This window comes from Heteronotia binoei, chromosome 7 (genome assembly GCF_032191835.1).
Source record: "Heteronotia binoei isolate CCM8104 ecotype False Entrance Well chromosome 7, APGP_CSIRO_Hbin_v1, whole genome shotgun sequence".
In the NCBI taxonomy this organism is placed as follows: Eukaryota; Metazoa; Chordata; class Lepidosauria; order Squamata; family Gekkonidae; genus Heteronotia; species Heteronotia binoei.
The window spans coordinates 27590630-27662718 of NC_083229.1; the positions used below are offsets into that span (position 1 = coordinate 27590630).

At 44.2% G+C, this 72089-nt stretch overlaps 1 protein-coding gene across 1 annotated transcript; it reads left to right on the forward strand.

Moving 5' to 3' along the window:
- The first annotated feature begins 25634 nt into the window (after positions 1–25634).
- Positions 25635–49037, forward strand: SLC30A8 (solute carrier family 30 member 8). The gene is given in 8 exon segments (XM_060242936.1): positions 25635–25704; positions 34307–34498; positions 39633–39779; positions 41381–41534; positions 43483–43669; positions 45189–45294; positions 46473–46607; positions 48829–49037. Coding segments are annotated over 8 exon segments (1134 nt in total). The 5' UTR covers positions 25635–25637; the 3' UTR covers positions 48975–49037.
- The last annotated feature ends 23052 nt before the right edge of the window (positions 49038–72089 follow it).

Here is a 72089-nt window from a genome sequence, read left to right on the forward strand (position 1 = left end):
TCTGCAAGCGCACGTCACCAAAAGTAAATTCAGATTGGCAAAGGACAATGTGGCAAAGGACCTGTTTCTGCTAAATATGGCAATCCAATGTCAAATTCTCCCTTCTTCTGCTCTATAACATTTAGTATTCATGGACATACATGGGGTTGAATCCAGTTCCCTTTTCCTCTCCAAACAGCTGACTCCCCCGGCCTCTTTTCTGCATGACTTTCACCCAAGCAGGTCCCATTATCCCCAGAATAGCCTATCTCAGGGGTGGCCAAACTTGCTTAGTGTAAGAGTCACATAGAATAAATGTTTGAGAGAAGGAAGGAAGGAAGGAAGGAAGGAAGGAAGGAAGGAAGGAAGGAAGGAAGGAAGGAAGGAAGGAAGGAAGGAAGGAAGGAAGGAAGGAAGGAAGGAAGGAAGGAAGGAAGGAAGGAGAATGAAAACAGCTTTAACTTTAAGTGCATTCTACAAGCCACTGGCTGACTTGGCTTGGAAAAGTGATTTAAGGAGAGAAATGCCTTCTCCAAGCTGGCTGGTGGGGGCTTTGAGAGCCAAACAATATGCGTGAAAGAGCCACATGTTGCTCCTGAGCCACAGTTTGCCCTCCCCTGGCCTATCTGGTGGCTAGAGGAGACCTGTCACTACTTTTTCACCACTTGAAAAGCTGGCTGGATCCAACCCATGATGTCATTGTATCATTATATTTCCCTACTGAGCAACAGCCAACGATGTTTTGCAAGGGGCAGGGAAATGGTTGCATGATAATGTCTTCTTGCATTTCCCCGTTGGGAGGAACAAGGGAGACCGACACGGCGTTGCCACTTTCAGCAGCAGCCCTGAGTTCTTCAGCTTTAGATTTTAGCTCAGGAGAAGCCAACAACTGCAGAATATTAACTTGAAACAGTTGGGGAAGATATTTCTCCTAGCCTTGATTCCATGTGTTTGACGTGTGTACTAATAAGCAGACACTGAAAGGAAACACTTTGTATTTTTTTAAAGCCTTCCCCATTTCTATTGTTAATGTACTTTTCTTTATCTACCTATCCATCCATCAGTCCTCGTAGATATTTTCTGCTCACAGTCAGAGAACAGCTCATTATGCTAACAGCCCGTGGGCAGCAAGGATTCTGTTTACTGTCCTATGAACCATGTCATGCTGCGTCTTTCAGAAGCTGTGTTCTGCATTCCACTTTCTTAATTTTAAGCTCGTTGCCTGAAAGTGTATCAAGCTGCATGCAAATCTATACATTTGTATTAATTCCCCCCCCCCCCTTCTTTCTCCCTGGAATTAATAACAGCTACTCACGGCCCCGTTTCAGTCCTGCCAATAATCTTCACAGAGGAGAAGTTAGATTAAATTTACACTAAACAATCACATAATGGTTGAAAGACTTTCCTCGGCCTTTTGCCTCCTAGAATAAGGTACCGCTTGAATCCGTAGTGAAGAAGAAGAAGAAGACTGCAGATTTATACACCGCCCTTCTCTCTGAATCAGGGACTCAGAGTGGGTTACAATCTCCTATATCTTCTCCCCCCACAACAGATGCCCTGTGAGATGGGTGGGGCTGAGAGAGCTCTCCCAGAAGCTGCCCTTTCAAAAACAACTCCTGTGATAGCTATGGCTAACCATGGCCGTTCCAGCAGCTGTAAGTGGAGGAATGGGGAATCAAATCTGGTTCTCCGAGACAGGAGTCCACACACTTAACCACTACACCAAACTGGTGAGGGTTAAAAGTACATCAGATTTCACCTTAATGTCCCATAATCTTTAATAAGTGCAGCCATTGTTTGGAAAGCAGGTGTGTCTTTTGCATTACTGGATCTCTTGCCCCCATATGAACAAATGCAGGATAAGCTTGTTTTGCACGTCTACACTTCCAGTGCAATTCTAAGCAGAGTTACACTCTTGGATGGGCTTAGAAGGGTATATTCTATTTAGGGTTGTGTTGCTAGTGAGGAAGGGATGTGGCTCAGTGCCAGAGCATGACAGGTTCCTTGACAACTTTCTCCCTGGAATGGGATCCAGGTCCATAGAGGACCTGGATCCAGGAATGGCAGGAGTGGGATCCAGGTCCATAGAGGGCAGCGGCAGGCAGCTGAGGACGACAGCGTGTCCCTTAGCTTTGCCCGGGCGGTAGACCAAGGCATATGTGTACAAATTGAGGAACTAGTTCCACTGCAGGACACGCTGCGACAGAATCTGCAGTGTCTGGCGGTTCGGGGCGAGGAGGTCCAGAAGCGGCTTGTGGTCCGTGGCTATCGTGGCTACTGTACAGGTAACCGTTGAATTTATGCACACCCGCCATGATTGCCAAGGACTCCTTGTCTATCTGGGCATAGTTACGCTCAGCGGGGGTCAGGGTCCGCAAATAATAGGCCACGGGAACTTCTCTCCCATCCAGGAGTTGTTGCCCCAGAATGGCGCCCACCCCATACGGGGAAGCATCGCAAGCCAGAATCACTGGTAGGGATTCGTCAAAATGGTGGAGCACAGCATTGGAAACTAGGAGGTCCTTGACCACCCGAAAAGCAGTGGCCTGCTTCTTTTCCCAGACCCATAGAGCGTGTTTATTGAGAAGCCTATGCAGGGGTTCTGCGATGGCCGCTTTGTGGGGCAAAAATGAATGGTAAAAATTTAATAAGCCCAAGAAACTTTGTAACTCCACTTTGCACGTCGGGGCCGGGGCGTGGACTATTGCCCTGGTCTTGTCGGCCGTCGGGTGGATCCCTGCGGCATCCACAGCAAACCCCAAGAACTCCACCCTCGGCACCCTGAGGGAACACTTCTCCCGCTTCACTTTAACTCCTGCCATCTGAAAGCGGCGGAGTACCTCTCGCAGACGACTTCTGAACTTCTCAGCGTCCGGGGCGGTGATCAAAACGTCATCGAAAAACGGTTGCACTCCGGGGATCCCTTTGAGAAGAGAGTCCATTATGCTCTGAAAGATTCCCGGAGCCACACTAACCCCACATTGCAACCGCCACACCCGAAAAGCTCCCCTGTGAGTCACAATGGTCTGAGCCTCTGCAGTCTCAGCGTCCACCGGGAGTTGCTGGTACACTTGGGCCAGGTCCAGTTTCCCAAAAACCTTAGAGCCAGCTAGAGCTGCCAGGACGTGGCTGACCACCGGAACAGGGTATGGAATGTCCTGGAGCGCTTTATTTATTGTGCACTTACAGTCAGCGCATATGCGCATGTCACCATTCGGCTTTACAGGAGTGACTATGGGTGTTTCCCATGCAGCGTAAGATACCGGTTCTAGTACCCCCTGGGCCATGAGGCGGTCCAGCTCCACTTCTATTTTGGGCTTAAAAGCAAACAGAATTTGCCTGGCCTTCAGCCATATTGGTCTCATGTGGGGATCGAGAGGTAAAGTGATGGGAGGCCCTTTGTAGCACCCCAGGGACCCATCAAACACTTCTGGGAATTCCCGGCACACGTGCTCAAAATTGTTTATTTGCAGCTGCTGCACCCCCACTATTTGAACGCCCTGTGGTCGAAACCAGGCCAGCCCCAGCAATGTGGTGAGCTGGCGCTTGACCACGAGTATGTCCAGCATGCCCTTAAAGTTCTTAAACTCTACCCTTACAGTGGCCCAACCCAAAATCTGTACGGGGTTTTTTTGGAAGTCCCGCAGTATGAAACCAGCTAGTCGCAACCGGGGCCGGCCACGGGGGCAAAGCTTTCTTAGAGACTCCTCCGAAATTATGGAGATGGAGGAGCCCGAGTCCAGCTCCATTAGGCATGGAGGTCCCTCAATGAGGACCGACACGTTGACCTTATCGGGGGTGGTGAGGGGCAAGTTCATTACCTGCAGGCTAGTCGATGTGGTCGAGTAGGCATCGGTCGAGTCATGGTGAGTGGACTGGCATCTGCGGTTGGCCTTGGCCCGGCAAGCCCGCGCTATGTGGCCCACTCTTCCGCAGTTCCTGCAGTCCACAGAGCGATATTAATTTTACTATTTTTAGAATTTTAATAGATTTTAATTAATTGTAGTTAAAATGTTGTATTGTACAATGTATATATTGAATTCTTGTTGTTAGCCGCCCTGAGCCTGCTTCGGTGGGGAGGGCAGGATACAAATAAAAGGTGATTGATTGATTGATTGCTACCTACGAGCGGACGTGATTACAGATGACAGTCATAAGAGAGACGTGCTCCTGAGCGTCTGCGGGGAGGCCACATTCGAGATAGCCAAATTGTGGGAAACTGCAGCTTCGACAAGCTGGAGGAAGCCCTGAAAAATCGATTCATCTGAGGCCTCCGAGACGAAAGACTGCAGCAAAAGCTCTTCACAAAGGAGGAGCTCACCCTACAACTTGCCTTCAATGAAGTCACCGCTTTCAAGAGAGCAACCAAAGCTTACCAAAACCCGCAAGCTGAAGCCGTCCACCAGGAGGAGATGGCACCAGACAACCCAGAGGAGGAGGAGGCACACCAACCCCGCCACCAACCGGGAATTGGGCCAAAAGCGCCCACTTGGCCACGTGCAACAGAGACCAGCCAACTACCAGCTCTGTGTAGGTCTCCCACCTCTCGGGTTGGCAGGGTCAAACTCAGCAAGGTGGCCCATCATCCCACTCGGGTTAGCCATGGCGGCAGCAGGCACTTCAGTTTCTTTAGGCTGCATGCTTTCCTTGTCTCTGGCCAGGGCAGCAACTTCCCGCTTGGGGAGTTACCTGGCTAGGATCCCATCCTCGTCGCCACTGTAATGTACTGAGTGACGAGACGTGTTGAAGGCAACATGCTTTATTAGCGAGTACATCACAAGAGGGAGAAACGCGGGCCGGGTCCCGATTATATACATAACCTGGAACAACCCTCAGCCTGGCCAGGTCCAATCCTGGCCAATTAAACTTCCCGCCACAGATCTTGATTGGCGGAGCTTATTTGCGAGCTTACATCTGGGGACCAGTGGACGCCCACTGGTCACCTCTGTAGCGTTCGCTGTGTTGTAACTTCAGGACTGAAATGCAAGACACAACAGCTTTTTTAAAATGGAAAGATGGAATAGTTAAAATGGTTTGAAAGCAGTTTAAGTTTATAGTATATGAACACAAATGGCACAGCAGTTATACAACCGTGTGTCATTTTTATAGCATTATTTATATATCCATGCCTATTTATAAAATGTCTAGAGACTTTTTCATCCCCTCTGTCTAGCTCCTTATTCCAGTGCTGCATAAACTGGGCCATTTCTCTTGGGGAAACAAGTTCTCATTTATTAAAAAGAATTTGTAAATCTTCTCCCCAAGTGACTAAAAAATGGTCCCTTGGATTAGCAATATAAATAGAATAAAGAAGGTGAGAAATGATCAAAGAGATTGAATAGAAGTATTTCTGTGGTTATTGTTATTATTATTAATAATAGTAGTAGTAATAATAGTACTTAGTAGTAGTAAGTAAGTAAGTAATAGTAACTGCAATAATCAGGGCTTTTTTTGTAGCAGGAACTCCTTTGCATATTAGGCTGCACCCCCCTGATGTAGCCAATCCTCCAAGAGCTTACAATAGGCCCTGTAAGAAGAGCCCTTTAAGCTCTAGGAGGATTGGCTACATCGGGGGGGGGGGGTGTAGCCTAATATGCAAAGGAGTTCCTGCTACAAAAAAAGCCCTGGCAATAATAAAGTATCCTCAATGTGTATGACACTTTACAAAGTACAAGAGAGCAGAAAGAAGCCAGAGGGAAGAGACATGGAGTGGGAGATATAAGGTAGATGTCATCTGCCACACCAGAAAACTTTCTCCTTTACCTGTACAATCACTGGATAGGTGCAAATGGTGGAGAAACAGCTGCCTGTTTCAGTGTTATCAGCAGGCTGGCAGGTTAAGTTTTTTTTTACCAAGAAAATTGAAGCAGGTGCTGTCAGTGCGGGTGGTTCCACTGGCCTGGAACTACAGTGCACGTAGCGAGAGATGATGGAGTGGGGGAGACTAAACAAACACAGTGGTGGCTGAAAGGAATCCACTAATGTTCTGCAGAGATACTTAGTACACAGTGGTCGTTTTCGCACTCACCTTCCGCCGGCGCGACCCCCCTCTTCACCGCGCAGGATCTGCGCGGATTTCGCACTAAACGCTGCGGAGCAGCCCGAAAAGCCGGAAGCTCCCGGCGCAAAAGCCTCTCAAACTGAAACCACCAAAAAGCAGTTTGGCGTTTGCGCGGCTTTTGCGACGGGAGCTTCTGGCTTTTCTGGCTGCTCCGCAGCGTTTAGTGCAAAATCCGCGCAGATCCTGCGCGGTGAAGAGGGGGGTCGCGCCGGCGGAAGGTGAGTGCGAAAACGACCAGTGTGAAATGTGACTTCTCCTTTATCAATGTTTCCTCTGAAGATTAAGCTGAGCAAGAGGAACAATAAGGAGAAAATTGTGGAAATGTGGTATTTTCCCTATGAGACAGAGGTTGCTTAATTAAAGGTGAGCCAGTTTGGTGTAATAGTTAAGAACAGCAAACTCTAATCTGGAGAACTGAATTTGATTCCCCATCCCTCGTCAACACAAAGCCTGCTGGGTGACCTTGGGTCAGTCACAGCTGTCTCAGAGCTCTCCACTGGGGAACTCCGTTCCTGTGTTTCCTGCTCAAAAAAAAAGCCCTGCATGCACACACAAGCCCTTCTCAAGATGGCACTGGCACAATCAGCCCTTCTCAAGATGGCACTGGCCGGCGACAGGAGAATTCAGGGGAAACAAAGATAAAGTTTATTTTTTAAAAAGTAACTTCACTTGGGGGTGCCTGGTTTGGCACCCCCCTGGTCCAGCGCCCTAGGCAAATGCCTAATTTGCCTAGTGGGCCAGCCACTAGGGTGTCTACTATGGGGAGAGGAAGGAAAGCTGATTATAAGCTGCTCTGAGACTCCTTTGGGTAGTAAAAGGTGGGCTATAAATCGAACTCTTTTTCTCCTCCTCCTCCTCCCAAACATCTCTTCCCAGCATCCTTGTTGCTTTCTGAGGTGGTAAGGCAGAAGATCACCTGAAAAGCTGTGGTCCTTCACCTGGGCAAGGCTGCCAAAAGGGGCACAGGCTGTAGGGTTGCCAGTTTCAGATTTGGAAATGCCTAGGGATTTGTGGGGGGGGGAGGTGTGGAGGTTTGAGGAGAGGAGGGGAGGGATTTCAGTGGGCTATAATGCCATAGAATTCACCTTCTTACACACTTTCTCTGGGTGGATTGATCTTTGCAACCTGGAGACAAGTTATAATCCCAGGAGATCTTCCGCTGCCACCTCAAAGTTGGCAACATTGGCACAGCCTAGGGATACAAAATTCTGGACAGGCAATTTCTCTGGGGTCCCAGTGAACCAGGCAAAGTGTTGTTTGGGAATAGTAGCATATTACTCATTCTAGGTTGCGATCCCACACACTAAATAACGCACTTTCAATGCACTTTCCAAATGGATATTTCTATGTAAACTGGCAAAACCCAGTTGGAAAATGCACTGAAAGCAGATTGAAAGTGCCTTAGTTACTGTGTGTGATTGCAGCCTTAGTCAAGTATTTTTCTGTGTGGTGAATAGGAATTGTTGCGGATCCATAGTTGTGTTCAGTAGCCCGAAATATGGGAAGATATCAGCCTTACAGAGAGGTTTCAAACAGAGTTTTCAACTCAAATAGTTTTAGCTGCTTCTTAACTCATCAGTCAATGTCATGCATGCAGTTTGCGATCTTTAATGTAGGTTTCTGTTTCAAATATAAAAAGGAACAGTGATTTGACCTACAACTCTACCCAGATTGTTAGGATGGGGAAAGGCCATCTTTTAATATTTGTATTCTTTGTTGCAACAACTTGAAGCCCAGCATAGTCTTTTTTTGTGGCTAGATAGCATCTCCTCCTCACTTTTTCACCAGTGCAAAAGCTGGTTGGATCCAACCGAGTCTCTCAAGAGAAATACTCTACTAGATAAAGAACAATCCATGAAGGTGGTATATTTTATTGAAACACACAGGGCTTTTTACATTGGCTGAATAAAGCCACTGTTGTATTAGAATCATAGACTCACAGAGTTAGAAGGGGCCATACAGGTCATCTAGTCCAACCCCCTGCTCAATGCAGGATCAGCCTAGAGCAGGGGTGTTGAACTCATAAGGGACAGATCTGATATAAATGAGACCTTGTTGGGCCGGGCCATGCATTTAAGACTAGGTAGCAGAGATATAACCTCTATAAAGGACACAGACAATTAAATATGTTTAAAGAACAAAAAAAAACCCCTTTAAACATGCTTAAAACATTAGCACTTGTTGGTATTAAAGGTGCTTTCTTTGTATCTCTCTCATGGGATCCAGGGAGCTGGGCAAAGGAAGCACTGGCTATTTCCTTCCTTCCGTCCCCAGGGGACCAGGAGCAGGAAGGAATGAGGCTTGGCTCACTAGCTCTGCTGTGCGATTGAGAAAGCCTGGAAAAACAAGCTCTGCTTCCCCTCCCCTTCCTCCCCAAGGGAGGAGACTCAGCCAATGGAGGTTTTGTTCTGTAGCTCCTGTGCAATTGAGCAAGCCTTGCAAAGCAAGTTGAGATGCAGAAGGAAGCAAGAGAGAGAGAGAAGGAAGTAAATGACAGCCAGTTGCTCAGGGGCCTGATAAGAGCCCTCTAGGGGCCTGATTAGGCCCTCGGGCCACATGTTTGACACTTCTGGCCTAGAAGATTCCTGACAAGTATTTGTCCAGCTGCTGCTTAAAGACTGCCAGTGAAGGGGAGCTCACCACCTCCCTAGGTAGCTGATTCCTCTGTTGAACAACTCTTGCTGTAAAAAAGTATTTCCTAATATCCAGCCAGTACCTCTCCCCACCCTTAATTTAGACTCATTATTGTAAGTCCTCTCCTCTGCTGCTAACGAGCAGCTCCCTGCCATCCTCTAAGCCTAAGTGACAGCATTCAGATACTTAAAGAGAGCAAACATGGCTCCCCTCGGCCTCCTCTTCTCCAGAGGAACTTTCCCAAGTCCCTCAACCTGTTCTCATGGGGCTTGGTCTCCAGGCCCCCGATCAGCATCCACTCCATTATGTCCATGTCCTTCTTGAAGTGAACAGAACAGAGCAGATCTATATTCCAGAACAGCCAAGAATCTACTGATTCCCAATCCATTGAACTCCTTCTCTAAGATCTCCACTGCTGTCTGATAAATAAACCTGCCAAGAAAAATTTAAGACTGGAAGACATGTTAATTCTCTAGAAAATGCAATAATTAGGTATGTTTCCAAGAAGGTACTGAAATGTACAGCTGGGAGGTGTATGCATATCGACTGCTTGTTTATTTTTACCTCAGGCCTGATGAAGCAAAGGCAGAGTTTCATCTCCCCCTGGAGTGTGCTGGTTTATAGAACAGCCTGAGTGGAGGAAAGTGTGTGTGTGTGTGTGTGTGTGCGGGGGAAGAATAGCAAGAACATTTTGAATTTTCAGGGGTAAGAAATTCTTTCCATTTTAAACACACATGATAGACAGATAGACAGATGCCTCATTTTGGGCAGGAGCTCACAGGAACAGAGCTCCGGAACCTCTAAATTTGATTGTGCTCTTTCTTTCTCCCTGCCTCCCCCCAATACTTGCTTCTGGGCTCAGTTGTTCACATCCCCTAAACTCTAAGATTTGACAAGCTTTCTAATATTTTTTTCCCACAAAAAAGAGAAAATAACCAAAACATATAAAAGAAGTGGCCACATAGGAGAAAGTAATTTAACAAGTATGATGGGGGTAAGGTTTCGTTATGGCAATTATAATTCAAAAAGCATTATAAGGTAGATGCTGAGCTGATATAATTTAGTACACCTTCCGGTGATGTCAGGAGTGTGTGGAATATGCAAATTAGTTATGCAAATAAGTTGTGCTAATGAGCTCTGGCACCTCTTTTTCTATGAAATGACCTCTGGATGGATGGATGGATGGATGGATGGATGGACAGAGAGACAGACAGGCAGATAGATGATAAAATATGTTGAACAAGCTGATTCTGTGAACTTAGGCAGATCATGAGAGGAAGGGTGGGAAGGGCTGCAGCAGTACTTAATTCTCATGGCCCTTTCTTACACACCCAGGGAAATGTTGGTCACCACCTTGGGATGAAGCAATTTTACGCCAGGTCAATTTGGCCAGGGATCCTGGAGGTTTTTTGTTATCTTTTGGGCACAGCAGTGTTTTCTCTAAGCTGAATTAGTGTGAGCTAGCTCACTGTTTTGTAACTTCCGGCTCACATATTTTTGTCTTAGCTCAGGAAAAATGGCCCCCGAGCATACCAATTTATGCAGTAGCTCACAACTTTAATGCTAGTAGCTCATGAAGTAGAGATGGGTTCCATTTTTTGCTCTTGGTGAAGATTAGGGTCTAAGATTTTGGGCAGTTAATCACCAGTCTTTTCCAAGAACCAGGGCTTCGTCATTCTTTATTTTTTAAAAAAACAGGAATGCACAGGAATGCAGTTCCAGCTGGCTTGGCATCATGGGGTGTGGCCTAATATGCAAATGCGTTCCTGATGGGCTTTTTCTACAAAAAAAAGCTCTGCTGACAATAGTAATTGGAGAAAGACTGCAAGGCCCTTTTTAGTCCAGCCCTGGTTTGGGACAAAATCATGACATCATCCGCATAAAGCAAAATAGGTACACCAATCTCAGCTAAGTTTGGTGGGTGATGATAATAATCAAAAACTGATGCTATGTCGTTTAAGTATAAATTAAACAAGAAAGGTGCCAACAAGCATCCCTGCTGAACCCCCTTTTCCAAATGAAATGGATTTGTTAAATTCCAATCGTACCCACTGTGACAGTAAGGTATGGGTTAAACAAAAAACTGAAGACTCACAGAGCCTGCATCAGATGACCTGAGGGTGGGGGCCAGAGTGCTCGGAACTCTCAGTGAGAGATTGACAGCTAACGGCTGAGGAGAGTCAGTTAGGACCTGACAGAGCCAGAGAGAGTTGGTGCCTGACAGAGCCGGAGAGAGTTGGTCTTTGAAGGAGCTGAGACAGTAGCTAAGGAGAGTCTTCGTGAGAAGAAAAGCTGACTGCTAGCTCTATAAAAACAGCAAGGGGCTGTGTGTGACTAAGAAGGAGAGTCACGGTGAAGACCTGAGTGGTCACAGACACTTATATACATCTCTTAAGATCTAGAGAGGTGGTTGAGGGAATATATGTGGGTCTAAAAGTCCGAAGGGCTGGGAGTAGAGGCTCCAGTCGACTTGAGAGACTTGGCACAGTATACCCAAGAGGCCAGCCTATACTAGTGGTGGAGAGTGTATTATATATAAACTGTGAACCTGAGAGACCTAAGAAGAAAGTTATATTAGAAAGCCTGAAACAACTGAGCAACTTGTTAACTGAGTGAGATACTTTATAGCCCATGTATATATCACCCATATCCCCAGTTTGTGTTTAAAATAAATATCTGTGGTTTACGTTAAAGTTCTCTGGTGCCTATAATTTGGGAAAACTGTCAAAGCTGCTGTGGTCCCCTATGAATTGTATTATACATCCATCTGAAAGAAAGCAAAAAAAACCCGAAGAGACTAGAACAGAGAAATCCATCATACCCATCCCTTGAGTTCTATAGTCCTGAGGGAAAAGTTTTAAAAGGAAGAACTGAGGAGAAAGAGGGGCTTGGGTAGCCATAAACAGCACATAAAAGTGATCCAGTGGGACCGTGAGGCGGGTGCTGTTATACCCACATTAGCTTTAATTCCAGAGGATCCCCAGGTCCCACCTGGAGGCTGGCATCTCTAGGAATGTTAGACATAAAATATGAGCTTCATTGATTTTATGCAGAGTTGCTAGAGGTTCATATCTGCATTGAACCCATTTTCCTTTTTTTTATATACCAAAGAATGAGCAGAACATGAGTAAGACATTAAAAAAATTGGAACTTTGAAAGTAGGAATAAATTTTCTAGAAGGTTTTGATTGTCTCTTTGATAATCTTTGTTGAAAGGAAAGAAGCAGTATATATTCAGATGTTTCCATTTTGCTACATTCTGTATTCAGCCTGTATTGTATTGAACAATACATACTTTTAAAATGCATGATTTTATGGGTCTGTAGCTCTTCTCCCCTCTATACACTTCACTGGGGGGGAAATATACATTTATCTGACAACTTCCTCCCCCCAGCTTCTTAGACTTCATGAAACCCTGCTGGTGTTCTTCACAATGTAGTCATAAAATAATCCTGCTCTTGAATTGCACCTGGTAGAGAAGTAGATGAAGAACATTTGTCATCTGGGAACCTCAACAAATATTCTCAGGGCGCCATAGAAACCTCCACTATTCAGTTCCTGCGCTGTTGTTTCAGAACTGCTGTAACTGGTGCTCTTCAGTCAAAGTCATGAATGTAGCCATCAGTACATAGGGCTTCCAGTTCTGGGTTGCAAAATACCTTGAGTTTGGGGGGTGGAGCCAGGGGGAGGGGAGGTTTTGAAGAGGGAAGGAACCTCAGCAGCGTATAATGTCATAGAACCCACCCTCCAAAGCGGCCATTTTCTCCATGGAAGCTGATCTTGCTCACCTGGAGACCCATTGTAATAGCAGGAGATTTCCAGGTGCTGCCTGGAGGTTGGAAACCCTATCAGTATGCATAGGTTTCCCCAAGGTCTTTCTGTTCCCTGTAGATTACAACTAGTCTTGGATTCTATTAGGGTGGCTCCAATGCCATTTTCACACTTTCCTCCACATTCTCCCCATCCGACAGGGTTTGGTTTTCACTTCTCTATGCTCTCCACAGAGCAGCAATTGTTTTCTATTTGATTAAATTATTTAAATTGTTTAGGAACTTTTCGAATCTTTTTGGAATTCTTAGGAAGGGTTGTTTTGTTTTTGTTTTTGTTTTGCAATGATCTTGTTTACCAAACATTTATTTGGAACCTTGGCTGCGATCACACACACTAAATAATGCACTTCAAACCACTTTCAATGTACTTTCCAACTGGATTTTCCCAGTTCACACAGTTAAATCCAGTTGTAAAATGCACTGAAAATGGATTGAAAGTGCATTATAGTGTGTGTGTGATTGCAGCCCCCTCCCTTTTTAAAAAAGTATCCTGGGATCCACTGCTTTCTTCAGTATGACTATAAGCATTTTCAAAGGACCACAGGAAAGCATCTGAAACAAGAGCAAATTTTACTAGTTAAAAGAAGTGGCTGATGACTTCTTGCAACCATATTTCTTGTAATTTTACTTGGAACCTTTTTAAATGGATGGGTTTAGAAAATAACAAGATATTAATTTTTTAAAAAAAAATGGTTTGGAGGCCAATAATTTCACAGGATAATATGATAATTTTGTCACATTATTGTTCATTGTATTTTTTTTCACAGCTCTTTTTTCCAGTTTTTTTTCCAAACATTGTGCTGTGCTGGTAACCTTATTGGGATTGTTATTAATGTGGAGTGGGGGGAGGACTGTTTGGTCTGCCATTTGGAGAAAGTTCCTAAAGCAGGGGTGGCCAAACTTGTATAACATAAGAGACACCAGGTTTTTTGATCAGGAACACACAGGAAAGCAGTTCCGGCTGGCTTGGCATCGGGGGTGTGGCTTAATATGTAAATGAGTACATGCTGGGCTTTTTCTACAAAAAAACCCCTGTGTGAACCAATGAAGATGTCAGGGGGTGTGACCTAATATGCAAATGAGTTCCTGCTGGGCTTTTTCTACAAAAAAAGCCTTGAGAGCCACATAGAATAAATGACAGTTGTTTGAGAGCCACAAGTCAGGAAGGAAGGCAGGAAAATAGATGGGAATAGGGAGGGAGAGGTGGATAGAAAGCCATGTTAACTTTAAATGTGTCTTCCAAGCCACCGGCTGGCTTGGAGAACTGATTTATAGAGGGAAATGCCTTCTCCAAGATGGGGTGGTGGAGACTTCCAGAGCCACACAATACGTGTGAAAGGGCCACATGTGGCTCATGAGCCACAGTTTGCCCACCCCTGCCCTAAAGATTATGACCTAAGCAACCAGACTCTTGCTTCCATTGCTAATGTCTAAAGATTCCATAGTCATTCAGAAGATGCCACTAGAGACAGTAGCCATTCATTTTAATAGATCCAATTAGGCAGCCAAATAAGCTGTATAACTTTTGCTTATGTTCTTTTGTGTGTGCATGAATTTTTGTCATAATGACTTTTTAATGTAAATAAAACCACTACAGCAAACTGGCTCTCTGGTCAACTGGTTATAATGTGATGATAGATGCAGGACACAGAAAAAGCATGTGATGTAGTCCTATTGCCGTTTAAAAAGGTAGTCCTCTGTGCAAGCACCAGTCGTTTCTGACTCTGGGGTGACATTGCATGATGATGTTTTCACAGCAGACTTTTTACGAGATGGTTTGCCATTGACTTCCCCAGATCTGCACTTTCCCCCCAGCAAGCTGGGTACTCATTTTACTGACCTCAGAATGGTGGAAGGCTGAGTCAACCTTGAGCAGGCTACCTGAACCCAGCTTCCACCGGGATCGAACTCAGGTCATGAGCAGAGAGCTCAGACTGCAGTACTGCAGCCTACCACTCTGCACCACAGGGCTCTTATGCCCATTTATTTGGGAGTAATTTACATTGAAATTGGTGAGCCTTCCCTCTGAAGAAACATGCATTTGGGATGCTCAGCACTGAACAGTCATATTATAACCTCATCTATCTTTCATACCTTCACTAGACTTTCATCCCTAATAAAAGAGAGGGGAAATTTATGACAGGTACAAGTACATTAATTATTGCTCTTATTTTTTGCGTAGCATTTGAGCATGAGAACTTGGTAGAGAGTAAGCAAGCATGCGTCGTTCCCGTGCAGTACATTTTTTAAAAGAAATCTTTGCTACCTACACTGGAGAAATGAATGACTGATCTGTACGATACAGTCAGAGTGTCCTATGATAAAAATGAGGTATTGATTCAGAGAGATTTTAATTTAGATTAGTTCACATAAATTGAGTAATAAATTGAAAAGGCCTCCACGGGGCTCACGTACGGGATGAGTTATCATAGCCCCAAAGTGAAAACTCGAGCAAACCATAATTCTTTCGGCAGCCTTAACCTAAGTCCACCCCATTTTAAATGATTGAATCTGTACAAATAATTTGGACATGCACATGAGTGATGGGATCTCTCTCAGTGATGAACTGGTGCATTAGATTCAGTTTTTTAAAAAGAAGAAGAAGAAGAAGAAGAAGAAGAAGAAGAAGAAGAAGAAGAAGAAGAAGAAGAAGAAGAAGAAAGGGAAGAGTACGAGGGAGAGGGGAGCCCTCCAAGCCACTGAGGATACAGTATGAGGGATAAGTTGGTAATAAGGCTTTTGTATGAGTTGTGTGCCCCATGTACAGAATACTGAATGGCTCAGTTGGATAATTCAGGACGTGTGGAAAGTCAGCTAGGTAATCATTGATCTTAAAATGCAGGTTTTAAAATGGGATTCTAATCACTATCACTTTCTTTGTGTGTGCAAGAATGGCAGGTTGGATCCAGCCGGCAGTTTGACTCAGACCAATTTCCCACTCACCTTACACCGCTCTCACGTTCCTCTTCTCAGCAGGGCTTCCTTTCGATTTCACTCTATTTGCTCCAGGGCTGCAACTAGCGTCGGCTGCAAACAGAAACTTCTAAAAACCAGTTTCTGTTTGCTGAGTGAAAAAGCCAACACTAGCTGCAGCCCCGGGGCAGATAGTGTGAAATTGGAAGGAAGCCCTGCAGAGAAGAGAAACGTGAGAGCGATGTAAGGCGAGTGGGAAATCGGTTTCAGTTTCCCTCTCCTTCCCATTCCATGTGCTTTTTTTGTCTATACATGTCCTGTATGTTCCATAGAACACATGTGAAGGCAAGGAGGCACTCCGACTGAGCAGCAGATCGGCTGCCCCAGACCAAACCCTCAGAGAGAGTCTAGCACCCCCATGATACACCTTGGAGTGCAGGAATTTCCTTGCTTATATGTATGAACCTGCTGTCAGAGGCCCTGGAAGCAGGGCTTTTTTTTATCAGGAACTCCTTTGCATATTAGGCCACACACCCCTGATGTAGCCAATCCTCCAAGAGCTTACAGGGCTCTTAGTACAAGGCCTACTGGAAGCTCCAGGAGAATATGGCTACATCAGGGGTGTGTGGCCTAAAATGCAAAGGAGCTCCTGCTAGAATTACACCCCTGGGCTAATGAGAGATGGGCTTTTATATCAACACCCAATTCATTTCCCCATACGAAATGGTATCTAATAGTGCAGTTCCAAGTAGAGTTACCCTGTTCCAGGCTTAGTGGTTTCAACAGACTTAGAAGGGAGAATGCCTGTTTAGGATTCCTTTGTTCATGTTCTGTTTCACAGATATATTGTCTTGTCTTGCTTATATTCAGTTCAGTTTATGAAAAGCCCACTTCCATTCTTCAATTTATTCTCAGCATGTCCTAAAATGGGGGCTACATGTTTCAGCAACAAACAACAGAAGAATTCTCTGTTTACCGTGTTAACAAATCTCCATTGAATCCCTGTCTTCGGACTTATATATTGGAGCTCTCACGCCTATGAGGCCCAGCAAGATGTAGCAGTTAGGATGTTGGCCCTGGGTCTGGGAAGCTAGCTGGGCGATCTTGGACTCGTCACTCTCAGCCGAAATTACCACTTGTCCCGAGATTTTGTCTTTGGGACATAAAAGAGTAGCACAAATTGTTCACAGGCACTTCAGCAATATGTCTGAAGAGTGGCCAAACTGGTCCCTCAAATAGGTATATTTTTAAGTGGGTAAATTCCCAGCTTAGATGTCTATCCTGCTGGACCTCGTAATACATTTTCCTGTATTAGGATTTTTTTTTACAATCCAAGTAGTGGGTTCAAGATGCCAGAGTGATTTCAACATAGCTCCTTTTTTGTGCACTGGTTCGCAACACAAGCTGCAAGTCGCGACTATATACACAAACCCCAACCCAAAACACACACCCAGCATACAAACACACCAATAGGAAACACCAATAGAATAAAAAAAAAACATTACTAGGAAAACAGGTGCTTGGAGCCTTTGTTTGCATGGGCTTCATTCAACCCGATGTTACTTGACTGGCTGGATCCACAAGGGCAGCCAATCCAAATGTAGTTGCAAGGAGCCTCTAGAACAGGGGTGGTCATAATGCAGCTTGGGAGCCACATGTGGCTCTTTCACACATATTGTGTGGCTGTCAATACCCCCACCACCCCATTGGCCAGCTTGGAGAAGGCATTTCTCTCTTTAAGTCACTTCTCCAAGCCAAGCCAGCCAGCGGCTTGGAAAATGCATTTAAAGTTAAAGTTGCTTTCTTTCCACTTCTCCCTCCCCCGTTTTTCTTCCTTCCTTTCTGTCTTGTAGCTCTCAAACATCTGACGTTCATGTCTTGTGGCTCTCAAGCATCTGACATTTATTCTATATGGCTCTTACGTTAAGCAAGTTTGGCCACCTCTGTTCTAGAACAATAGATGTTTGCTCAAAGCTCTCAACACATAACACTGACCAAACCTGAATAAGAGGAATGGACTCCTATTGTCCTTTTTAAAAATAGTTTCAGCACTTTGGCTAAGGACCAGGCGCTGTTCTCACGTGGACTAGATCAGAGTTCCCCAGTCCTTACTGTCAAAAGTATTGCTTTACTTGCAATGATAAAATCAGCATTTCTATTTGTGGTTCTATCAGAACGATGGCAGTTATTACTTACTGTCTGACCCCATCCTATGCTGTAGAAGATAATGATGAGCCTACTTCCTGGTAGGTTCTGTGAGCATTTCATATCCTAAGCTCAAGGGGGTTTTTTGTAACAGGAACTCCTTTGCATATTAGACTACACCCCCCTGATGTAGCTAATCCTGGATCTTACAGTATGCCCTGTAATAAGAGCCCTGTAAGTTCTTGGAGTACTGGCTACATCAGGGGTGTGTGGCCTCATATGCAAAGAAGTTCCTGCTACAAAAAAGCCCTGCCTAAGCTTCTTTCTTGGTTTTTCAAAAAGTTTTATTGGTTTTAAACAAGAAAAGGAATGGGGAATGGGATAAAGTAAAAAGGAAAACACAATACATTCTGGTATTATTTTGTATAGGAATACTTTCAAAAACTTTAATTCTACAACATTTTCTTTACATAGATTGTCTCCTATTATTTTGTCTCCATTGCATAGGATCCATTTTCAAATCTTATAGTATAAACCTTTTGTTAAAATTATCTAATAATTTTGACAACTCCAGTGTAGATAGATTTTATAATATAAAGTACAGGAAAAAAGGGGGGGGGGGGAGTTCACATCAGAGAATCTTAAGAGTCTTGATTATCTAACCAGGCATAAAATTTCCTCTAATATTTTCTTGCTTCTTCCTTAGGTTTCCCAGAGAACAGCTGGGACAAGAAATCCAACTCTGCTGTTTCCAGAACTTTTCCCACCAAGTCCATTTTCGTGGGAATTTCCTGGGTTTTCCATCTCTGTGCCAAAAGAACCCCAGCTGCTGTATTAAAATGAGCCAACAAATGTCTCATCTCTTTGGAATAGTCCTCCGGAAATATATTCAATAAAAATAGTTCTGGTTTGAAATGAATCTGTGTCTTCATGATCTTCTGTAACATTTCATGTACCATTTTCCAATAAACTTTCACAATCTCACATGTCCACTACATATGATAAAAGGAACCGATCTGTTTAGTACATTTTGGACATATTAGTATACATCTTACAGAGTTTCTGTGGGGTCAGATACCATATATAAAACATCTTATATAGATTTTCTTTGAAAGTTACTGACCTGGTTAATTTAACATTAAGTTTCCATAGTTTCTCCCAGTCTTCTAATGCTATATTGTAGCCAAAGTTTTTTGCCCATTGAACCATACGGTCCTTTACAACTTCATCTTGTGTCTTCATTTGAAGTAGATATGCATATATTCTGGAAATCAACTTTTCTTGTGGACCCAACAAAATTTTGTCAAATACATGTTGCTCTGTAATAAACCCTATCACCTTATCTTTGGCATATCTAGATTCAATTTGCATTCTCAACCACGAATCCATTTTAATATCCACAATTTCCAATTTTTCAGTTGGTTGTCCTTTTCCAACAAGTCTTCATATCTGTACTTCTGATTTGGTTTTAGAAGGTTTGGATGTGTAAATGCTTCTACTGGAGAGACCCATCTTGGAATTTTTTGGTAAATTCTCATCTTTAACCATGACCATGTATGATACAGAGATTTTCGAACCAATGGTTCTTAAAATAGGAATGGCCTTCGAGTCTTTGATACCACAAATATGCATGCCATCCCATAGTTAAATCATGTCCTTCTAATGGCATTTGTCTCTTGTCATTCAAAAGTATCCAGTCTCTTACCCATAAAAGTACAGATGCTTTGTAATATAGCTTAAGCTTCTTTCTTTAGGACTCTTCGCAGTAGGACTGGCACCAGAGTTGGCAACACTGGGTTAGTTTCAGGACTCCCAAAGCCAACCAACAATCTCCAGTCTGCCATGGCACAACACCTCACTTTCTTTCTCTGGGTGGTGTAGCGATATGCTAAAAATGAACTAATTATATGTTGCTAGAGGGCAAGGTCCAGGGTGGGGAGGGGAGAGACTGTAGCAGGACTAGGAAATTGAAGGAAATTGGGCTCCCTCTTTGGAAAATTGCCCTTAAGTCTTTAGAACAATGTGGAAAGATATACAAGATTATGACCTGGTAAACTCAGGTTTGAATGTCCACTCTGCCATGGAAGCTTATTTTGGGAAACCTTGGACCAGTCACACTCTCTCAGCCCACCCCCAGCTTGCAGGGCTGTTGTACAGATAAGTAGGGTTACCAGCCTCCAGGCGGGCCTGGAGATCTCCCGCTTTTACAACTGACCTCCAGCTGGCAGAGATCAGCTCCCCTGGAGAAAATGGCTGCTTTGAAGAGTGGACTCTATGGCATTGTAACATGCTGAGGCCCCTCCCCTCCCCAAACCACACCCTCTCCTGGCTCCACCCCCAAAGTTTCCAGGTATTTTCCAACATAGACCTGGCAACCCTAAAGATCAAACAGGGAAGGAAAATGCAGTGTACACCACCTCAAGCTTCTTGCAGGAAGAAAGGGGCAAACTGCAAGATTAGGACCCCAATCCTAAACATGCTCGCCTGGAACCTAAAGACACTTTCCTGGGAGTAAGCCCCACTTAGATTAGCAATTTCTGCTTGAGAAATTCCTGGACATTTGAGGATAGCATTTGGAGAAGGCAGAGTTTGGGGAGGGAGCTCAGCACAGATATGACACTGCAGAACTCAGGGTTGCAGTCCTTGGACCATTGAAGAACACCATCTGGCCCCTCTTCAGAGTATCCTTTCTTAGTGGTGCCTCCCAGGTGACAGATGTGAACATGCACGCCCCTCAGGCCAGCCCTAGGCTGTCTGGCACCCTAGGCAAGGCTAATTTATAGTGCTCTGCCTCCACTGATAATGTCACTGAGTCACATGGGAGGCACCCAATTTGGTACCCCCAGAAGGCTGGTGCCCTAGGCAGTCACCTAATTTGCCTAGTGGCAGGGCCAACCCTGTACACCTGAACACATGTTAGTATCAAGAGTCTTGCCATGAAATCCCTTATGCTTTGTGCTTTGTTTCTCTCGCACTTTCGCTTGCTTGCTATGATATCTGTGCAATAGTGTTATCTGAAGAAGATTCCGCCAGCCAGGCAGTTGCCCCGGAAACCAAGGACAACTGGCCAGGCCAGAAACACTTGCAAGAGGCTGGGCCAAAAAAGCCGCGCTAGTTTCCCGCTTTGCTTTGCCGCTACCCTTTGAAAAGTTAATGGTTTTACTGAATCTATATATGTGAGGCAAAGACTGACTCCTTCAGTCTTTGCAAGAGCTGCCATGCCTGCATCATCTTAAGTTCCAATAAAACTACCGTTACACTTATGGCCTGTTTATTGCATCTGGGAGATTGAGGACTTAACAGTTAGTGCCTTTGACTGAATCAGACCTTTGATCCCCCAAAGGCAGTATTGTGTACTCAGACTGGCAGCAGCTGTTCAAGTTCTCAGGCAGGGGTCCTTCCCATCACCCCCTACCTGAACCTTTTAGCTGAAGATGCTGGGGATTGAACCTGGGACCTTCTGCATGCCAAGCAGCTGCTCTACCAGTGACCTGCAGCCCCTTCCTTACACGCTTCATAAACCTTCCATTTCTAAATTGTCCCCCTTTCCTGGGTCCACAGTGTTACCCAGAAGCAAGGCGTCATCTGGATTTCGAACCCCACTGAGACACAGAGGATTGAATCTTGTGTATTTCATAAGGTATTTCCTATGGACTGTGGTCCTCGTTCCTTCCTCACCTGCCCTCTTCCCAATGACAGGATCACCAAGGCTCACACATACATACCCTCAGAGAGCAATTTGAGCACCGCTGGCAAATGAAATTACAGGGGGAAAGCCCGAGAAATCTTCCTTCACTTAGCACACAGGTGGGCCTAGCCTACCCAAACCGAAGTAATTGATGCAGTTGCCAAGTTACAAGGCTCATATCCATGATTCACAAGCCAGACAAGAACTGTAGCAAAGAGCTCTAAAACCGAACAGTTTTTCAAAGGATATGATCATTACATCCACATTTTACTACCAAACATAAATAAGATTGCCAGCCCCATAAAATGCTTACTGGGCATGCATCAGGAGCTCGTGTCTGAGTGTTGTCAAGTATGAGGAGGCAGGCAATCGGGGACGTGGGAGAATAACTTGCTAATCTCTCTTAGCAAGAAGTCACCTAGGCTAATAGGGAACATGCCTGATCTAGGAGCTTTATATTACCTTGTGGCATAGGACTGGATTTCTAGGATCACTTGATGGCAGGCCCAGAGAGAATCTGGCCAATGGCTGAAGTTGCTGGCAGTTATGTCGTTTTGCTAGCGGCCCTGGTGGTGCACAAGGAGCAAAATAAGGGTCTGAGCCAGGGGTGGCCAAACTGCAGCTCGGGAGCCACATGTGGCTCTTTCATACATACTATGTGGCTCTTGAAGCTCCTTCCACCCCATCAGCTGGCTTGGAGAAGGCATTTGTCTCTTTAAATCACTTCTCCAAGACAAGCCAACTGGCAAGTTCGACAATGCGTTTAAAGTTGCTTTCTTTCTACCTCTCATTCACTCCTCACCCCATCTGTTTGCCTTCCTTCCTTCTCTCAGAGATCTGACATTCATTTCTTGCAGCTCTCAAAACTTGTGATGTTCATATCTTGTGGCTCTCAAACATCTGACGTCTATCCTATGTGGCTCTTACATTAAGTATGTTTGGCCACCGCTGGTCTGAGCCATAGTTAATGGCACCTAAACAGCCTGTCTGCTTGAGGCTTTGAATCAGTTAGCAGGGGTGCTGAACTCATTTGTTATGAGGGCTGGATCTGACATAAATGAGACCTTGTCAGGCTGGGCCATGTGGGTCATAAAATGTAATGCCAGGTAGCAGAAATACAAACTTTACAGAGGACGCAAACAGAATTAATGATTTAAAAAACTTAAAATAAAGCATGCTTAAAACATCAGCACTCATTGATCTTAATGGTGTTTTCTTTGTAACTCTCCAGTGCGATCCAGGGAACTGGGCAAAGGAAGTTCTGGCTCTTTCCTTTCTTCCACAGGGGACCAGGAGGGGGAGGAGCCTCTGCCAGTAGAAGGAAGAGAGGCTTGGCTCAGTAGCTCTGCTGTGCAATTGAGTTTGAGACAGCCTGGCAAATCAAGCTATTCTTCCTCCCCAAGACAAGAGTCTCAGCCAATGGAGAAAATAGTGGCTTTGCTCTGTAGCTCCTGTGCAATTCAGCAAGCCTGGCAAAGCAAGCTGTGATGCAAAGGAAGCAAGAGAGAAGGAGAAGGAAGCAGATGGCAGTGAGTTGCTCCTGATAGGCGCCCTAGGCTGTATGTTTGACACCTCTGATTTATAGCATATTTCTCTCCTGGAGTTCCCATACCATCCTTTGCTCTCTATGTTTAGAGCTTGTCCCACACACATAGTTGCTCTGGAGTATTTACCTCTGCCCTAATGAATACTGATCTCAAGTACAAAATTTCAGAGAAAAACTATAGCAAAAAACTGTGGATTTAGAATCAACGGGAAATTTGACACAATCCCCCCAATCCCAAGTCCAGATGTGAACAAGGACCTGAAATTCCTCAGCCATTTGGGGAACGACTGTGGCTCAGTGAAAGAGGCTCTTTTTTGCATGGTGAAGGTCCCAGGGTTCAATCCCTGGCATCTCCCATAAAAAGAACCAGGCAATAGGTGATATAAAAGACAGAAGCTGAGGTCAGACGCACATAAAATGACGAGATGGGCATGGATGAAAGCCAGATGCATGTTGGATTTTATGCGGTTGTCCAAACATCAGCATCTGGCAATGGTCATTGGCTCGTTCGTGTCCCGAACTGCCATGACTGAGACGCGAACTTTTTTGATAGTATATTAAATCCAGAATAAGAATGCTTCCGACGACTCCCGCGTGTACTTTCTATGTTTGAACACTCTATTGCAGCCGACTCGTTGCAAGTGCACATCCACTTCCCTGCGAGAGCCCACTCCAAATGATATCATTGCACCAGCAATTGTTGACTCAGCCTTCCAACCGTCCGAGGTTGGTAAACCGTCCGCCAGGTGGAAAGACAGCAAAGAGAGTTGCCATTATAGCAGGTAAATAACAAAGCCCCACACATTGCTTGGTTTGAAGCGAGGTATTTTACTTTGACATCAAAGTAGAACTTGTCAGCATAACCTCAGAATGACTAAGTTAAAATCATCAGCCTTCTGACCATTTTTATTCATCCCCAAAACAAGCAGACAAGCCCCCTCTTATCTAATTCAAATGCTCCACTTCCTGCTTTCCTTCCAGTAATTTCTTGTAGTTTTCCACTGCTCTGTCCCTCTGTTTATCAGCAAGAAGCTCCTTCTCTGCGGGGCCTCTGTTATCTTGGATTCACACCCTTAGCCTGTCTGGTTTTAACAGTTTAGCAGAAGCTCCTCTGAGGGGCCTCTTAACAGTCACTCTAAATGTTGCAGCAGACATTCTCTTTTGAAGGCACAACCATATTTTCCATTATTATTATTATTGAGGTATTCATTAATTATTCAGGGGTCCCTCTTCACCGTGCTCCCTCCTCCATTTAAACACCATGGTGGGGTGTTTAAATGGGGGGGAGGAAGATCCCCCACCTTTGCTGTCTCCCTGCCAGGCGGAGAGACAGCAAAGAGAGTTGCCGTGCTCCCCCCCCCATTTAAACACCACATCGGGGTGTTTAAATGGGGGGGAGCAGATCGCCCACCTTTCCTGGCACCTTTTTTTTTAAAAAAAGCCAAGCACAATATCCCACGTACTGTGCTTGCGCGAGTGTGGAATGCCATCTCAAAAAATGAGGTCCGGTTGAGAACTCTGATCAACCAGCGACGGGACCAACGCTGCTTAGAACTGAAGGATGGAGGGATGTCTGATCAGGAAATTCATTATAAAAAAGCTGCGGGGTATAATAGCGATGGGTTAGGGCAGCTTCTGGGAGAACTCTCTCAGCCCCACCTACCTCACAGAATGTCTGTTGTGAGGGGGGGGAAGATAAAGGAGATTGTGACGGCTCTGAGATTCAGAGTATAGGGCAGGATATAAATCCAATATCTTCTTCTTTTGATGATGAAACAGGCTCTAGGCTTATAATGGAATAAAATACTGCTATTCTTTAAGATGCTACAAATCTATTTATTGATACTTCCAAATTCTAGTTTATATTGTATATATGTATATAGGAAATATAATCATTAGGATCTGAGAAACTAAGCAAGGTCAGCCTTGCTTAGTATTTGGTTGGGAGACCACCACCAAGGAATTTCAGGTTGCTAAGCTGAGGGAGGCAATGACAAACCATTTCTGAATATCTCTCGCCTTGAAAACCCTGTGAGGGTCACCATAAGTCAGCTGTGATGTGACAACTCTTTACAGACTCACACACAGGATATATGAACCCCAGGAGCAAAGGATTCTAGCTACTTCAGTCAATAGCTATAGAATTTCATTACATTCTCCCAGCCTGGTTTGCATCACAAAGTTTGAACTCAGATGGTACAAGCTAGTGCTTTAGTAATAAGACATACGCACATTTAAAGTCAATGGAAAACCTTCTCACAAAAAAGAACAGTGGGACAGATATAGACAGGACCCAAATGAACTTGTTTTCAAGCATCAGTTTCAGTTAGAGTCTGGTTGCCAGGAAGATAACGGTGTTGGTCCCTAATACAATATGCAATTCTGAAAATGATCAAAAATCAAATAAATATTTGTGCGACGGATGGAGAAAGCTTGTTTGTTTTGCACCAGTTAAGAAATAGGAGAGCTGTTCTTAATTTTTAAGAAGCTGAGTCCCAGCATTATCTTTACAGCCTCTCTCTCTTCATCATCATCATCTGTCTGTCTGTCTGTCCTTCTGTCATCTCCATTTTTTCTTTACAAACAAATTTGTGAGGTGGGATAGACAGTGTGACTGGCTTCAGGGCATCAATGAGCTTCATGGCAAGAAAAAAAAGCCCTGGAGACCGTATAGCATTGAGAGTCCCTGAGGGAATGAGGGATGGTCTCATCTGTGGCACTTGGTTTCATGAGAAGATTTGTGACAGTGATTTCTCTTGGACTGCCAGATTGATTTTAACTCCTCATCAAGATCCAAGAAGTGGCACCATCATTGTCTGAGATAAAGACCATCCTGAAATCCATGAAAGGTCTCGAAAGAACTTGCCTTGTGAGTGACAGAGACACCAAGAAGTACTCCTGAGCAATGAGCAGATAACTACCTGACACCAATTTTTCTTTGACAGAATAATGAAATGGGAGCATTCTGAAGGCTACACTGAAATAATTCTAGGATTTCTGCAAGCTTGTCTTCTTTGAATCGATCCCATGAATACGGGATCAATAAGTTCTAGAATATAGCTGAAAAGATATAATCTTGATTTGCATTCCCTATTGCAAATAGTTCTCCTTGAATGTGTTAAAAGGGTCTGCCAGGCCTTACACCCCACAGGACTTATTTCTGAGTAAATATGCACTTTATCAGGTTGTTCCACTGCAATGCTCGGCACTCTTATTTGGAAGTGTATTTGGAAGTAAGCCTCATTTCATTTATTGGGGTTTACTTCCAAGAAAGCTTAGTTCCTATCTTCCCCCTCAAACTCCTCTCCTATCTGGCACCCTGCCCTCTTCAACTGCCATTTTTTTTAAATAATTAAAAATAGTGATAGTGCATTATTGATATTGTAAAGTGAGTTCAGCCAGCTCTGAATCAACCAAGAACACTTTATTTCAAGAAGAAACAGTCACAAACAGCACAGGCACTTCACTCATTATATATATACTCTAGCCATGCTAAACCACGCCCGCCAGCAGACAACAGTTACTCCTATTGGCTCACTCCAGAATCCTTCATTTGCATCAAGTTGTTACATGCCTAGCATCCTGATTGGCTTACTCCAGAATCCTTCATATGCATCTCTTTGTTAAAGTTGTTACATGCCTAGCATTCTGATTAGCCAGTTCTTCTAGGCTTCAGGATCCTGGTTTGCAAGAAGTGCCTGTCTCAAGCTGAGGCAACAAGACCCCAGTACAACACAATACATAACAAATGAAATGATCCATTAAGGATTATTACATAGTCTTGGTTCATCTTGTGTTAAGATAACTGCAACTTTTAGTGAAGATTCTATAATTGTGAATTTTACCTTTATTTTCTTTTTAATTGTTTTGAGCACCGGCGGAGGTCATGAAAAAGAGGAGGTGGGGGGGAGGAGGGAATTTTGTAGTGTATTGGTTAATACCTTTAAGTAAATGTTTGATGAATACTTTTCAATATATTGCAAAACAATAAAATTGGTTTACACAGGAAGGAACAATCACAACACCCTTCAAGATGGCAGCAGGCTTACAGCATGCTTGCAACTCACTCCTGAAGCTGTGTTTTACTTTGGGCTTTATCTGCTGTATCTGCTTTCTAAAAAAAAAGCAAGGCACCACGGTCTCCAAGCTAGACAAAATGCTGCCAGCATTTTGGGGAAAGGGGTGGCCAAACTTGCTTAATGTAAGAGCCACATAGAATAAATGTCAGATATTTGAGAGAAGGAAGGAAGGAAGGAAGGAAGGAAGGAAGGAAGGAAGGAAGGAAGGAAGGAAGGAAGGAAGGAAGGAAGGAAGGAAGGAAGGAAGGAAGGAAGGAAGGAAGGAAGGAAGGAAGGAAGGAAGGATGGATGTCGGGAAGGAAGGAAGGAAAATAGATGGGAAAAGGAAGGAGATGTGGAAATAAAGCAACTTTAACTTTAAATGCATTCTCCAGGCTGCTGGCTGGCTTGGCTTGGCGAAGTGATTTAAAGAGGAAAATGCCTTCTTCAAGCTGACCAGTGGGGCAATGGGGGTTTTGAGAGCCACACACTATGTGTGAAAGAGCCACATGTGGCTCCTGAGCCACAGTTTGGCCACCCCTGTTTTAGATCATAGCAGGAGGCAGGAAAGTCACATTATGGACAGAAAGCTTTCTGTCTGCAGAGATTTTAGGTGGGATACAAGTCATGTTTCTTCCCTCTTCCATTTTTATCCTCACATCAACCATGTTAGGGAGGCTGAGAAAAGTTTCATGGCAGGGGGTAGATTGAAACTCCCCTATTCTGGTCTAATACTCTAACCATTATACCATTAGGTGTTCACTGGCAGTAGGTGCTATCTGCAGAGAACAGGTGTGGTAGCTCACATCTGTTTAGTATGGGGGGAAATGAACCACAACACAGAAAACAAAACTCTCTCTGGTTCCAACAGACCACCCCTTGAAGTGGTAACAAAGAAAAGTACCAGATATCAGTCAAAAAAGTATTCTGTAAATTTATACCTGTGCGAACACTTCTGTATATTTGTCATAAAAATTTATATTTGTCTGGCTGGTTTATCACAGTCACATCTAAGGGATATTGACACAAGCCCTGAAATGTCTCACTTCAGATTGATGTATTTTATGTACTTCCATCTGAGTTACACGGTTGTAATATCAATGGCTCATCGACCCAATCAAGAGCTGACAGAGGTGCCTTCAAGTTATGTGCTTAGCAAATTTATGACAGCCCAGGAAAGCTGATTAATTGTAATGGGATTTTGGAGAGCGTTATTGACACGTGATTGATTTGAGACTGCACTGCACAGTGATTTGTAAAACTTGCTAAGAGAGCAAGCTAGTAAATAAATGACGTGGAACTAAACTAACAGCTAGATCCTTAAGGCCTTGGGACATGCCTACCATAGATTTAGGGTGAGAAGACAGATTGGTATAGCCTAAGCCCAGTCTTGTCGGATCTCAGAAGATAAGCAGGGTTGGTACTTGGATGGAGGACCACCAAGAAAGACTCTGCGGAGGAAGGCAATGGCAAACTACCTCTGCTTCTTGTTTGCCTTGAAAACCTCTTGCTGGGGTCATCATAGATCAAAGTTGTCAAACATGCGGCCTGGGGGCTGAATCAGGCCCCCGGAGGGCTCCTGTTAGGCCCCCAAGCAACTGTCTGTCATCTGCTTCCTCCCTCTCTCTTGCTTCCTTCCTCATCGCAGCTTGCTCAATCGCACAGGAACTACAGTCTCTATTTTCTTCATTGGCTGGGCCTCCTCCCTTGGGGAGGAAGTGGGGGGGGCAGAGCTTGCTTTGCCAGACTCTCTCAATCTCACAGCAGAGCCATTGAACCAAGCCTCTTCCTTCTATTGGCTGAGGCTCCTCTCCCTCTTGGCCCCCTGGGGAAGAATGGAAAGAGCCAGAGCTTCCTTTGTCCAATTTTCTGGATCCCATGAGAGAGATACAAAGAAAGCACCTTTAAGACCAACAAGTGCTAATGTTTTGAACATATTTTAAGGTTTCCCCTCCTAAAATCTTTAATTGTGTTTGTCTGTGCTCTTTATAAAGTTTATATCTCTGCTACCTAATTTTAAAATAGGCATATACCTGGCCCGGCCCAGCATAGCCTGGCCCAGCAAGGTCTCATTTATGTGAGATTCGGGCCTCATAACAAATTACGGTAGTTCGACATCCCTGCCATAGATGTTGATACTACTTGATGGCAGATACGTATATACCATAGACTTAAAATAGTTTAATTATAATTCCTTGCCTACACGGAACCCCATAAATTTTAATTCTATGGGGACAGAGGCGGTGGTACAGCTCCTAGGGTTCCTAGTGTATAGATTTCTCAATATGATGGCTCCCAGAAGTCTTTGTTATGTTATCAAATTCCTCAGTACTACATCTCTCAGGAGCAATTGTTTTGTTATAGAATTCTCATTTGCTACAGCTCCCAGAAGTCTTTGTTATGTTATAGAATTCTCAGTACTACTGCTCCCAGGATTCTTTGGAGGAAGTCATGACAGTTAACTGGTATGAATATCAAGACTCCTCAGGAATAGAGGATCTATTAAAATGATCCACTCCCTGAGCCAGATCTATCCAAAGGGTTTTCTGTAGCCTCTAGGAGATTTTCCTGTTGATGTGGCTAGTGCTACTGTCGTTGTCCTGGTTGATCTCTGGAATAAGAAAATGACCGAGATTGTTGGTGGGATCATTTCCAGACATTCTCTCTCTGATGTTAAAGCCTGGTAGCCCCTAATTTACTGTGGGTGATGAAAAGACAAGGGAAAAAGCTAGTGAAGGAATGATGAAGGAAGATTCTGTATGACTCTGAGAAGGCATGAGCTAAAGCTCATACATTGTAAAGTGTATGGTGATGGTGATAGAGAGACAATACTTTTCTGCCACCAATCATGTGAGCATCATGTAGTCCAGTGGAGCTGTTCCAGGTGAAACAGGTCTGCAGGAGGTGCATTGGCTTGGACTCTACATGAGCAACAGCAGGGTCAGACACTGCAGGGAGCCTACTTGTCCAGATGCTTGAGACATTTTTCAGTTTACCCAGTCTGAGGATGTAGACAGAGTCCATGGAGGTTTGAGGTCTACAACTTGCTTGCATGACCCTTACCCTTCCTAGCTACTTAAATTCAAGAGGTGGTTAATGCCTCCCTGAGAGAGGGGGTGGTTGTCCCAGTATTGAAACAAGCTGTGGTGTGTCCATTACGAAAAAAAAAATCCAGTACCCTTGGCCCAGGAGATTTCAATAACTATTGACTAGGCTAACCAGTCCCCAGGTCTAGGAATGGGATCCCCTGGTTTTGCAGGCTCCATCCTGTCACTAGCCAGCTGGATGGCAGAGGAAGCCCTGCCTCAACAGCCAGGATGTGCCTTTAGATCTCTGCAGGTGGTGCTGGGGGACTGCTGCTCACCTCCTTGGCCTTTGACTTGTGGGGTCCTGCAAGGCTAGATCTTGTCCCCTATGCTCATCAACATCTACACGAAACAGTTGGATGAAGTCATCCAGAGATTTGGGCTGAGTCATAGGGACCATATTATTCCAGTCTTGGCTCATTAGCAGTGACTCCAAATTTGCTTCTGGGCACAATGCAATGTGCTGGTGTTGACTTTTAAGCCCTGTATAGCTTGCCACCAGCATACTTGAAGAACCACCCACTCACTTATAAACCTACCCAACTGCTATAGTCATCTTCCAAGACCCTGCTTCAGGTATCTCCAACCTTCTGAGATTAGGAAGGTGGCAGCCTGGAAAGGGCCTTTTTGGTTGTGGCACTGAAATCCTGGAACTTTCTCCCCAGAGAATGATGCCTGTCTTCTTCAGTTGCCATCTTCCACTAGTGGGTGAAGACTTCTTTGTCTTGTCTAGTGTCCTCTCAATGATCGCTCATTCCTGCCTTGTTTTAATTACTGTTTTTTAAACGTTTTAATTCATATTTTAGCTTGATTTTGTGGTTTTGTTTAATGGTTTTTAAAATGTGCTTTATGTATGCTTTTAATTTGTTAGTGATGAAGGCAGAAAAGCAAGGTATAAATTTTGCAAATAAATACATAATCAATAGATGAACCAAATGATGCTATGTGGTTTTGTTATGGGATGACTTTGTTTACCCAAGCCCCATTCTGCCCTGCAAGGAGTCCAGGCTCTTAGCAGTTGTCTCGAGTTTCCACTTGGTGATGCAACTTACAAGTCTGCCCAGCTCTCCAAGATGTTTCTTCACTCTTCTTTTTCAACACACTGGCACCAGGTGGTCAGTTTCAGAAATTCCTGCTGAGTGGGCCAGCGCTCTTAGCTTCCATTCCGCAATGCCTGATGGGAATGCTTACGGAAATCACTCACTCCCAGAGAAATAACAGTTTATCCTCCCCTCACACCAGAGCCGAATTAACAATTAGGCCAAATAGGCACTGACCTATGGGCCCCCATGCCTTTAGGGGACCCGGGCAGGCTTTCCGCCCCCCCTTGGAGCCTGCACACACAGCCAGCAACTGAGCTGCTCTTTGCCTGACTTGCCTGGTGTGGTTGCTGCTGGTGTTGTCACCAAATTTGCCTCCCTTTGCCTCTCCCCTGCAGCTTAGTAAATGGGGCTTTTAAGAAGGTGCCTTCAGGCTGCAGCGGGAGCCGTGGGTGGTGGCGCGGGTGCTCAGACTCTGAGATAATTTGTGAGGGAGACCCCAAGATTTCAACTGCCTAGGGGCCTCCACAGGGTTTAATCCAGCACTACCTCACACCCATTTTAGATAGCATGTTGGTGAAGGTCTATGTGGTACCAGAGCAAATACCAGCATTTAAAATAGAAATGGATTTATTCTAAAAACAATAGGCCATGCTCAGACTCTGCACAGCAATGGATTGAGCAAGATATATAAAGATACAGACATGCAGTTTTCTGTTCCTCAGCCCTATACATGCCCCAATGGGTCTTGGTCTTAGGCAGGCTCTTAAAAGCTTCCCATTACCGTGGAGTCATTGCCCAAGCTCCCTGCTCTTTGTCTCCTACATGTGGCAATGACTGCCACTGCCACTGAAGATATAGACCAATAAAGTACTTGCAAGAGACCTCCAAGGAATACCAGGACCAGGATGCAGAGGCAGGCAATACAAGCCCTCTCTCTGGAAAACTTCCTACCCCCACTAGGGGTCACCAGAAGTCACCATGACTTCCAGGCCATGGAAGAATACACAAACACTTTTTAAAAGAAAGAAAAGATACAGCCCAGCATGAGAGCTCCTACCTGCAAGCTATCCCCCATTAGAATCAGCCCAAAAGGACTACATTTCCTCAACGTAGAGGGAATTTATCTCCTTTGTTTTCCTAGCCCCATGGGTTCTTTCTTCCCCTCCTGAAGCCTCCAGGCTGTACAGACTAGCCTCCTGCATCCCAAGTTTCTGTCACCGTCTAAGCGTCAGATTCCAGCTAGGGTGTGAACTGACTATTTCCTTGATTTCCACTGGGAGAGCCATTTGCATTTATAAAGCTTTGATGACCGGGCACTTGTTGGAGCAGTTGACAGGATGGACGATACTTGGGAGCAATCAACTTCCCACCTCCTGCCTGTCTCCTGTCAAGAAACAAAAAACTTTTCAAAGAAAGATGTGGGCTCTTCAGGTTTAGTTTTTGCAAGCTCCAAACTTCAGAATATTGGGCTGTGCAGTCCCAGACAGGTTTCTGAACCCTATAGTGTAATCTTTTGTATCTTTTCAACATTCAACATATTACCTATGCTGCCTGTAAAACTGCAGTGTGTTCATTTGGAAAACATGTGCTTGTCTCCACACAATATTCCAGAGAGATGGGCTTGCCCATGGCATCCTGCCAGGAATGCTCATAGAGTAAGTGTATATTTCTTGCTGCAAAATGTGCATAGTGGCCAATCCATCTGTGAAATGATGGCATGAGCCTTAAATGAAATCTAGGATTGCACATAGGCTCCCTGGAACAACAGTTAGGGAATCATCTGCGAAGCAAAGCCATCCAGATTCCTGCTCTGAGTTACTGCTTGTTTGGCATCTTAGGATATGCCAAAGTACAGGGCTCCATCATACTGGACAGGTCAGTAGCTTGTCTGTGTCTGCCATCAGGCAGAAGGTACAGCAGAACAACCAAACCAAGCTAGTATGGTGCAGTGGTTGGATTAGGATTTGGGAGACCCCTGTTTGGATCTGCCCTGGAAGCTTGCAGGGTGACTTTGAGCCAGTCACTCTTTTTTAACCTCACCTGCTTCACAGGGTTATTGTTGTGAGGATAGAACGGAGGAGGTGATAAGCTGGGTCACCAATGGCGAGAGAAGCAGGGCAGCCATGGTGACTGAGGTGATCCTCCACATTCAGAGATACTGAATCCCAGAGCCAGGAGGCAACATCTGCCCTGTTGCTGGCCATCGGCCTCTCTGCCCTGTTGCTGGCCATTCAGAGAAATTGGCTGGCCACTTTGTGAGAGAGGATGCTGGACTAGATGGACCACTGGTCTGATCCAGCAGCCGGGCTCTTCTTATGTTCTTATGAAGGCCTCAGCCTCTCTGCCCTGTTGTTGGCCCTCCAGAGGAACTGGTTGGCCACTGTGTGAGACAGGATGGTGGACTAGATGGACCACTGGTCTGATCCAGCAGGGCTCTTTTTATGTAGCAGTTTCTAAAATAAATAAACTTCCCAGTCCAGATATCACTAATTCTCTCAGCTAACAGAGGGCACTTGGGTAGCCTCGGTTAAATGGGTTTATAATACAACTGTAAGGCCCACGTTAGTCCTTTTTTCTCTTCTGCATGAAAAATCCGGCATTAACCTTGGTAGCATGATTGAAGCTCAAAGGCAGCTTCGACTTTGCTTGTGAAAGAGGTGGATGCCAGCTGGGGTGCTGAGACTGCAGACAGGGATGGGTGCCTTTTACAATGCCGCAGTTGAACAGCTAAAGCATAACATTTGGTATCTGAACAAACTGCAAATACAACATTTTATATGCAGGTTTGAAATCTGGCAGAAACATGAGAATTCCACTGGGAGGAGGATGTTTTCACATCTCACTTTTCAGTTTGACTCTCAAAAATACTGATTTTTTTCAGGTTTTTTTTTTTTTAAAGTCAATAAATATCCTAAATCTAACAGGACTCATAATTGAGATTTTTAAAAAAAACCATCAAGGAGAATGTCTTTTGAGACTTTTTCACAAGTCAATTTGAGTGTGGATAATTGATTTAATTTAAAAAAAAATCCAACCCCATTTTCACTTTAGTGCAGTATTTACCATACAAGCAGGGTCTTAAAGATCTCAGCTTACTTTTTTTAAAAAAAATCATGCTTCTAGTCGCAATGACTGCAGCATGAAAACAAATGGACAGCAATAAAAATCTCCAAACCCGGAAGCAGGTAGGCAGACTTCTTAGACAAGCAGAAGACTGAGCCTTACAATTGATTCAGTGTCCAGAATTTGCACAGAGTTTAGCGCCAACAATGCCTAATCCTAGCTACAAATAAACCTTCTGTTCCTCTCCCCCATGTAGCTCAGGTCTACTACAGAACGATGGAAACCAAGAAAATCACAACAAGGAACTGGTGGACTCTCGGTCTGGTTCCTGGCATCACTGCCATGACCATGCGATGGCCTATGAGAGCAGGAAGAGGGAGCAACAGCAGGCCAGCCACAAGCTCTACATGGCATCCATGATATGCCTCGTCTTCATGATTGGAGAAGTTATAGGTGAGATCACACCTTCATTCCTCTAGAGCAGCGGTGTTGAACTCATTGAACATATATGAACATATGAAGCTGCCTTATACTGAATCAGACCTTTGGTCCATCAAAGTCAGTATTGTCTTCTCAGACTGGCAGTGGCTCTCCAGGGTCTCAAGCTGAGGTTTTTCATACCTATTACCTGGACCCTTTTTAGTTGGAGATGCCGGGGATTGAACCTGGGACCTTCTGCTTCCCAAGCAGATGCTCTACCACTGAGCCACTGTCCCTCCCCCTTCATTTCTTATGAAGGCCGGACCAGACATAAATGTCACTTTGTTGGGCCGGGCCATGTGTGCCATAAAGTATATAAACTTTATCAGGCCTCAGATTCAGCAGGAGCTCACAGCAGTGCAGCTCCTGAACCTTTCTGAGGGTTTCCCCTCTTCCTCCCTATCTACCTTGTCCATCAAATAGCAGGTGCAGCTGCATAACAATCCCTGGATTAGGAGAGTGGGCAGCCAGCCAACCACCAGGGGTTTCGCCACACCCCCAGCAGCCTCATTAACCCCTGGAGAAGCCCCCACCACCCTTTCTCCACTTCTTTTGTGATTTTGGGTGGCAGGTGGCTCCCTGGCCTTTTGACTGGGGGTGTGTGACCCAGGAGAGCCTCAGGTGAGCGAGGCCTTCTTGTGTTGGCTGGATCTCTAGCCAGCCCAAGCAGACCTCACTCGCCCAGGGCTCCTTTTTTTTTTGCATCAGGTTGCTTTTAACGGCATATGCTAATGAGCTCCACCACCTATTTTTCTACAAAATGACCCCTGAACTTTATAAAGGTGATTTCAGATGTCAAATGGCAATAGCAGGTAAATGACAATAGCAGGCTTGATTGGACTGTGTGTGATATGCGGAGAGGTGATAGGTATAGAGATACCAGCATTGGTGATGAGACAGGAAACCTGGGTCTCAATTGCATCCAGGAGGATTCAGTCCAGGAGGATGCAAAGAATAAATGGACATAAATTTGACATTAGAAACCACAACATTCAGTTGCTGACCTAAGAGCAGCAGTGCTCTTACAAAGGAATTTCAAATGAAAATTAGAGAGACTGCTGAATTGCAACTGATAATGAAGCTCAAGACAATGTGTCCACTGGTAATGAGACAGGAAACCTAGGTTCCAATTGCATCCAGGAAGATTCAGTCCAGATGGATGCAAATAAATAAATGGACGCAAGTCTGACATTAGAAATCACAACATTCAATTGCTGAACCTAAAAGTAGCAGTGCTTTTACAAAGGAGACTGCTGAATGATAATGAAGTTCAAGACAAATGCATCTTCCTGGACTGGACTGAAAACTAGGCTGTGATTACACACACTGAATAATGCACTTTCAATCCACTTTCAATGCACTTTCCAACTGGATTTTGCAGTTGTAAATCCAGTTGTAAAGTGCATTGAAAGTGGATTGAAAGTGCATTATTTAATGTTTGTGATCCCAGCCCTAGTTTTCCTGTCTCATTACCAATGTGTGCTATTATCATTTGGCTTCTAAAATCACTCCACTCTCCAAGACATAAGGACCAATTAAAGTGTTCTAGTTCCTAATCAGGGTCTTTTTGAAAGAAAATAAAATCCATATAGGGACAGAGAAATTCAATTTTTAAAAAATACTTTCCAGAATAAGCCAAAATAATTTCCTCAGTGTAAATTGTGCTTCTCAGTAGAATCCATTCATCCACTCACTCTACCTTCCTCCCTCTGAAGAGGTGTGCTTGGACAAAAAACCTTATACCTGAAATAAAATGTTGTGCCAAGGGGCTACAACTTTGCTCTCTCTCTTTCACACACACACACACACACACACACACACACACATGAAGCTACCTCCTAGGGTTGTTGCTGTGACATTAAAATGGAGGAAGGGAGAATTTTGTCATAATTTTCTACCCCATTGGCTACATAAGCAGGGTAGAACAGACAGAAAATCAATGGAGCTTCTGATTATTGTGGCATGTTTTGAATTCGGTGCTGTCATTCCCAGGATCGATAACGGCTATCAGACTGCTATAAGAAGCAGCGCAGTGATTGCCTGAGCCCAAGGAAGTCTCGCTGCAGACAGAAAACGTATTAATAACATAAGGCTTGCCCTCCTCTGGCTTTATAAATCATTGCAATATTTGCAACGACAGCTGAAGAAACAAATGTCACGGCCACGATGCCTGCAGACCTTTAAGCTCCGATAAACCAGCCATTAAACTGCCGGTATAGATGGCACTCTTTGGGAATCGTTCTAATTATGAACCATATTTTAATTTTTTTTAAAAAAAAAATCAGTCTAGACAGCGTTTTCCTAGATGATTGACCACTGAGTGACTGACAGTTCCAATTGCTGTGTGTTAGTACACAAAGCAACGAACATTCAGTGAGAGTCACGCTCAATCACAAAAGCCATTTGCTGGAAGCGTCATTACCAAGCAATCAAGGGAGCTGCCGTTCCGCGAGAAGCGTTTCTCCTGAAAGTAATGAGAGAAGAAGTAATCCTTCTTCCCCACCCCCACCCCCCCAGTCTTAAGGCCAAATGAAATGGATACAGGGTGGTGTTCAAGGCTCACTTTTTACAGTCTGTGGTGCAGTTTGGAGGAGCCACACAGGGACCTTCCACAAACAGTTGCCACGCTCCAGGTGATGGCTGGAGATTTCCTGCTATTACAGTTGATCTCCAGGTGACCAAGATCAGTTCCCCTGTAGAAAATGGCCGCTCCAGGAGGGTGCACTCTATGGCACTGTATCCTGCAGAGGTCCCTCACCAAGCCTCACCTTACCCAGGCTCCACCCCTCAAATCTCCAGGTATTTCAAGACCCACAGCTGGCAATCTTACTTCCAGATGACCTGGAGCTTCTCGTGTTATCCCTGTGGAGCAGGCAGGGTGTGGATTAGCCAGGAAAATTCTCAGGGGGCTACTGCCCCAGAGGGCTGCTGGGGGCTGGAAGCAAGCCAGTGGTGCCATGGGGAGAGGCTGTGGCATAGGGATACTCAGTGGTACAACATATGCTTTGATTTGATGCAGAAGAGGGCCTTCTCTTCCAGAGCACCAAAGTTCTGGAACTGTCTCCCCTGGGAGAGTCATCTGTCCCCTTCTGTTGCTATCTTCTGCCAGTGGGTGAAGACTTGCTTTATTTAGTACTCCCTCAATGATCCCTCCTTGCTAACCAATGTTTTAATTGTAGGAGAGAGGCCACTGGGCTGCTGGCTATAATGACCAGCCCACCCTGGTTGCAGCTTTCCAGGAGCAGTCCCTGGCAGTGTAGCTGGAGCTGATTGTCTCTGACCGATTTCACACTCACCCTTATGTCGCTTGTGGAATCCTCCCGATTTCCCACTATTTGCACCAGAGCTGCAGCAAACATTGCGATTTTCACACAGCAAACAGAAACCGCTAAAACCCAGTTTCCGTTTGCTGCACAAAAAAACCCGTGATGTTTGCTGCAGCCCTGACGCAAATCGGGAGGACACCGCACCGAGGATGTGAGAGCGGCGTAAGGTGAGTGCGAAATTGGCCTCTGTTTAGGCTTGGGCTGTTTTGACATCCCAGCCTTGTCTCCATATGCGCAGGAAGAAGCCATGCTGCAGAGGTTTCCAGACTGCCAGAGATGTCAAACAGGCTCTTTCTCATTTCATGTTGTTTTGTTTGCAGTCGTTGCGGGCCTTTTTGTTTCACTGGTGTTCCTCTTTGTATTTGCGTCTCTTATGCCAGTTTAATGCAGCTGATTCCAAAAGAGGCATCAGTTTCAGCAATCACGTGTGTCCTTTGGTGTGAATTTACCAATTTCAAAGCTGAGTTGATCACCTGATCTGTTTTGTTCATGCCAAATATCTGCAAATGTCTGCAGAACTGGCTTTCATTGAGTTTTCACAAAACCACAGGTGCCCAAAGATGCTGTCAATTCAAACTGATCAGTGGTCATTAACATTACTAAGGACTGATTAGTTGGACACAGAAGGGTAGGGCTTTATGGAAACATGGCATTTACTTATGACAGTTTAATATGATTTGTGACTAATTTAATTTATTTAAACAATTGCCTGCTGGGTGGAGCAGTTACACAGCAAGGATGAGGGATAGTAAAAAGGCCACGTACTGCATGGGTTAGAAGGAGTACAGTGAAGGAATACAGTAATGCAACCTATTAAAACCTATTAAACCTATTAAAACACCTATTAAACCTATTAAAACCTATTAAAACACCAAGAAACAGGTGAACAAACAGGTGAACAAACAAAGTTGTCAAAAATTCAGGTCCCTTTCCACAGAAGGTAAATAGCATGTGAGACGAACTAGTGACGTGTGTTGGAGAATCTGTATAAATGACTGAATATTCGGGGGTTTTTTAAACTATTCAAAAATTTCTATATACAAAGGAGGAAAGCATTCATATAGCACAATTGTTTGTCAGCAATTCAAAATATCAGATTAAAAGAATAAAAGCTCACTATGCAGTTTATTAATAACTGAATATTCATGTTGTGCTTTTTTTTTAAAAAAAAGCATACAGCCTGTGCGACATCATAGGTGTGAGGCCAAAAAAAAAATATTGAATTAGAATTTGATAGAAGTAGCACAAACCTGTCAAATGGGTTCTGAAAGTGAGGAGTCAATCTGAGTGAGGAAGAAGACAGCAAGTTCTTATTTCAAGTTATGTAATTATGCAGGCTTAAAGGAGATAGGCTTCAGATATGACACTCAAGAGTCCAAAAGAAAGCGTCAGTCTTGGGAATCTGGCATTCGCAATAATATTCCTTTTAAAAAATGGTGTGCATGTGTGTGTGCGTGTGTGTGCATGCTTGGAAGTCATGGCTGACTTCTGGTGACACCTAGTGGGGCTGGAATGCAAGGACGTTCAGAAAGGTGGCTTGCTGACCTCCTCTGTATCCCAGCCCTGGTATTCCTTGGAAGTCTCCTATCGAAGTACTTGTCAGGGTTGGCCCTGCTTAGCTTCAGGCATGTGGGCACTCTAATCAACTACCTCCACTGACTCAACATATCTTAGTGTCAAGTAATGGAGGACCCACCATTCTCCTATGTATAAATGTATCACTTTCCCCATGAACAGTCTGACACTCGGTTTTAGTGACTGCCAAGGTTTCTCTGACCTAGGTGGCCGAATCGCAGGAAGCCTCGCTGTGATGATGGACGCAGCTCACATGTCGGTTGACTTGATGAGTTTCCTGATCAGCCTCTTCTCTCTTTGGCTGTCATCGAAACAGCCCAGCAAGAGATTAACGTTCGGATGGCACAGAGCAGGTACCCAATGTTATGCAATGAAAAACAGAAAGAGCAGCTCCTGTTGGCAAGGCCAGCAACTCGCTGTCCGGGAGCACTGCACCAAGAAGAAAATGTTATGGACTAGAATAGAGGTCCCCAGAGTAGCCCCTGTGGACATCATGTTGCCTGATAACACCTTTCCTGGCAACTGCCAAGTGTTTTCAGAAAGGGGGTGGGGCCAGGTGGGGCTTTCACCCGGCAGTGTTTCTGATTGGTCACTGGAGATCTAATTAGCTTCAGCAGCTGCTGCCACCACAGAACAAGGATCTTCCCTGAATGAAGGTGAGCTATGTATATGGGGGGAAATATTTAAAAACGGTGTGTCCATTTTTTTAAAAGACATCTTGTTAAACAGAGCTTCTGCCTGAAATGTTGAAGTGTTACTATTATGTATGAATTGACTCACTGACATTTTGTGACTGGCTTCACCTCTTGTGGCAGCCATGTTATGCCTGCGCCCACCACCTGGTGTCAGAATTCCAAATGTGCCCTCAGGTTCAAAAAGGTTGGTGAATCCTGGCTTGATCACCACCAACTAGAGTGGCCAGCTGGCAAATCAAGTTTCCATACACACCTCTTTCTTCACACTTATGTTGCCTTTAGGTTGGTATAGGGTTGCCAGGTCCCCTACCTTGCACTGGTGGGGGTGGGAGGGAGCTTTCCAGGAGAAGGGGCAGGGTCATGTCACGATATGCGACGTCCCCAATGTGATGATGTCATTATACTGGGAACACTGCACAGCAATGCTCTGGTTTTGGGGCAAACTCTATGGTAAAATTGGGCTCAAACTATAGAGTCTTGCCCAAAAAACCCAAGCATTGGTGCATGACATCTCCAGCATGATGACATCACTGCCACATGATGTCATCGTGTGGGGGGCATGGCTGTTGGGGGTGGGGCTTCCCCCAGCTGGCCAACAGTGGGCAGAAGCCTGTGAAATTGGGGGATTCCCTGCTGCTACCTGGGGACTGGCAACCCTATGTTGGCAAGTTAAGAAGTCTTCCCTCATTGGATTGGATTTCACCCAGGAGCTTCTAGTTATTAACTCTGAATATACTTTGGCCATATAAATGGGAGTAATAACTGGAGAAGTGCCCTTGAAGCAACTTTAAGGAAAAGGAAACACCCATTCAGAATATCCGTCATATATCTGAGAAACAATAGAAGACAGTAACCTATGACTTTGTTGTTGTAACTAAAGATGTGTCTTTCTTTGATCAGTCATGGACTATTAGCAACAACAACAAAAAAAGAGTGGCGTCTTTTACTTCATTGGATGAAATGTTTCTCCTCTAGAAAGCAGAGGCTTCTGATGCAATCTTCTGTTAGTGGTGAACCTGCCACATGAACCCTTTTACATTTCACCACTACAGACTAACTGCCCATCTATCATCTGTGGATTGAGAGTATCAGATCCTTACCCACCCCCATCTGAGAACTCGTTCCCAGGAAGAATGAAGGAATGACCATTAATTAGTCTGAAGCTTGTGAAAGCCTCTTGCCCAGTCATTTCAAAACAATATTGAGAGGAGTAAGAGGCTTTTCATTATCAAATGCCTAACTATTATTTGCACCCCTAGAAATCCTTGGCGCTTTCCTGTCAATGTTGATCATTTGGGCAGTGACCGGCATGCTGACATATTTCGCTGTCAGGAGGCTGCTGCATCCACATTATGAAATCCAAGGAATGGTAATGCTCATCACATCTGGCTGTGCAGTAATGGCCAATGTGGTGTAAGTTGCCCTTTGTTTTTTAAAGAGTACTGCCAGTGGCGGACTGGCCAGGGTGTAAGCTTGCCGGATGGCAAGCGGGCCCCTGATAAAGCGGGCCCCTTTAAACATTAGACAATGTTAAATATGTTAATGTCCTTCTAGTAGCTTGAAAATGTAATAGAAGTTCCAGTATTATTACTGTAATGCAACTGAAATTAACATTGTATATAGGGTTGCCAGCCTCCAGGTGGGGCCTGGGGATCGCCTGCTTTTATAGCTGATCTCTAGCTGGCAGAGATCAGCTCCCCTGGAGAAAATGCAATCTGTATTTACATTTGGTATCTACTGCATACTGCGAGTAAGATGTACAATATATGTACACTGTAATTACAAAATATATTTATTTTGCAAAAACATTTTAGCTGTACCTTTTTTCCAATTATGTATTTTTTGAAAAAAAATTCTTTATTTCTTATAAAAATTAAATGATAGCCTTAGAGTTGTGGGTGGGCCCCCTTTGTCTCCTGACAACCAATATTTTTAGACCCAGTCCGCCACTGAGTACTGCTCTATCAATCTAATATTATACAATCAACAACAGCCTTTTTTAAAAAGAGTCTATTTTGCACTGATTTAGGCAGGTCAAAAGGAATGGAAGCTGTCCTGAATGGGATAACAGGGTAATCTGATGTGGCTGGCTGCCATGAATCAGAGGGGTGTATGCTTTATCAACATTGAATAGTTTCTCAGAGCCAATTTCCATGTTCTCCAGATCAGTGCATTATGAAATTAAAGTGATCTCATAACACAACAGTCATCACGCAGCTCTTTTTTTGCAGTTAATTTTAAGCATATGGAAGGTCAGTTGGAAATGGACTGACAGTGATGCAGCCAAGAAATGGAGTAATCAGTGGATTGGATCCAGGTCTCATTTTGGGCAGGAGCTCACAGGAGCGGAGCTCCAGAACTCTTACATTTTATTGAGCTCTTTCTTCCTTCCCCCCTCCCCCAAATACTTGCTTCTGGGCTCCTTTGTTCAAACCCCCTGTGAGAATTTTGCTGAGCTCTAAGGTTTGACAAGCTTTCTAATATTTTTTTCCCCACAAAAAAAATGGGAAAATAACCTAAACCTATAAAGCAGACAGATGGAAATCTTCATCATGCCACTGTGGCCACATAGGAGAAAGTCATTTTAAAAGTATGATGGGAGTAAGGTTTTATTATGACAATTATAATTCAAAAAACATTTTAAGGTAGATGCTGAGCTGATATAATTTAGTACACTTTCCGGGGATGTCAAGGGTGTGTAGCATATGCAAATGAGTTGTGCTAATGAGCTCCAGCACCTCTTTTTCTATGAAATGACCCCTGGTTGGATCCAATCGGTTTTTCCACTTGTGGACTTGGAAGGAGGAGATCTTTGACTATGAAAAAGACTGAACTGGAGATCATGGGACCTGCACAGACAAAAACCTCTGGGATCAGGGGAATGTAGTAAGGAGGGGGATCAGTGAGATATTTATCTTGACTTTCCTCCACTGAGCTCAGGGTTGCATATATGGCAGATTTATGTGCTGCCATGGATGTACATGGAGCACAGAACTTCATTTTTAGAAAATACAGGTATCTACCTGCAATAAGTGGGCAGTCTAACAGTGCTTTCATACATGCTAAATAATGCCATTTCAGTCCACTTCAGCAACCGTTTGCAAGTGGATTTTGCCATTTCACACAGGAAAATCCAGTTGCAAAAGTGCATTGAAATTTGATTGAAAGTGTCTCATTTTGTGCGTGTGTGAAAAAAGTGATTGAGGAAGGCAGAAGGAAGAAGGAGAGACAGGGTAGCAAAGGATTAATGATCTTACTCGTCAGTCCTTATCAGAAGTATATGTTACAATTGTGCATAACCATTGGTTTGAAAAATAAACAGAAGAGTCGATGATCTTGTTGACAAACTTCATTCTTGCAGATTAAGTCTGATGTTGCACCAGACGGGGCATAGACAAGTTCGAAACGGCCATCACGCCTCCTATCATTTATCGCGACACAAGCCAGCTTCTGGGAATGCCAGTGTAAGGGCAGCTTTTATCCACGCTGTCGGAGATCTGTTTCAGAGCATTAGTGTGCTAATTAGTGCGCTCATAATATTCATTGAGGTCAGTTTTATTCAGTGTACTCACCTGCTTAGTAATGCAGGATGCAGCCTTTCTCATGACCCTGGGGTTGTAGCAGACAGATCCATGAAAGTGTTGACCCCGTGGGCTGCTGCAGTAGTGCAAAAGGCAAACTTTGGGCTGGGGATTATTAGGAAAGGACTGGAAATAAAACAGCCAACAGCATAAGGCCTCCATATAGACCTATGGTGCAGCCTTACTTGGAATACGAAGATGGAGATTCTCTGAGTCGTGGCAGCCCAGGAAGGGAGATCCCATTGCTGGCTTTTGATGGAGTGCCACTGTTACTGGCACCAAAGGCCAAGAGCTTGGGAGTGCTCCTGGAGTCCTGCCTAACTGCTAAATCCATCTTCTTTCATCTGCGGCAGGTACGGCAGTTGGCCTCTTTCCTGGAACTCAGAGACTTAGCAATGGAGGGGTACCATCTTCTAAAGCTGTTTTTATCATCTGCTTTTTGCCTGGGGACTGCTTTGTGGATATCATTTTAGCCTTCTATTTATGGCTTTATACTCTTGGTATTACAATTTCATTATATTTGTGAGCTGCTTGAAGCAGGTCTCTGCAGAGGTGGCATATACATTTTCTAAAAAAATACACAGATGATGTTGATGATGATGTCATTCTTGGCCATGTTATCCTGTCAGAGTTTCCTTAATAGAATCCATTTGATGTTATTAATTATTATCTTTATCATTAATAATAATAATGTTATAATACTTAATGTTGTGGTACTTTATCACCACCTAATTCCCTGCCTAGGGTGGCCAGACATTGTGTAACCAGAAGTGATGTCACACATCTTTGGTTGGCAACCCGGGGGAGCCTTGGGGGGCATAGCTAGGCATTTTGTGGCATTGCATGATGCCACAATATCACTTTTGGTCACGTAACTGAAAGTGATGTCAAGCATGTCTAAATGCTCTAGCAGTCTCTGAAATTGGGACAGGAGGGCCACTCACAGACGGCCACCTCAGGGCGGTATCAAGCCGAGTCAGAAGTGAGCCGACTGGAAAAGGAGCACCCAGTTACATCCTAATGGCCTGTGGAAGAAGGATGGGCTGTGAGCGCCCCAGGGAGCATGTAGAGAACTCGTGCATCCTGTCTGCAGCTCCGGGTGCAGCTTTCCAGGTGCTTACTGGCTGTCCATTTGGTCAGGGAGGCACCTTGGAGGCGTCCCAGCAAAAAGTGGTGCCTTTTAAATCTGGGTCCTGGTAAGTTGGGGATGGCTTGGGGGCCGACAGGGACAGCAGGGAGATGTACACATGTAGACACGCTTCTTTGGGGGTGCTTGCCTGCTTCCCCCAGGGCGGCTTAAACCATCCATCTGTAAGCAGCCAAGGAGACCTGGTAAGCTTATACCTTCCCCCAAATTTCTATCAGTATCGTTGAAATTTTTTACAAGAAGGGATGGATTTTTGGATAAACTAGCTACTTAAAAACTGAACAAAACCAGTATTAGGGAGTGGTTTGTTCATTTAACAATCTTTGTCTTTTATTCTAGCCAGAATACAAAATGGCTGACCCAATCTGCACATTTGTATTCTCCGTATTTGTTCTGGCAACCACCATCACCATTTTACGGGACATTTTGTTGGTGTTAATGGAAGGTAAGATGTCTTGCCTGTAGGGCAGATGTATCCCTAAAGCCTCATTTCTTTTCTTGTTATTAACGAAGCAGTTGAAGACAATATTAAAGAATATTCCAACACAAATAAATGTAAATCTACATCCCAGTCAAGATTTGGACAGCAAGCCCTATTGATACTGTCAAGTATGTATTATAGTGGCAACAGAATCACACACCTTTTCCATCACTGTTGTGTTATTCTGGAACGCTTTGTCAGAAGGGCAACTGAAGCAATTTTGCCAGTGCCATTTTGTAAGAGCTATAAACAGGGGTCATTTCGTAGAAACAGAGGTGCCGGAGCTTATTAGCACAACTCATTTGCATATGCCACACACCCCTGACATCACCGGAAGGTATACAAAATTATATCAGCTCATCATCTATCTTAAAATGCTCCTTGAATTATAATTGTCATAATAAAACCTTACTCCCATCATACTTTTTAAATGACCTTCTCCTATGTGGCCACAGTGGCATGATGAAGATTTCCATCTGACTGCTTAAAATATGTTTTGGCTATTTTTTCAATTTTTTTTAATGGGTGAAAATATTAGAAAGTTTGTCAGATCTTAGAATTCAGCAAAATTCTTACAGGGGGTTTGAACAATGGATCCCAGAAGCAAGTATTTGGTGTGTGTGGGGGGGAAGAGTAAGAAAGAGCACAATAAAATTTAGAGGTTCCAGAGCATTGGTCCTGTGAGCTCTTGCCCAAAATGAGGTCTGGCTATACAGCATTTCCCCCCCTAACAAGCAATTTACTAGTAATTCCATTACATTGATATGGGGGCTTTGAGGTACAATTGTTTTAATTTGACTTCACTTTATATACCACTTTGAACATCTGGAAAGGGGTAATGTGCAATTTTTTAAAAAAATAAAATAAATATGGAGCTTTGCCAATGCAGAAACACAACTTAAAATGAGATGACCACTCTGTGTAGAGAAGGATATATGCGGAGAACTGAATCATTCAGATTTTTTCTTCATTTTTGAGGCTGCAGAACAAATTGTGCAAAATGGATTGCCTGGCTTGTGAAATACATGAAGCAGCTGAGAGAGAACGTTAACATTGTATTGGCCCAGAATAGCTTTTAACTGGATACTTACAGTGCTTATTTTAAAGGGTTTAAAAGAAGGCATTTGCCCTCTATTATACAGGAACACCAAAGGGAATGAGCTATGACACAATCAAAGAGATGATTCTAGCAACGGATAAAGTGAAATCTGTTCACAATCTTCATCTTTGGTCTCTAACAATGAACCAGACCATTTTAATGGCTCACGTTGTTACAGGTCAGTACATTTCTGTAATAAGGGAATCAACACTGAGATGACTGTGAAATCTGTTTCCAATTAAGTGAGTGTGCCTACTACTTATCTGTGCCCACTGTTGATTTTTTAAAAAGTGCACGAGGAAAAAAAAATTGGTCTCATTGACTTAAATCCAATTTGAACCTTGTTTTTCTTTTGCTAATAGAGAAGGAGGGGTGATTTTTTTGCCATTTCCCTGTTCCTACCACAAACTTTCTCACTGCACCCAGAGTTGTTTCAGGGAGTGTCCTGATTCATGGGGGTGGGAGGCCGTAGTGTAATAGGAGAGAGAAATTGGATTTATTGGATTTATATTCAGAGTCTCAGAGCGGTCCCAATCTCCTTTACCTTCCCCCCTCCCCCACAACAGACGCCCTGTGAGGTTGGTGAGGCTGAGAGAGCTCCCACAGAAGCTGCCATTTCAAGGACAATAACTGCAAGAGCTATGGCTGACCCAAGGCCATTCCAGCATCTGTAAGTGGAGGAGTGGGGAATCAAACCCAGTTCTCCCAGATAAGAGTCTGCACACTGTATCACTACACCAAACTGGCTGGAAGCATTGGAAATCCATTCCTCTTGCAAGTTTCTACTCACGCTCTTTGGATCCAAGCCATTAATTTTAAGAATATGATCATAATAGGGCTGCTGGCTTTGAGTTGGGAAATATTTGGAGATTTTGGGGCTGCAGCCTGAAAGGGCAGGGTTTGAGAAGGGGAGGGACTTCAATGGGTATAATGCCATAGAGTCCACCTTCCAAGTGGCCACTTTCTCCAGGGGAACTGATTTCAGTGCTCTAGAGATCAGCTGTAATCCTGGGAGATTTCCAGCCGTCAGCTGGAAGTTGTGTAACCAAGAGAGAATCATGGAAGTAGAATAAAGTGAAAGAAAAGCCAATTCCTGTGTCCATACGTATTGGAATGTGAAACTGACAAGACACAACATCATATGGATTTTTGTAAGAACTTTATTTAATATTTGGTACTGAAGAAAGGAGTGGAAAGGAAGACCTTATTTACCTTGGAAGGTGGATGAGTGATACACTTTATAAACTTTTCTGAAGTTTCATAGGATTTTGCTAATATATGGACTTTGTATTTTGACTTGAATGGTGATACTTCAGTAATTATAGTTTATTACAGTCCTGTAATTGGGGTTCATTACGGTTCATGGCTTTTCTTTGGCTTTATCAACTGGAGTTTGGCTAGCCTAAATCAGGAGCATGCCTACTTAAAATAAAATAAATCCCTCTGAAATCAATTAGCGTTATCACTGTGTACTAATTTGGTGTAGTGGTTAGAAAACTGGACTAGGATCTGGGAAACCCAGGTTCAGGTTCCCACTCTGCCCTGAAAGCTAGCTGGGTGACCTAGAGCCAGTCACAAGTTCTCCCAGAGCTCTTTTTCTCAAGAGTAGCTCTTGGGAGAACTCTCTCAGCCCCACCTGCCTTACAGGGTGTCTGTTGTGGGAAGCAGGGCTTTTTTTGTAGCAGGAACTCCTTTGCATATTAGGCCATACACCCCTGATGTAGCCAATCCACCTGGAGTTTACAGTAGGCCCTGTAAGAAGAGCTCTGTACGCTCTTGGAGGATTGGCTACATTAGAAGAAGAAGAAGATGAAGATATTGGATTTATATCCCGCCCTCCCTCCGAAGAGTCTCAGAGCGGCTCACAATCTTCTTTACCTTCCTCCCCCACAACAAACACCCTGTGAGGTGGGTGGGGCTGGAGAGGGCTCTCACAGCAGCTGCCCTTTCAAGGACAACCTCTGCCAGAGCTATGGCTGACCCAAGGCCATGCTAGCAGGTGCAAGTGGAGGAGTGGGGAATCAAACCCGGTTCTCCCAGATAAGAGTCCGCACACTTAACCACTACACCAAACTGGCTTAGGGGGTGTGGCCTAATATGCAAATGAGCTCCTGCTAAAAAAAACGGCCCTGGTGGGAAGAGAAAGGGAAAGGAGATTGCACGCCACTCTGAGACTCCGAGGGAAGGGCCAGGTATAAATCCAATCTCCTCTTCTTCTCTCTAGGTGACCTTTTATAATCCCACACACCTTGAAAAACCGATTTAACATTCCACTAGTTTCAACAAAAGAAAAAAAAACAAAAAAAGAGGTGTTCAAAGCATTGTTCACATAAGAAAACTGTTGGTCTGGGAAATGAGGGCAGCATCCATTAATCATTTTTTTTCTTTACCTCCTACAGTGGATACTGCAGACGAGCAGCAGGTTTTGAAAGAGATGACCGAAGTGCTCTTCGATGCTTATAATTTCCACACGGTCACTCTTCAAATTGAACCGGAAGGAGCCCAAAAACCAGAATGCATTTTTTGCCAAGATCCAAGAGACTAAGATGAGCATTTGTCCTTTGAGGGGGAGCAATGGCTGCTAATGCACTGGATGCGGATAGTTTGCTAAGCCTGAATCCATTACAAACTGAACTGAAAGCTAGGAAGTCTCTTTTTTTGCCGGTTGCAGCAGAGACACCTTTTCATTTGCTCCTTCGTGGCAATGTTGTGCACCTTCCTGAAGGTAGCAAGGCCATGAATGTGACATGACTTGACTCTTTCTTGCCCTTCCCCTTCACCACACCATGTGTTTTTTAAAAAGCAGAAACCCAAACCCACTTCCTTCTCTGTTTCTGCAGCAATGCCCAGCTGAAAATATTAAGTGTTTCTGCCTCTGGAATGCAATTTCAGGTCATGTTTTGTTCCCTCAGCTTAAAAACCTGGAGTTTAAGTCTGCAGGGAGATACACCAGGAATAACATTGTGTAATATTGAATCGACCACTAGAGGGAGCAAAGCATGTGAGGCGCAGACCCTGCCCTCAAAGTAACAGGAACACACATGGGAAGAAAATCCGAATGTGGGAAAGACCTTATAAAGTAGTTTACTCAATAATTGTGTGGTGTGTTTCAGAAACCTGATTCTTTTTTTAACAAAAAAAATTCCATTTCTAATTTATCCTCTGCGCTGGCTGACGCTGAGCATCCAGTTAACAGTGGAGGATCATAGAGACGGCACCTGGTAGGAATGCTGTTGTAACAGTATAGAGTGAACGAACCAGGCATGGGACACTGGCCATATATCTCTGTGCTGGAGAGCTGTCATCAATCAGGATAGACAATAGTGAGTTAAATGGACCAGTAACCTGATGGAATAACTCACAGGGCTTAGCTTCTCCTGTTGGTCAAGTGCCCTGACTACAGATGTTTCTGCACAGTTTATGAGAAAGCAAGCAGCTACAGCAGGCTTCCTAACTGCCCAGGCTTGGTAGGAAATTTCCTACCCCCACCCCTAATCTCCCACCCTCAAACAGTTGAGCAGCTTGTGTGTGGGGGGGGAAGGGATCCATAGTGACACTCTAAGAATTCCCCATAGTTTCTGTGGTCCCTACCATACACATTAGGGAAAATTCCTAGAGTGTCACTTAGAAGTGACATTACATCCTATCCAGACTCCACCATCCCTGCCCCAGAAATCTCCTGGAATTTGTCTAGGTGATGTTGGGGATTCATCTTGGCACAAAAGATCAAGTGATTTTCCAGTTCAGACTGACTGCTCTGCTGGTGTATTGATTGGAAAATGGGTACCATATTGGAAAATAATGTAAGATGGCCACTAATTTCATTTTCTATGAAAGCAATTGTGTATTAGAAATGCCTTTATATATTTAAAAAATGGCTTTGGGGCAGAGGCTAATCTTTTCATGCAATCATTGTTTTTAATTCCGAAATGGTTACAGCATTTTGCAAAAGGCCTGATGTCTAAGGATTAGCAGCATTATATAAATTAATAAACTCAAATATATTACATGTAGACCGGAAACAAAACTTGAGTCTGATTTTTGTCTGCATTAGTTAAAGCATCAGGTAGGTGCTTGCACAGGGGACTATTTTTACCTTTTTATGATTATTAAGGTTGCCAGCTTTTACACTGATCTTTGCTCCTGTGCCCTTGATAGTTTTGCAGAGGTCAGAAGATGATTATTTATTTAGCAATAAATACATAGCTCTATGGCATGAAAATCTTCGCTTACTGATATCTGCAGCTGCTGTCATAGACACAGGAGCTTGTCAACCTGTTCATTTGGCAACCCTAGTTGTGCCTGCATGCCAAGAAAGATTGGCTTCTATATTCAGAATAACTTTTACTCTGATATACATGTTAATTTGATTTTAGAACTGGGACCAATGGCACCTTCAGCACAGTTCTCTTTCTAGCCACAATCCTTCTACAATGTAACAACCCTATGAATTAATGATCTCCCAAACATCCTGTTGTTAAAAGCCTCACTGAGGTCTTGAAGCCTGAGGGCCCTGGCTGCCTTGATTGAGTCAAAAGTTGGATGTTACAAGACTGATTCAGACATGGCCCACAAGGTCTCCTAATAGATAATAAATACACAATAAATACAGCAGCTTCTTGAGTTCAGCATCATCGTCATGCAATACTTTCGCAAATCGAGTATGAAGGTATTGTCTTTGGCTCTCCCTCATGTGGCAGCCATTTTGTGTTTGGCTCCTCCTCCTCCTAGGACAGCCATTTTAGGTCTGTCTAAAGCACCCATTTTGGGTTGGTGCTCACCACCTTCTCTCAAAATTACGAAGGTGCCTGAGGCTTAAAAAGTTCAGGGACCCCTGCTTTATGGATTATCAATCAACCTGTCCATTATTTTATTTGAAATTTATTTGAAATTTTCAAAGCTTTTTTGAACAGGAATATGCAGGAACGCAGCTCCAAGGGCGGTTATCATTGGTGATGTTAAGATGTAAACTTTCAGTTATGCAAATACAGCAGGAGTGGCCAACGGTAGCTCTCCAGATGTTTTTTACCTACAACTCCCATCAGCCCCAGCCATTGGCCATGCTGGCTGGGGCTGATGGGAGTTGTAGGCAAAAGACATCTGGAGAGCTACCATTGGTCACCCCTGAAATATAGGGCTTTTTTTGTAATAGGAACTCCTTTGCATATTAGGCCACAACCCCATGATGTAGCCAATCCTCCTGGAGCTTACAGTAGGCCCTATAACTAAGAGCCTTGTAAGATTTTGGAGGATTGGCTACATCATGGGGGTGTGGCCTAATATGCAAAGGAGTTCCTGCTACAAAAAAAGTCCTGTGCAAATGAGGATTCTTACACTGGCTGTGTGTTGATTTCTTGCTTTGAATTTCGATATCATTTACCTCTTTAATTCTGGAAGCTGTCTGACCCCTGATCTAGACAATTTCAGTTGACCTCGGTTAGCCCTCCCTTGGCCCAAAAACACAGGAATTTGGGTTTTGAATCCCAGTCTTTTGAATGGGCTTTCGAACTCCAATCTAGTGCTGTTGTTTCATTGTATGATTTTTAAAGAAACCAACTGTTAAGCATGTGTAGCCCAATTGTGCAGCACGCACAGGTGCTAATTTACACCACCGACTCAATTTCAGTAAGCAATAAAATATCGAACAAAACATTTAACAGCGAGTCAGTGGCATCATTAACTACTGAGAATGAGCAAAACAACAAGATGCTTCTTCAGTTCTCCGCTCACCCGCACCCCCACCATGGAATTTATGTAACGAGACACTGTTATGAGTCAAGAAGATAATCAATGCAGAGTGGTTATTATAGTGAGCTATGCGGCAATTTAATGGCACACGCAGATGAAAGGGAAAATCCGATGCAGTCGTAAATTGGAGTGGGGAGGATTCTGAAATGAAGAGGCTCGTCTTTGGAGACGGAAAACAAGCCAGAAAGGTGTCAACTCAGTAAAAGCAATGCAAAAGAATTCTGCCACCGTAGAATCGTTCCTGGGCTGTTTTCATCTCCCAGTCTGCCTGTCTCCCACTATTCTGCTCCAAAAAGCAACTAATAATGACCTCCAGCCTTTGAAGAGATAAGCGGGATGTTATCACTCCATCAGTCACTGATGCATTCTAGCCTGCTGATGAAGAGCTCCTGGGGGGTGCAAAATCAGAAGGCCCATTGGGTTCAGCAGTCTATTCATAAAGATCAGTTCTGCTGCGGCAATAGGGTTTGGACCGGGGGGGGGGGAGGCAAACTTGCTTAATGCAAGAGCCACATAGAATAAACGTCAGATGTTTGAGAGCCACAAGACACATACATCAGTTGTTTGAGAGAGGAAGGAAGGAAGGAAGGAAGGAAGGAAGGAAGGAAGGAAGGAAGGAAGGAAGGAAGGAAGGAAGGAAGGAAGGAAGGAAGGAAGGAAGGAAGGAAGGAAGGAAGGAAGGAAGGAAGGAAGGAAGGAACTTTAACTTTAAATGCTGCCAGCTGGCTTGGCTTGAAGAATGCATTTAAAGAGAAAAACACCTTCTCCCAGCTGGCTTGACTCAGAGGTATGATTTAAAGAGAGAAATGACAGGGTGGTGGGGGCTTTGAGAGCCACACAGTATATGTGAAAGAGCCACAGTTTGGCCACCCTTGGTTTCGACCCTGAAGACCGATCCTAAGTATCATGGTATGTGCTATGTGCCACCAAGTTGCCTCCAACTTAAGGCAATCAATTAATGGCTTCCAAAACATCCTATCATTAACAGCCTTGCTCTAGTCTTGCAAACTGAGAGCCGAGGTTCCCTTGGTTGAGCCAATCCATCCCATGTTAGGTCTGCCTTTTTTCCTGGCTGCCTTCCACTTTCCCTAGTATGATCGTCTTTTCCATTGAGTCTTGTCTTCCCATGATATGACCTAAGTACAATAGCCTCCGTTTAGCCATTTTAGCTTCTTGGGAAAATTCGGGCTTGATTTGATCCAGAATCCTCCTAAACATTTTATAAGTCAGGGTGTCAAACATACAGCCCATCCAGAGCTCTCATCTGGCTGGAAAGCAACCTTAATTGCAAGATGACAGAGGCTGTGAGCTATGTCCCTTTATACGATCCCAGTGCTAATTGGTAATGGGTGGTGGAAGTGGGAGGGTGAGGGTGAGTACCAGGGAGATACTGTAAGAAAATACTGCAAGGATGTTAATGTTTTAAGCATGTTTGTATTTTGAGTAAAAAATAATTTCATTAATTGAGTTTGCCTGTGTCCAGGGCTTTTTTGTATATCAGGCCACACCCCCTGACATCACCATTGTTTCACATAGGGAGGTTTTTTTTGTAGAAAAGCCCAGCAGGAACTTATTTGCATATTATAACTGTGTCCTTTATAAAGTTTTGATCTCCAGTACCTGGCTTTTCTAATGAGTCTTATTCTCTCATGATATGACCAAAGTATAATAGCCTTTTAGCTTCCAAGGGAGAATTCAAACTTGTTTTGATCTAGAACCCATTTATTTGTCTTTTTGGTGACCCATGGCATCCATCAAATTATCCGCCCAAACCAAATAAGTAGTCACAGATAGAAGACCAATTGTACTATTAGCATAAATATTGTCTGTTTCCACCTATGTTGGAAAGCTTGGGCCACTTCAGAATGCCCTTTATCCTGTCTATTCAATAGTCCCTGCAATTGTTTCCTTCCTTCTTAAGTATATTTTAAGGTTCTTCCCCCCCCCCACTGCCCCCCGCAAGGTGTGGTATACTGGACAAGTGTTCCTTGGAGAGCTTTGAACTCCTTTCTTTCTTTTATGAATCAAACACAATTGAATCTGGACTTTAATTTGAAAAGCCAAGCCACAAGTAACATAGAAATGATTACTCATCACGACTCCCACAGCCTGCCTGGCAGAAGTTAAAAAGAATTAGATCTCCCTGTCCTGTACTAAATCTTCTATTTATCACAGATTTGACATTAAGCAGGTCAGTTGCTCGAGCAGAGAAGCTTCCTCAGAGATGCCAAAAAAGTTCCTTTGTCAAAATTAACTTTTCCGCTTCTACGCAGTACTTTTACTGCTTTCCCAGTGGTAGGAGCAGTTCTGATACAAACTTTTGTGAGGAGCCCTGAGCCCTTCTTGGGGATAGGGCAGAATATAAACCTAAACAAATAAATAGATTAAAAGTGGCTGATTGCCCTGCCTTTGGGCTTGATGCTCTTTCAATGCACAGTTCATGGGCACAGTTCAATGCACAGTTCATGGGCAGTCTTTGCAGTGGAGGACGGTAAGCAGTGGGGTGCCGCAGGACTCGGTACTGGGTCCCATGCTCTTTAACTTGTTCATAAATGATTTGGAGTTGGGAGTGAGCAGTGAAGTGGCCAAGTTTGCAGATGACACTAAATTGTTCAGGGTGGTGAGAACCAGAGAGGATTGTGAGGCACTCCAAAGGGATCTGTTGAGGCTGGGTGTGTGGGCGTCAACGTGGCAGATGAGGTTCAATGTGGCTAAGTGCAAAGTAATGCACATTGGGGCCAAGAATCCCAGCTACAAATACAAGTTGATGAGGTGTGAACTGGCAGAGACTGACCAAGAGAGAGATCTTGGGGTCGTGGTAGATAACTCATTGAAAATGTCAAGACAGTGTGCGATTGCAATAAAAAAGGCCAACGCCATGCTGGGAATTATTAGGAAGGGAATTGAAAACAAATCAGCCAGTATCATAATGCCCCTGTATAAATCGATGGTGCGATCTCATTTGGAATACTGTGTGCAATTCTGGTCACCGCACCTCAAAAAGGATATTATAGCATTGGGAAAAGTCCAGAAAAGGGGAACTAGAATGATTAAAGGGTTGGAACACTTTCCCTATGAAGAAAGGTTGAAACGCTTGGGGCTCTATCTTGGAGAAACGTCAACTGCGGGGTGACATGATAGAGGTTTACAAGATAATGCATGGGATAGAGAAAGAAGTCCTTTTCTCCCTTTCTCACAATACAAGAACTTGTGGGCATTCGATGAAATTGCTAAGCAGTCAGGTTAAAACAGATAAAAAGAAGTACTTCATCACCCAAAGGGTGATTAACATGTGGAATTCATTGCCATAGGAGGTGGTGGCGGCTACAAGCATAGACAGTTTCAAGAGGGGGTTAGATAAAAATATGGAGCAGAGGTCCATCAGTGGCTATTAGCCACAGTGTGTATATATATAATTTTTTTTTTGGCCACTGTGTGACACAGAGTGTTGGACTGGATGGGCCATTGGCCTGATCCAACATGGCTTCTCTTATGTTCTTATGTTGGCTGTCCATAACCTGGGAGGTCTGTCTTCTAGATTTTCAATGTGAAGGCATGTCTGGACCAATGTTTCCTCTAAGCTGCAGAGTCTTGTGAGCAAATATTCTACTTTGTAAGCTACTGGCATTAAAGTTGTGAGCTGCTGCATAAATTAGTATGCTCTGGGGTCATCCTTCCTGAGCTAAGACAAAAATCTGAGAGCTAGAGGCTAAAAATCTGTGAGCTAGCTCACGCTAACTCCGCTTAGAGGGAACACTGGTCTGAACTGTTCCCTTCAGCCAGTCCTGCAAGAATCTCGTGGTGGTGTACACTGCATCTCCCTTCCCTGTTTTATCTTTAGGGCTGAAAAATTCCTGGAGACTTTGGAGGTGGAGCCAGGAGAGGGGAGGAGCCTCAGGTTTGGGGAGGGGCATGGTCCAATGCCATAGGGTCCACCCTTCAAAGCAGCCATTTTCTCCGGGGGAGCTAGTCTCTGCCAGTTTTAAAAGCAAGAGATCTCCTGGACCCACCTGGAGGCTGGGATCTCTAATGGCTGGGATCTCTGGAGGCTGGGATCCCACCTGGAGGCTGGGATCTCTCTTCTTTAGAGGAGCTGGCAACAGGGGTTTCTTCCCTAGTGAAGAAGAAGAAGATATTGGATTTATATCCCGCCCTCCACTCCAAATCTCAGAGTCTCAGAGCAGCTCATAATCTCCTTTATCTTCCTCCCCCACAACAGACACCCTGTGAGGTGGGTGGGGCTGAGAGGACTCTCACAGAAACTGCCCTTTCAAGGACAACCTCTGCCAGAGCTATGGCTGACCCAAGGCCATTCCAGCAGATGCAAGTGGAGGAGTGGGGAATCAAACCTGGTTCTCCCAGATAAGAGTCCGCACACTTAACAACTACACCAGACTGGCTCTCAATGCCAAACAGAGTGTGAATGGCATGGCAGTTATAATTTGTATAATTTATTCAGGCCACATCATTTGGCCTTTTCACACAGCGCAGAATTGGAGTCAGCTTGAGTTGGCATTTATCCAGAACAAATGGATACAAAAGGGTTTTTTTTTTCAAAATCATTATTTTATTTTCATCAAAGCTTATCACGATAACTTGAAAGTGCTGAACATCAAACATGATTAAACAGATTGCAGCTCAAAACAGAACCCTCTACAGTGCAAGAAATGGCTTGGCTATAATTTCACATCTAAGTGTAATGCCAAAGTGCTCTCTCGTGTCCTCGCCTTCTTTTTCAGCATCTCTGGGCGCCTCTTATAGAATGCCTGCCCAGCATCTGGAAATTAAATACCACACTAAACAATAACTCCCTCGTGATTGGCGCAAAGTAAGAAAAGCTATGCAGTGAGAGAGGGTTTTTTGTTTTTTTTAAAGTAATTTTTGAATATTGTTAAATTAAAAGGAGGTCCTGAATGCTGATTTTATTATATGAGATTCTCAGATTGCTCCCAAGTCAGCAGTAGCTATTCATAATATTTTATTCTAACATGGGCATGATAACTGCAGTCAAGTCCCTAGGCTTTCTGATCATATCATGGAAGAGCGTGGAATTGCTAAAGATCTGCTGTGGCCAAAAGCCCCATTAATCTGAAGCTGAAAAGAAAGGCAGAAGAGATGACAGGCACTTGAGCAAATCACTACCCTCCTTCCATTCTTTTTTCTGTGTTGTAACATATGAACATAAGAGGAGCCCAGCTGGGTCAGGCCAGTGATCCATCTAGTCCAGCATCCTCTTTCACATGGAAGTAGAGTTGCCAAATTCAATTCAAGAAATATCTGGGGACTTTGGGGGTGGAGCCTGAAGACATTGGGGTGGAGCCAGGAGACATTGGGAGTGGAGCAAGCTTGTGACAAGCATAATTGAACTCCAGGTTACATCATTTGGCCTTTTCATACAGCCAGAATTGAGTTGGCATTTATCCAGAACAAATGGATACAAAAGGGGTTTTTTTTCAAAATCATTATTTATATTTTCATCAAAGCTGATGCTGTGGCAAAACAATCAGATTGGGGAAAGAATTAACTATTATGAAAACTTGAAATTCATGTTTAATGTTAATGTCTTATAGGTAGTGAATTTTATGACAAATATATTTTGGATTGATTTTGTATCTTTTATATGCTTACGATCAATGTTCCCTCTAAGCTGCAGAGTCTTGTGAGCAAAAATTCTACTTGTGAGCTACTGCATTAATTAGTGTGCTCGGGGGGGGGGGGGGTCATCCTTCCTGAGTTAAGACAAAAATGTGTGAGCTGGAGGCTAAAAATCTGTGAGCTAGCTCACACTAACTCAGCTTAGAGGGAACACTGCTTATGATCAATTGGTCTGTGATCATCAATAAATGATGATGATGATGAAAATCACATTTTAAAATAATTTTTTAAAAAAGAGTTAAAAGACGATTTTTTAAAAAGAGTTAAAATACATACAACATTTAAAAACAGCAACTAAAACACTGTTTAGAAAAGAGGTATCATTGAAAGGGCAGCTTCTGGGAGAGCCCTCTCAGCCCCACCCACCTCCCAGGGTGTCTGTTGTGGGGGGAGAAGATATAGGAGATGGTAAGCCGCTCTGAGTCTCTGATTCAGAGAGATGGTCGGGGTATAAATCTGCAGTCTTCTTCTTCATCAGATATTGGAAGCTATGTAAGATCAGCCCTGGGGAGTACTTGGATGGGAGATCACCAAGGAAGTCCGGGATGCTATGCAGAGGTAGGCAATGGCAAACCACCTATGAGTGTCTCTTGCCTTGAATATCTACACGGTTGCCACAAATTGGCTGCAACTTGATGGCCCTTTCCACCACTAGGAGGTTGCTGGGGGAAGGAAAAAGGAAAAATAGGTGTGTCTGCAAGGGCCAATGTTCTGGTACTTCAGAAGATTTATCCCCACCATCTGTAATAGAGTTCTAAGTGAGGATCAGCCTAAATAATCTCCTATACCAGGGGTGGCCAAACTGTGGCTTGGAAGCCACATGTGGCTCTTTTGCACATATTGTGTGGCTCTTGGAGCCCCCACCACCTCATTGGCCAGCTTAGAGAAGGCATTTCTCTCTTTAAATCACTTTTCCAAGGCAAGCCAGCTGGTGGCTTGGAGAATGTATTTAAAGTTAAAGTTGCTTTCTTTCCACCTCTCCCTCCCCATCCTTTCCCCACCCCCCCCCCTCCTCCTTCCTTCCTTCCTTCCTTGCAGTTCTCAAATATCTGATGTTTATTCTATGTGGCTCTTTTGTTAAGCGAGTTTGGCCACCCCTTTTCTATACCCAACCTGGACACACCCTTTCCTGTGCTACATATGATGAGTTCCAAATGCTTTAAAAAACCAAACCAAACCATGTAGTTTCCACTTTGAACATCCTCTTCTTTCATCTCCAGGAACAAACCTCGATCTGTTCCTTTTTATAAATATGGCCAAGGAGAGCAAAGGGTCACAGGATGATATTGTCAGGAGTTCGTCCTGGAGGAGAAATGATCCCTGCTATGATCTCAGAAGGATTTGCAATTAAAATAGTTGCTGTGTTTTAACAGTGGTACTTATTATTGGTTTGAAAAAAGAAAGAAAAGAAGGTATTTTATAGCTATTGCTGCTAACACCAGCTCCAATGCATTTTTTTTACACAGTAACTTGTAAACTCTCAAGTGCAGTGAAAGATGATTTATCTGATCTGTATGATACAGTTAAAATGTTCAGTGATAAAAATTTGAGCTATTGATCTCAGGAGATTCTAATTTAGATTAGCTTCAGGGGGGAGGGGAGAGGAGTAATAAACTGCAACACTCTCAGTGGAGATCACAGTCTGAATGACTTATCAAGGAGTTAAAAATAGCCTCCTTCAGCAGTAATTTTTTGCCACAGCAGCTCTTTCAACGCCATTGTCTCATTGAACTGATTTTTACAGACAACTTGGGCTCCGGGATGAGAAACAGTTTCCTTTGTCATATATGTTGTTCCAGTTTTACTATTAAATGCTGCTGCAACGCTACTGAAGGATGAAGTTATGATAGGCATCAAGCCCCGCTTCGGGTACAGGCGTTGCGATGAGTTGTGAACATCAGGACACTCCGATCCTTCCCTCTCCCAAGTTAAAGTGAGCTACCTGCTGTAATGTGTGACCTTATTCCGCTGCTGAAGCGCAGTGCATTCCTCCTTAACAGGGCTTTTTTTGGTAGAAAAAGCCCAGCAGGAACTCATTTGTGTATTAGGCCACACTCCCTGATGTCACCATTGCTTCACAAAGAACTTTTTGTAGAAAAGGTCCATCAGGAACTCATTTGCATATTAGGCCACACCCCTTGGAGCCAAGCCAGCCAGAACTGCATTCCTGTGTATTCGTACTCAAAAAAAGCTCGGTTCCTTAATGCTCTGTAGTCACATCTGCACACTAATGGCTTATATTTAAATAAATATAGCTAACGGTTAGGGCTGCCAAGTTCCCGGGTGAGGTGGGGGTTCTCCTGCCCTGGAGGTCCCCAAGCCGCTGGCCCGCAGTGGGTCGGCGGGGGGATCCTCACCCGATGTCACCAGCACAAGTACCATAGCGCTTCCCTCCCAAATTGCTAGAGCGTCTGAGGAAACCATAGAGTTTTCCCAGAAGCTCCTAGAGTGACCAGCGTGTGATGTCACTGGCGCAATGTCACTCGCAAAAAGTCCCCTGCTGGAGGCTGTGGAGGACTTGGCAACCCTACTAATGGGACTGAAGGCTGGCTGCCGCCTGAATGAGCTCTGAGCTTCTGCTCCTCATGTGTTGCAGCTATTTAGCTTGGGCAGGGCCAGAGACTTTTCTACCAGGGAAGGCAGGTTCAAGGCCATAGCCAGGAATTTTTTCTTGGGGCGGGGGGGGGGGGCAAGCAGAGGGCAGTATACCACAGCAGGGCTTATTTCTGAGGAAACCTGCTAAGCAGATTGGACTGTTTAAAGGAATGGAGAAGCTGCTCACTTGGTTTTGACTGAGCAGCAGACATGTGTATTCCAGGTCAGAGCTCGCAAACAAATATTGATAGGAAACTTCCTATTAACTTTACTTGTGGAATAGAAGAAGATGATATTGGATTTATACCCCACCCTACACTCCAAATCTGAGTCTTAGAGAGGCTCACAATCTCCTTTACTTTCTTCCCCCACAACAGACACCCTGTGAGGTAGGTGGGGCTGAGAGAGCTCTCCCAGAAGCTGTCCTTTCAAGGACAACTCTGCGAGAGCTATGGCTGACCCAAGACCATACCAGTAGCTGCAAGTAGAGGAGTGGGGAATCGGACCTGGTTCTCCCAGACAAGAGTCTGCACACTTAACTACTACACCAAACTGACTTTGGAGTATTTGGATTGTTCAAAACTGTTGCCTTCATTTTTAAAAAAGGGGTTTTTTTTCATACCTCACCCAATAGCCCTTTAGAAATGCTAGTGGTCAATTCGCACCTCCAGGTAGTGAATTCTTTTCAGCCCAACAACATTCTAAAAATGCTAATGACCTCCATTGCTAGACAATGATGGTCAGTTCATACCTCCAGACAGCTATTTCCCCCCCTCTAGCTCTCTTACTAGAGCAAAACACAATCAGTCATTAGGCTGGGTCAGACAAATTGGGGAGGGGGCTCTGCCAGGTGAGAGCCCTCTCATAGCTATGGGCCAGGGCACATCTCTTTGCTGGATAAATGAGATCTGGGCTGAGCTTCCACTTCTCCTATGTTCTAGGTATTTAACATGGATGTTGCCAGAGCAACAAGTCTGAGGGCGTGTGTCTGCGGCCTTGAGTGAGATGGACTACTAAAACAGGCAGTAGCTCAGGGTCATAGGGATATGTAGTTTTTGGCTTGTCTAAATTATATTTCTGCATTTATTTTGTAAACTACTTTGAGCACCCAGGTGTAGGCAAAAAGCGGGATAGAAATGTTAAAATAAATAACATATAAGCAGCCACCTATGTTCTTCCAGTTTCCAGGCGGTGACTAGAGAATCTCTCAATTACAACTGTTCTTCAGGTTATAGAGATCAGTTCTGCTGGTGATAATGGCTGCTTTGGAAGGTGGACTCAATGGCACTGTCTCCTACTGATGTTTCTCCCCCAAACCCCACTAGGGTTGCCAGCTCTAAATTGGGAATTTTAGCTTTGTCATTCTCCATTTGAGACTGAGCTTGCTGGATGAAACCGAGAAGCATAAATGAGTCTGGATAGCTGTTTCTTAGATTAATAACAGCTTGTGTACAGCAGAGGGTAAAGGAAATGAGACGGCTCATATGGCAGAATGGCCCCACTGACCTCTGGGCCCTGCTTCTCTTTGGCTCTTTGTGAGACTTTTTTTGAGCAGGAATGGACAGGAACACAGTTCCAGCTGGCTTGGTGTCAGGGTATGTGGCCTAATATGCAAATAAGTTCCTGCTGGGCTTTTTGTAGAAAAACAATGCTGATGTCAGGGGGTGTGGCCTAATATACAAATAAGTTCCGGCTGGGCTTTTTCTACAAAAAAAAGCCCTGGCTCTCTGAGGCATCTAGGCACTAAGTGCTCATTCTGGGTCTCCATTCGACAACACATCACTCACCCAGCCCGCCCAACTTTTGGCAGAGGTTATCTTGCACTTCTCCTAGAGCACACTGACACCAGATGGAATTACCTGCCAAGAGGGCCAGCACTCACACCTTTCTTTCCATGTTGCCATTTAAAGGCTCCTCCTAGTGCCCCTCTCTCCATCTGCCCGGTGACAGGTTACCATGTGGACAGTTTACCACATTTGCACGCCCCTGGGATAGGGTTGCCAAGTCCAATTCAAGAAGGATCTGGAGACTTTGGGGGGTGGAACCAGGAAACATCAGGGGTGGAGCCAGGAGCAAGGTTGTGACAAGCATAATTGAACTCCAAAGGGAGTTCTGGCCATCACATTTAAAGGGACTGCACACCTTTTAAATGCCTTCCCTCCATTGGAAATATTAAAGGATAGGAGCACCTTCTTTTGGGGCTCATAGAATTGGACCTTCTGGTCCAAACCTTTCGAAACTTGGAGGTCTTTAGAGGAGATGCTCTGTATGTTATGCTGCAAATTTGGTACCTCTACCTCAAAACACAGCTCCCCCAGAGCCCCAGATATCCACAGATCAATTCTCCATTATACTCTATGGGGATTGGTCTCCATAGGGAATAATGGAGTGCCCAGCAGACATTTCCCTCCCCCCCACTTTCTGCTGACCCTGAAGCGAGGGGAGGGCCTTCAACCAGGGGATCCCCTGTCCCCACCTGGGGATTGGCAACCCTACCTGGGAAATCAGCAATCTAATAACCAACTTCTTCCCTTTCCCATTTTGAGCAGCATGTTCACAAAGTGGAGATCTAAGTATTACAGAGAACAATGACCAGCATTTAAAATGGTAAAGAATTTATCAAATAAATTTTTAAAAAGTGAAGTCCACATATGTACTCTGCACAGTATCAGACTGAGCAAGGAAAATAAAGCAAACATACAATCCTCTGTCCCTCAGCTCTATACATAAACTAAAGTACGGCTGCCCTTTAGTACTTGGATGGGAGACCTCCATGGAAAGCCAGGGTGATGATGCAGAGGAAGGCAATGGCAAACCATCTTTAAATGTCTCTTTCCATGGAAACTGTTTGGGGTTGTCATAAATTGGCTGTGACCTGACAGCATATGTGTCTTCCTTGACTGAACATGCTCAGCATTTTTGAAAGCAAAAATGATGACATCAGGGGGTGTGGCCTAACATGCAAATTATTTCTTGCTGGGCCTTTTCTACAAAAAAGCCCTGTGTGAAACAATGGTGATGTCAGGGGGTGTGGTCTAATATGCAAATAGGGAATAAATCTGCAATTTCTACAAAAAAAGCCCTGTCTTTATAGTGCAATTGGTGTGCATTTAAGCACTTTCTACATTTGTTTGGAATCTGGAGGGGCATTATGTGGGCGCAAACCCAAAAACATCTGAGAGGGGCATATTCTGTTTTCTTCTGGAATAAACTGGCAATGAGTAGATAATTATTTCCAGCAAAGTGCAAGACTGCATATGCATTTTATTTCTTTGGAAGGAATTAAATATGTGTCAGTCAAGGAAGACGTGAGAACTTTATATTGATATTTTGTAATCTGTATCCATGCAGACCGCATTGTCCCCCTTGTCTATAGATTTCCAATTTCTTCCTTGTGCAGTCTTGATGCTTTCTGATTATACTTGGCTTCCTGCTGCAATATTTATTTTAAACTTCAATCCCCAGACGTCTTTACTTTTAAAAAAAAATATTCAGACCTTCTTGCTGCTGACACTTTTGCAGTCGATGTTGACATCTGTTATCTTGTTCCAAACCAGTGGAGGAAGAGTTCAAACTTCTTTTCCATGGCGAAATTTCCCCACAACCCTTGCACATTCGGAAATTCTGGGCACATCCCAGAGCGTGCTTTCTGTTTTTACTACAAACTGAAAGGGCTTGTTGAAGTTAGATGCCACAAAAAATGTGGGTGCACTCCTAGAACACAGCCATGCTCCCCTGCGACTGCACACTGCAAGAGCCAAAGGAAATATTTTGGCAGCTTTTCAATGGCACATTTTTAGAATGGTAATTTTAATATCGTTTGAATGAGTTCTATTTAGTGTTTTATTTAGTGTTCTTTTTTATTTGATTTGATTTGATTTAATGTTCTGTTTAGTACTTTGGACCATGTGATTTTAAACAGGATTGTTATATTTTATATTCCTGTTTTGACTCACCTTCGCTCTGAGTTGGTCAGGAGAAATGCAGGCAGATCAATATGTTAAAGAAAGAAAACATCAATAGGCAATCCTCCCTTCCAAGCCCCTGCTGCACTTCTCTATGCTCAGACTTGATAAGGTTCTGTCATGTTCCACGGTGGATGCAGCAGCTGGATTACAAAGGATTAATGGAAGCCCTCTGAAGAAAGGGTCCCCTTCATTCAGCATCAGCAGGTTCCTAAGCAGCAATGTAATGTAACCCACAGTGGGCTTTCATTATAAAAGTACCCCATGTTTCAGTTTGGTGTAGTGGTTAAGTGCATGGACTCTTATCTGGGAGAACTGGGTTTGATTCCCCACTCCTCCACTTGCAGCTGCTGGAATGGCCTTGGGTTAGCCATAGCTCTGGCAGAGGTTTTCCTTGAAAGGGCAGCTACTGTGAGAGCTCTCTCAGCCCCACCCACCTCACAGGGTGTCTGTTGTAGGGGGAGAAGATATAGGAAATTGTAAGCCACTCTGAGTCTCTGATTCAGAGAGAAGGGCGGGGTATAGATCTGCAATTCTTCTTCAATTCTTCTTCTCATTGCCATGTAGCTCATGAACTCAACAAAGCTGCCTTCCCCTGATCCATCAAGGTCAGTATTGTCTACTCAGACTGGTGGCAGTTCTCAGGTAGAGGTCTCAGGTAGAGGTCTTTCCCATCACCTACTGCTAGATCCTTTTAGTTGGAGATGCAGGAGGAAGGATTGAACCCCAAACCACATATGCTCTACCCCTGAGCCACAACCCCTCTCCTCTCAGTGATATATTCATCCTTTCAATTACAATAGACGGATGTGATGTCACCTTCCCCTGATATTTGTGTGAGTTGATTTAGTCTCTTGGGGTAGCATCCCTGCTTAGTTAGTACTGTTTTTAAAAAATAGAATGATAGACTGCATGAGCTTCCTGTTCTGAAACCAGCTGCTCCCATCCACCCTCCAAAACATCCATTTTCTGCAAGGGAACATCTCTGTAGCCTGGTGATGAGCTATAATTCAAGAGAATCTCCATGTCCCATTTAGAAGCTGGCATCCCTTATATATGGTTTCTCCAAAATGTATTGTCTTTTCAGACCACAGTATTGGCTAGCCACTCTAATACGGTTTTTCATTGCTCAGACCAGTATATAATGGAAGTCTGGCAATTCTGTGAGTGACCCAGAGCACTGGTAGAAACAGAAGTGATTGGGAAGCCCACTGTGGGTTACATTATCCAGCAGGCTGCTAGTTGATGGTCATCCCCATCTAAAATGCATAAGACAGCTACAGCCAGTCTTTGACCCTCAAAGACCTTTTCATAGAAAACTGAAGAAAGTCTGAAAAAGGATTCCTCAAGAAAGCTGAGGAACAAAGTCACAGATGAAAGGGAATATGAAGGAGAGATGTGTAATCTATGAAAGGCTGCTGTTTTGGAGAAATGAAAGCAAATACACAAAAGATGAAAATCTTAAAAGTGAAAAGGCAGAGTGACCAGCTACTGTGGATGGATCTTTCCCCCCACTTTGTGTTGCTTTTCCCTCTTTTTCACTTTGTTCTGAGAAGTTACACAGCTGGCAAAAATTGGGTACCCTTGGTAATGGTTGTTGCTAATTGGGAAGAAATGTAATATTCATTTCAAAGATTTCTCACTTCTGTTCCCCAAGGGATCACAGGAGCTTCCCTCATCAACTGTATTATCAAATAAAACGGGTCAAAATTTGTCTCAGTGCCCTCCATCTTCTTTATGCAAAACAATAACCACATAACGACACTGTCAGTCATGTCTGGTCCAGATTTCTTTCTGACTCTTGTGGTAATTTATTTACTTAATTTGTATCCTACCTTTCTCCACAACGGGGACTCAGAGTGGCTTATAGCATTCTTCTCTATTTTATCCTTCCAACAATAGCCCTTTGAGATGGGTTAGGCTGACAGAGATCAGAAGGTAGCCATCTTGGTCTGCTGTGGAAAAGCTAGATTTGAGTCCAATAACATCTTAGAGACCAACAAGATTTTTGGAAGCATTCTAGAGACATCCCTTTGTGCCTAATAAAGCATCCCTTTGTACCTAATAAAGGGAGCTTTAATGGTCAAAAATGTACAGCCCCAAACTTGGGAGCCTGTCTGGTGTAGTGGTTCAATGCGTGGGCTCTTATCTGGAAGAACTGGGTATGATTCTCCACTCCAGTATAGGAGATTGTAAGCCGCTCTGAGTCTCTGATTCAGAGAGAAGAGCGGGGTATAAATCTGCAATTCTTCTTCCTCCACATGCACCTGATGATGTGGCCTTGGGTCAGTCACAAGTTCTCTCAGGGCTGTTCTGCTCAAAAGCAGTTCTGGAAGAGCTCTCTCAGCCCCACCTACCTCACAGTGTGTCTGTTGTGAGGAGGGGAAGGGAAAGGAAATTTGTGAGCGGCTCTGAGACTCCTTTTGGTCATGAAGGGTGGGGTATAAATCCAATCTCTTCTACTTGTTGTTGGTGTCTGGGATGCTACTGGTCCCAAATTTGAGAGACAGAGGCTATTGTTGAAAAGATCCAAGGTTAGCTTCCATGTCAGAGTAGTGGTTTGCGTCTAAGTCTCCCAGACTGTAGTCCAACATTCCAACAACTGCATCACACTGGCTCTTGAGTGAAACAAAAGTCATACAGATGAGATAGTAAACCATTTCTAAATGGCACTATTACACACTGCAGGTAGAAGACTGAATGCTTCCAAATGAGAAAGGAACTATCTTCATTTAAAATACAAGCAGCTAAAGGAAAGGCCAGGCTAGAATCCTGTCTTCTGATAAATCATTCCTTCATTGAGACTATTACTTACTGGGGCAAGCGCACCTAAGCATCCATTTGTTGCCACTCTACATCTGTCAGAAACATCCTGTACTAACTGAAGGTCTTGCATTGCCTGCATCACACCCCATGTGCTCATGCATGCACACATGCACCTATGTACACTAGTCCTCCTGGAGCTTACAGTAGACCCTGTACTAAGAGCCCTGTAAGCTCTAAAAGGATTGGCTACATCAGGGGTGTGTGCCCTAATATGCAAAGGAGTTCCTGCTACCAAAAAAAGCCCTGGTTAGAAGTGTGCAGTTATGTGAGCCTCCCTCTGCAGCATAGAGTGGTCCAGCCCACCCAGAAGTGAGACAGCCTCATTGAGAATAGATTTGCTTTCTGCATCAAAAAAATCCATGATCATCTTTAGTTGTTCAGTCGCACAGTCGACTCTTTGCGACCCCATGGACCAAGTCGCCCCAGGCCCTCCTGTCTTCCACCATCTTCTGATGTCTGCTCAAATCTGTGTTAGTTAAATCAGTAATGCTGTCCAGCCATCTCATCTTTTGCTATCCCCTTCTTCTTTTGCCTTCTGTCTTTCTCAGCATCAGGGGCTTCTCCAGGGAGTGCTCCCTTCTCATTTGGTATTTGAGCTTCAGCTTCAGCATCTGACCTTCCAGGGAACAGTCAGAGTTGATTTCCCTTAGGACTGACTGATGTGATCATCTAGGTCGGAATTGGCTAACCCAGAGCTGTTAACCATATTTAGTACCCAGACCGGGGGGCTGCCTAGAAATGCTAAGCACTCTTCCATGGAAGTGTAATTACAACCAAACCTTTTTATCAATGATGTTTTCTCAAAGTAATTGCTGCTATTATATTTGTAATTTTTTTAAAAAAAAATATCTCTTTTTGATCCATTGCACTGCTTGCTTTCAGTGAAGGATCTTGTAGCTGGAATTGCTAATCACTCCCCCTACACACACACACATGCACAGGTTCACAATCCCATCTCTCCTTCCATCTGTGAAATGTTGGTGGATATGTAATATAGATATTAACAGCTCTAATTAGTTGCTGGGGAGACATGATGGCAATTTAGAGCAATAATTAGGCAGTAAGTGAGTATTAAACTGCCATCACATCCTTGCCTGCATTAAGATTCCCTTCTGCACAATGTTCACTCAAGGAAGGGATGAGTAGGCAGACAATTGGTATCTTGGTGAGACTGTGACAAACAGCAGCAAGACAAGACGCAACAATGATAGGGGAAATATCCAACCTGCAGGCCGCCATCCTCCTATAGCGAAAGAAGGGCTGAAGTACAAACATACCGGTATATAGGACCTGGTGAAATTCCATTTTGGGAGATACTAGTCCTCATGGTTGCTCTGAGAATATTTGATGTAATTATTATTTTATGTTGTTTCTATGATTCATGGGGCAGGACTTCTTTTGTTTACACTCTTATCCATCATTATTGGATATGAATCCTGACCTCCTGCTTATCTACTGGTGGGTATCTACCCAGGACTTTTTTTTGTAGAAAAAGGGGAGGGCAGGATATAAATTTGATAAAACAAACAGAAAAGACCCAGCAGGAACTCATTTGCATATTAGGCCACACACCCCTGACACCAAGCCTGCCTGCTAAAAAAAAAGCCTTGTCAACTATATATTTCCTGGTAAGGCTTGGTCTCTAAACATATATCACTTCAGACTGCACAGGGGGGACTACATTTCCTTAGTTTCCCTACGTTAATAAATCCCAGTAAGCAGAAAACCAGCACATTATGAAAAGGGTTTGTCTAGGCCGTTTTAGGGTTGCCAGGCAATGCTGGGTTCCTCCTGGAAGTGATGTCATTCCGTTGACCTGATGGTCTGTTTAATTTGTTTTCTCCTGCTGCCACCTTGAGCAGAGAGTCAAAGCTGGGACCGCCCCCACTGGGGAACTGGCAACCCTATTTTAGGTAACACATTCTGAGTTTCTCAGACAGACTTGTGGTGTAGCAAAGAGAGAAGAAACAGAGTGCTCAGTGCAATAAGAAAAACTATTAACATAGAGGAAATTATGAACAGAGTATGGAATAAAAAGCAGACAATGAGTTAAATGGTAAGTAACAATGTTTTCCCCCCCGGTTAACCTAGCAAAACAACCCTCTGAATTAGTAAAAATGTAAAACAGACTCACAGAGTTGTGTGTCCTACCCTAAGAGCGCCCCACAAAATCCTCTGCAGCATATTGGGGTTCTGGAGCAGGCGTTCAGCAGTTCCTTGGCAGGCAGAATCATAGCCACAGATCAACAATGTGGAAAAGGTGCCCCCAAAGTGGGAAGTTTGGTAGTTACTGGCTTAGATGCAAGAAGTCTAGGGTTGCCAGGTCTATGTTGGCAAATGCCTGGAGACTTTGGGGGTGAATTAGGCTTCCCAATCCCCAAGTCCCAGCGGGGGATCCCCCGTTTTGACAGGCTTCTCCCCGCGCCCCCAGCCAGCTGGTCGTTGGGGAAGCCCCGCCCCCACAGTAGTCCTGTAGTTTTAGAGCTCCTGCAGGTTTAGAAACCTGCAAACAGTTTTTAAAATGTGTGCCTTTAAGGCTGAGCAGGAAACAGGAAGGGCTTCATGGGAAAGGATCAGTAACAGTTTCCTCAGAGAACCGCCCCTCCCTTTCTTTTGCTTTCGTTTTCAGAGCAAGCAGGAATATTCTGCAGGAACAAGACCCAGTAAGTATTTGTGTGTGAGAGAGAGGGAGGGGGCAGGGGATTCCCTGGTTTGGAGGCCCTCCCCCCCCCCCCGCTTTAGAAAGTGTGAGGGGGGAGGGAAATGTCTACTGAGCACTCTATTATTCCCTATGGAGAAAGATTTCATAGGGAATAATGGGGAATTGATCTGCGGGTATTGGGGGCTCTGGGGGGCTATTTTTTGAGGTAGATGCACCAAATGTTTAGTATAGCATCGGGTGCCTCTCCCCAAAATACCTCCCAAGTTTCAAAACGTTTGGACCAGGGGGTCCAATTCTATGAGCGCCAAAAGAAGGTGCCCCTATCCTTCATTATTTCCTATGGAAGAAAGGCATGTGAAAAGGTGTGCTGTCCCTTTAAATGTGATGGCCAGAACTCCCTTGGAGTTCAATTATGCTTGTCACACCCTTGTTCCTGGCTCCACCCCCAATGTCTCCTGGCTCCACCCCCAAAGTCCCCAGATATTTCTTGAATTGGACTTGGCAACCCTAGGGTGAATGCAGGAGAACGTGGGGTCTGGGGAGTGGAGGGGCCTCAGCATGGCACAATGCCTAGAGTCCACCCTTCAAAGCAGCCATTTTCTCCAGGGGACCTGATTTCTGGCAGCTGGTAATCTCCAGGCCCCACCTGGAGGCTGGCAACCCTAAAAGATCCATGCTGCTAATAAGCTGAACCAACAGCTGAAACCCAGCAAGTTCTTTAGCAATTAAAATAGAAGCTGGTATTATTAATTAAGGACTCTCAAGTGCTTCTTAATATTGCAGTGGCAGAGTCTTGGGGGATGGGAGAAGTGTGAAACTGGAAAGCAATCAGAATATCCTCCTGATACCAAGGTCATCTCATATAATGGCCCCATTCACACAATCAGCAAAAGGAGTCATAAATCGATTCATGGACTGTACCACTTCAACAAATCAGGTTTACTCCTCCATATAAAACAAAAATTTACTCTTCCATACAAAATAAAAATATCTAGCCACATCCCGTTAGTACCAAGGATTTAGGATTGCCAATCCCCAGTTGGCGGCAGGGGATCCCCTGGTTTGGAGGCCCTGCCCCTCTCTTCAGGGTTATCAGAAAGTGGGCAGGGGGAGGAATGTCTCCTGGTTACTCCATTATACCCTATGGAGACCAGTCCCCATAGGGTACAATGGAGAATTGATCCATTGGTATCCGGGCTTCTTAGGGGGACTGTTTTTTGAAGGAGAGGCAACAAAGTTTCAGCATAGCATCTGGTGACTCTCCTAAAAAAAACCCTCCAAGTTTCAAAAAGATTCAAACAGGGGGTTCAGTTCTGTTAGCTCCAAAAGAAGGTGCTCCACCCTCCATTATTTCCAATAGAGGGAAGGCATTTAAAAAGAGTATGGTTCCTTTAAATGCAATGGCAAGAACCCCCTTTGGAGTTCAATTGTGCTTTCCACAACCTTGCTCCTGACTCCACCCCCAAGTCTCCTGGCTGCACCCCAAAGTCCCCAGGTATTTCCTGAGTTGGACCTGGCAACCCTACAAGGACTACAAAGGCAGTCCTAGTTAACTGGTCTGCCTTTCTTTTGCCATAGTCTGCTCTGATGAAACAAAGCTCAAATTAAGTGATTCTCTCTAGGCTATATAAAAAAAGGGAAAGGTAGTCCCCTGTGCAAGCACTGAGTCGTTACTGACCCATGGGGTGACTTCACATCAGGACATTTTCTTGGCAGACTTTTTACGGGGTGGTTTGCCATTGCCTTCCCCAGTCATCTACACTTTACCCTCAGCAACCCGGGGACTCATTTTACTGACCTTGGAAGGCTGAGACAACCTTGAGCCGGCTACCTGAACCCAGCTTCTGCTGGGATCAAACTCAGGTTGTGAGCAGAGCTTCAACTGCAGCTTACCACTTTGCGCCACAGGGCTCCTCATAGTAAGGGCCAAAATACACTTTACATGTAATGTGAGTTGGGTCACAGCCTCACAGGTGACTCTCAATCACATGTACACATGGGGACTAACCCCTAAATTGCTCCATGAAGCTGCCAACACTGCAAGGGAAAGGGATTTCCTCCCACACCACTTTTGCCATCAGAAAAGGCTGTGGGGGTGGGTACATATGCCCGTTCCCTGGGTTCCTTGGCTGTGAGCTTCTGTGCCATATTTCAGGTTCAGTGTAGTGGCTTCCTCCCAAGGCTTTTGCTCCTCATTAGGTCAGCAGCA